This window comes from Mustela putorius, unplaced genomic scaffold, assembly GCF_011764305.1.
Source record: "Mustela putorius furo isolate JIRA1106 unplaced genomic scaffold, ASM1176430v1.1 tig00000382_pilon_pilon_pilon, whole genome shotgun sequence".
NCBI lineage: Eukaryota > Metazoa > Chordata > Mammalia > Carnivora > Mustelidae > Mustela > Mustela putorius.
The window spans coordinates 6,595,526-6,667,614 of NW_025421367.1; the positions used below are offsets into that span (position 1 = coordinate 6,595,526).

The window sequence follows — 72,089 nt, forward strand, 5'->3', positions numbered from 1 at the left end:
GCCACAGATGGGAGGAGAGAGGGAGGCTTCTCCCCCCACAAACTGCTGTGCCGACTAAAGCAACCTGTTGAAGGCTCTTTGTAAATAAATCGTGAGTCACACTGACTAGAAGTTACTTTATTGTGAATATTTAAAATGTAAAATGCTTTTTTGAATTTGGTATAAGAAGATGGCCCTCCTTCTTCCTTCACCCTGCCCTCTTTTAAAAGCTACTCAAACCCTACGTCTCCCTTTTATTTTGAACTTAATTTGAGAAGCGAGTCAAAAATGTTCTCCACCCCCCACTCCTCTCCCGGTTTGGATTTGTTCAATCTCACTTTTCCCTTTGTCCCTCGTTGCTCGTCCCTGACCACCCCCTGGCTCCGCGCCCCGCTCCCGCCTCCAGGACTTGAAGTAGAAGATGTGGAACCACGGAAGGCCTCAGACCCGCCTCTCCGTTCCTCTCTGAAATTGCACAGTCGTTTGTTGCTATTTATTAGTGATTTAAAGAAAGTATGGGGGAGGGAGGGGCTACAATAGCTTGTATTTAATTTAATTCCTTTCTGATAAAAATGCGTGTTAAAGTAGATGGTGGGAATTGTTACAACTGCTCTGGGTCAGAAACATAAAAATCCATTTAGTTGCTGTAATTGAATTTGAAGTGTTTTGTATCATAAGAATACTATAGACTATGTATATTGTTTTCTTTTTTAAGCTTATAATGGTGATATATTAGCAACTTTAACCTTTATTAATTTATATAAGGAATTCGGTTTGTAAAGAGAAGAGACCCCCCCCCCCCTTGCAAGACCAGTTAAATGTAATGCACTTTCTGTTTCAAAGGATAAATCAAATTAAAAAACAGTTTGAAGACGTTTGTTGCTTGAATGGAAGGGTACAGATCATTTGATCTCACCAGAGATCTCAAAAGTCAAGATCACAAAATTATTATATTGGTTCCTTGGGTAGAATAGCTGCTGCTTGCTTATTTATTTATTTATTTATTTATTTATTTATTTGAGTGGGGTCACAATCTCCTTCTCTTGGATTAGGAAGATAAAAGAAATGTAGCCCCACTCGTGGGGCTTCTTGAAGAGACTTGTTTAACCGGCTGCTTCTGATGTCTGTGTTGTCTAATTTTTCCCTGATCGCTTTTTCCTTCTGGAAGAAGTCCCCGGAGGGGACTCATTTCCATATATCCAAGATAGCTCCTTGGTGGAGCCCTAGATCCTGTAGCTGGGAGGAGGCAGAGGAGCTTGCTGGCGCAGCAGCACTGCTGGTTTGATGCTAACATTTATCCACGCCTTGCAGCTTGTAAGAATGTAGAAGTTGTTGGAAAGACAGGGATCTTGATTTTGCTAACCATTACAATAAAGGATGAATTTAAAGAAAGCTTCTTCTAACTGTGCGAAAGTCTTTAGGGTTATGGAATCGATGTCAAAGCTTCTGCAGCTAAATTTGCAGGGGGGAAAAAAAAAGGAATCCTACCTAGGGAGAGGGCTGTATCACTGTCTTGGGATCTTTTTGTTTTCAGACACTCAGTTATAGGCTCGGTGAAATATAGTTATCCCCTTAGTGTTTCAGGTTAATGAGCTTGTGTTCAAAGAGAGAAAAATCAATAGAATTCAGTAGATTCTTCAGGCTAGCATTAGGTAAAGAAAGTGTGGGTCTGTTTTGTTCCCTTGAAAATACAATTTAAAAAAAAAAAAACTGAGGAAACTAGGAATGAGATTGCCTGAAGGAAATTATTATAGATTATATTCCTGATGGCATGATGTAATAGAAAGAAAAGATGCAAATCTGCTATTTCTTTTCTCTGGTTTGTCTGTGAAGTTCCCAGTAAGTTTTAAACTTCTGAATTTCTGTATTCTTAGCAAGACTGTGGTGTGTATCCTATAGAGAGGCAGCTATTTCAAAAGAGGTTTTGCTCTGCTGGGGTGATGTAATTTGAATCTTAGCTGTAAATAATAAGATTTTCCTTCCTTCCTTCCCTCCTTCCTCTCTTCCTCCTTTCCTTCCTTTCTCTCTCCCTCCCTCTCTCCTCTCTCTCTTTTGATGAAAGAGCCTGGGAAGGGGTGTTGTGGAAAGTCTATTACCATAAACTGCACTTTATTATTTGTTAAATTGTAACAAATGCAAGTGTCTTGTCTACTTTATTACTACTTTTTAACCTTCTTTTGCCTTGCAAAGCCAAGCAACTTTTAACTTATTACTTCTTCCTAAGAAAACAAAAATTCACAAGATAATTACAAATGCTCTTCTTGGAATTTAATAATAACAACTCTTATTATTGTTGTTAGGAGTAAGAGTAATATAGTAGTATTGATCATAGAAACGTGGAACCAAGACTGAAGCTTTCTCTCAAGAAGCAAATAAGGTTACTGTATTTATTCCAAATTAGAAATTTGGAAAGATCTCTTCTAGTTCCTTTAGGAAGCATTCTCTGTGAGCACTTCACCTTTACATTGAGAGCATCTGAGAAATGTGAGTTGGTGACCTGGCCTCTGCCCTACAGGCAATTATATGGAAGGCAGACAGGGTCTTCCTGCTTATTGTAAAGTGCTCTGAGTTGTGTAGGCAGCAGCCAGAGTTGGGCTCTGGGGCCACGCTGCACTGGCATTCGTTCCCTTTTTTCGGTTGACTGCAGCAGTGACTTGATTTTTCCAGTTAATTTACTTCCACCCAGGATTCCAGCTGGCCACCAGTTGCGACTGGCCCCATAAAACTGGGAATGAAGGATAAGTGGATGGGGGGGGCGACATTTGACTTAGGTGTTCCTTTATACTGGTTGGTTTGAATTGGGTCTGTGTAGGTGCAACAAGAATTTTTTTTAAAGAGTTAGCATGGTGGGGAAGCAGTAAGGCAGAGTAAGAATCATTTTCCATTTTGGCTCAAAATTTTTATGACATTAACCAGCATTAAACATCTGATTAAGGCTGCCACCCAGACATTATGGCTAAAGAGGTCATGATTTAAAAACAAAGTAACAGGAAGTGACCTGATGAAATACTTTTATTTTAAAATATTCCTACTTTTATTGAGATATAATTGCTATATAACATTGTATCCATTTAAGGTATAATAATTTGATATACATTTATATATTGTGAAACAATCACCATAATAAGTCTAATTAACATCCATCACCTCACATAGTTACAATTTTCTTCCTTGTGATAAAAACTTTTAAGATCTGGGGTGCCTCGGTGGCTCAGTTGGTTAAGCGACTGTCTTCAGCTCAGGTCATGATCCTGGAGTCCCAGGATTGAGTCCCACATCAGGCCTCAGCAGGGAGTCTGCTTCTCTCTCTGACCCTCTCCCCTCTCATGCTCTCTCTCTCCACTCTCTCTCTTAAGTAAATAAATAAAATCTAAAAAAAAAAAAATTAAGATCTACTTTCTTAACAACCTTGAAATATACAATAGTTAACTATAGTCACCATTACATCACCAGATGTTTGCTACCTTTGACCACTATAACCTTCTCCCCCCCACACCCCCACAGTCAACCTCTACTTTTAAAAATGCTTGCAGGCAACAAAATGTCAACATGGAAACATGAGAAATGAGAAAAACAAGGATTTTTGTGTGTGTAGTGAAAGGAAGGGTAAACCTGCTTTTTCGTTTTTGTTTTATAGTGTGTGTGTGTCTGTTTCTTTTTCTGAAAAGAGAGTCAGTGAGGTCGGTTGAGAGATATAGAATGAAAGGGAAGGACCCTATACGGGTCTTTCAGATGTCCCAACAGTGTTTACAATTCACAGCTTCTACAGAGTTATTTTCCTAGTCTCCAGAGTCTAAGCTCAGTTCTCCTTTGGTGGCTAACCTCTTCAGTTCACATTCAGAGGATTCAGTAACTTCAGTTCTAAGTTACTCTATACCTTCTTTCCCAGAATTTGTGGTATGGTGAGTGGCTTTCCGAGTTTGCAAGCACTTTAATCCACTTTTCCTTTCACTCCTTGGGAGACAGTGGGAAGGGGGAAACAGAAAACCACTCATTCTTTTCTGGAAGGATGTGCATTTCGTCATTGCTGAGTGTGCAGGCCATTTGGACTGGAGGCCTGCTCTTCTTGGAAATAATGTGCTAGGCAACAGAGTCTGAGGGTGTGTTTGAAACATTTTGGAGCCGAATGTCATGTACATGAGTACATTATTAGACCAGCATCAACTTGGCTAGATCTGCACTGTTTTGTCCTGTAAGCTGGTCATCAGTGGACACACACACACACACACATACACACACACACACACTGGAGAGGTGAAATTCCACTTGGGAACTCCTAGCACTGAATAGCTTAAAGAGACAGTGGCTCCTTTGTTAATCATTGACAATACCATCATGTAATAACAACAGAGGTAAGCAGTTGATTTCATCTATAAACTCTATTTTAACCTAGTTTGAACAGCTTTCTCCACACTAAATTTCCTTGCTCTTACCACACACCGAGATACGTGCCCAAATGCTCTTCTCCCCTCCTCCGTATGACTGTTTTTTTAAAAAGCCAGTTCCTTAGTACACTTCCCTTTTTTGACAGGAAAGTCTGTATTTTGTTCTGCAGTATTTAGACTGCAAGCTTCACAGAGAAATACATTCTTTTTAACGTAGCCGTTTCTCAGATCTGCAGAAAACACAGTCGTACTGCCCCTCCCCACTGTTAATGTAAAGTCTGACTAGGGAGCAGAGCAATGGTGTGAGGGGATGACAAAGGGACATGGGGCTGTTTTCTTGAATTCTGGCCTTCAGCATTCCATAGATTGGCTTGGAGTTGCTCCACAAACTGGAAAGTTTTTCTGAGCGTCTCAGTTCTCTCTCTACTCTTCCTCTTTCATCCAGCAGATCATTTATGCCAAAGATGAAATGTCTACATATGTATCCTTTGTTTTCTGGCCCTGACAAAATGTGTTCATTGAACACTGCACTTGAAGACTTGGAAAAGTAGAACATGATGTCTCTGTGGTGTTTCATATCTAGTGGAGCCTGGCCAGGAGTCTGAAGCAGAAGCCTCATCCAGAGCTTCTATTTTAGTGTATTTTGAATACTAATGTCTAGTTGGAATGAAGATACATTCAAAGATGGATCCCTTCTTCATCCTAGGGAAAGAAAGAGTTTTTTCTACCTAATTGAAAATGAGCATTATTTTTATAGAGGAGCCCTACCACTTCTCTAATGTGATTGCCTCTATCTATCTTGATAAAGCCAAAAGAAATGTTAAAATATAATTATACCATATATTTGGTTATTACAAGGGAGACAGATATAACAGATTGAGAAAGAAAACCAGCACACCTCTATAATATAGTTTTATTTTTGGATATGCAAAAATTATGTAAAAATTGTTAATCACGTATAAATTATTTGGGATCTGTCTGTTTGTATAGATCACAGAAAGGCAAGGTTGCTGAAAATCTATTAACTTTATTACCAGATGGTCTAACCACCTGCAAATGAAGGCATCCAAATTTTCATGCCTCAAATATGAGCCTTCTTCATAGGTGCATGGTTTGTAGTAATTCCTCTAGTCATCACGAGTAGCTGTGATTCTGATGCTTGAGGCTATGGCTCAGCTTTTTTTTTTTTTTTTTTTTTTTTTTTTTTTTTTTTTTGTTTAGCTCTTGAAAAGGATATTGTAAACATTATTCCCCTGCATACCACCCCTGCCCCCCACCACTGGATTTTTCTTTTTTCCTCTTTGAGCCCCTTACTTGGTTTGTAAGAATTTGCCTAATTTTCTCCCAAATCCAAATGGTCTCAGGTGAATTAGAGGGTCTGAGTAATGTTTTACCTTTGCCACAATCAGATCACATAGTGGTTGAGAGTTGGACTGGGAAGCCAGATTATCTGATCTGAATTGCAGTTCTATCACTGACTGGTTGTGTGATCTTGGTCAAATGACTCTACCTCTCTATGCCTCAGTTTTCTCATATGTAAGATGGAGATAACTGTATCTAATCCATAAGATTGTTAGGGGAATTAAATGGATTAATATAGCGAAGTTCTTAGAACAGTGCCCAGCAAATAGTAAGCTATGCAATTTTTAGCCATTATCATCACTATCAATAACCATCATGAAAAGCCCAGTCTCCAGTTGCTCCTATCTTGGACCCTGCTGTCTTGTGCAGGATAAATATTCAATTGAGGAAAGGTTATGAAAAGTGAAAGTGGGAAGACAAGTAAGCAAGGGACATATTCTTTTTATGTGAAACTTAAAGGCTAACTACTGGTAGTCGTTTTCAAATATTTCTAAAAATTGCTTGATATTCCTTCCTTTTAAAGGTGGAGCCATGGGGCACCTGGGTGGCTCAGTGGGTTAAAGCCTCTGCCTTCAGCTCAGGTCCTGATCCTAGGGTCCTGGGATCTAGCCCCGCATCTGGCTTTCTGCTTGGTAGGGAGGCTGCTCGCCCACCCTCCCCGAACTGCTTCTCTGCCTACTTGTGATCTCTGTCAAATAAATAAATACAATCTTTAAAAAAAAAAAAAAAAGATGGAGCCTAATCTCCCTCTTCTTGAGTGTGGCTGTATCTAGTGACTTTAATGAACAAAGTACAGCAGAAGCATTGGTGTATGATTGGGTCATAAAAGGCATTATGGCTCCCTCCTCTCTCTCTCTCTCACACACTCACTCTGAGGGAAGTCAGCTGCCATGTTGTGAGGACACTCAAGCAGCCCCATGGAGAACTCCATCTGGTAAGGAAGTGAGGCCTCTGCCAAAATTCAGTCCTAATTTGCAAGGAGTGTGAACATGGTGGCACTCCAGCCCACTCAAACTTTCACATGACTGTAGACTTGGTCCACATCTTGACTGCAGCCATATGAACCTCAAGGCAGAGTCACCCATCCAAGCTCTCCATGATTCCTTACACAGATTCCTTACCCATGATGTGAGATAATCAGTGCTTATTGTTTTAAACCATTACATTTGAGGATAAGTTGTTATGTAGCATAACTAACTAATACAGTATTTAACAGACCTATCTCTGTTCTCTGAATAAAGAGTAGTGTATTGAAGACAGACTCTTGAGGAAGGCATATTTCATGATTGCTTCAAGTCATTTGAAAACGCCACCAGAATGATCCCATGTGGTATGAAAGAAGCCTTTGGGTAACTTCAGCAGGGTCTAAAAACTTGAGCCCTATTGCTGTTTCTATTTCTTGGTGGTAACTTGACCCCCCAAAAGTCACTTAACTGGGAGGGGAGTTGGGAGAAGGGGGTGGGATTATGGACATTGGGGAGGGTATGTGCTTTGGTGAGTGCTATAAAGTGTGTAAACCTGGTGATTCACAGACCTGTACCCCTGGGGATAAATATATGTTTATAAAAAATAAAAAATTTAAAAAAAGTCACTTAACTTAGATAATCTTTCATTTCCTTATCTATAAAGTCATCTTAATAATAATTACTACTCACAAAAAAATGAAACAAGAAGAAACCAGAGAGGGAGACAAACCATAAGAGACTCTTAATCCCAGGAAACAAACTGAGGGTTGCTGGAGGGAAGGGGGGTGGGAGGGATGGGGTGGCTGGGTGATGGACATTGGGGAGGGTATGGTATGTGTTGTGGTGAGTGCTGTGATTTGTGTAAGACTGATGAATCACAAACCTGTAACCCTGAAACAAAGAATATATTATATGTTAATTTTAAAAAGTAAAAAAAAAAAAAAGAATTACTACCTCACAAAGTTGCAAAAGCAAAAGGGCTTCATAAAGTATAAAGTAGCACATAAATGTAAGAGGGGATGACTATCCTGTAATATAGATGTATAGTTTGGTTAAACGTGTCATACTGTTGTTTCCCATAAAGGAATCTCAGACATGGAAAAAGCCTGAATCTGGATTTGCAGGGCCATATTATTTCTCTCTCCATGGATCATGTCCCAGATACACTTCCAGCTTTACTCAGACTGGTTGGGTGCTGGGAAACCTAGAGGGTGGGAAACTCAGGAAAAGAAAAAAAAAGGTGCGAAGGGACCCTGGATTTCAAGTTAGGACTGAGGATTTGGAATTGGAAATACTTTGGAATTTGGAATACTTTGAGAGCTAGGGACATGAGTCTGTTTCTAAGACAGTCCAGGTGGCAAGAAGGCAGGAAAGAGAAGTGAGTGATAGATGCTGTAGCTGCTGCTGGTTCTTTAGGATTAAGGAAGAGAGGAAGCAAGCCCCTAGAAAAACAAAAGGACCCTCCCCCACAACGCCTGACCCCAAAGTCAGGAGAGCTCTTAATTCAGAAGAAATCTCCTGTAGACCTTGCTCCTTCCAGGGAGCTTGGACATTATTTGCCAACTGAAGTTAATGGGCACAAAGTTCCTTCTCCCTGCCTGCCTGCCTACTTGACTCTTGCATACCCATTCCAACAGAACAGCACAGAGAAGTCAGTGCACTCTGGGAATAATAAAAGCTGAAAATACAGCTGAAGATTGGGCTTCATTGCCTCTGGTGTAAGAAACCATCCCGGTGCCTGTCTAGGTAGTCTGTTAAAAGCAATTACAGAGAAAAGGGACTGCAAAGGCAAATATGAAATCAGCACATTGTCATTAACTTCCATGAGATAGAGAGTAAGGCAGAAGTGGATTAATTCAGGGGCCTTGCTTTTAGCACCCTTAAGATGACTGACTATATCAGCCAAGGACCCATGCTCTACCTGGAGATCATGATGGCTTCCAGGTAAACAGTCTGACCACCTCCCTCCCTCCCTTCCTCTGTCTTACCTTCTCTCTCTCCTTTTCTTCTTCCTCTTCCTTCTCCGCTCTCCCTTCTCCACCTATCCCCTTTCTCTTTCTGTACAGTGCTGTGCCATTTCACCCAGGGGAAGAATGTGCCTCAGGGAGATGTGAAAGACCAGAATGGGTGACAGTTTGGAAAAGCCGTAATTGTATTACCTCTTGGAAAACTGAAACCCAGAATTGCTGGACTGCAAGGGCACAGGATTCTACAGTCTTTGCCCACTGTTGTATCCCCAGGATGTTGTACAGTGCCTGGCATGAAGAGAGTATTCAAGGAACATTTCTTGAGTGTCTGCACTCCTGTTGGAGCACACACACACACACACACACACACACACACCCACACAAAGAAGCCACGGGGGAACTTTGCATTCTCTTGGGGGTGGGGTGGGGATTATTTTGTTTTTCTCTTAAAGATTAAAAAAAAAAAGATAGACCTGTAATGTAACCCTTTCTCTTCTCCCAGCCTGGAAGCAGAGAAATGATCTCCAAACTATCAGGAGTCTCTTTTAGTTGTGAGTATATATGTAAATATCTGACAAACTGCTGTAAAAACAAGCACACACAGCTTAAGTAGAAAATGGGGGAGTTCAATGCAAAGATTTTCCTTGGAAAAAATGGAAGATCAAGTAGGGGGTATTATAATACATTCATTTATCAGCTCACAACAGCTACTTCAAAATAAAATCGTCAGTACAATCATCATTTGTAGAAACAGTACAATCCAATCATCATTTGTAGAAATGTATGTTACTTTCCAAGGCACATGAGTGAAAATAATGCATAAAGCAATAAATAAGAGGAGGACTTATTGGCCATTTGAAATACTCTTTGCAGCTGAGATTCATGTCTCTTTCACTGATCCCATCAGAGAGTAGATACCAAACTTAGATCTCCAGCAATATTTTCCCTGAGACAAAAATTTAGGATGATATAAATTAATACAACTAACTTGTACATATTTTAACGAGGCTTCCCTCTAAGACTTGGAAACATTTCTCTTGACCACCGTCCATCTGCCTGTCTGTCTCATGCCCGGTTCAGTATCTGAAAAGTCTGGATGCACTGTGGAGACCTTTGCACCTTTAGATCTCCCTTTGTGGTGGACTGATTTTAGAGGCTGTGTGGGGCTAAGAAGCCTGAAGTAGAACCTGGGGCAGTTAGGTGGTGGTGGGGCTGGAGTCAACTTTCTTTTACCCTGTAGGCCAAGGTTATAATTAAGGCTGTTTTCTTTGGCCCACTCCCTCTCCGTTCCCCTAGAACAGGGAAATTAGGAACTCCTGTTTTTTGTTTGTTTATTCTTTCCAGTTAGCCACTGTATTGAAAGTCAACTGCCAATGACCATTTCTGTTTCCAAGGGGAAGGTTTTAAAAAAATGTTTTCCCCCTCATGGCAATGAACACATTTAGGATCCAAGGAGAAGAAGAAATGAGTAAGTGCAGACCTCAGGTCTTTTAAGTAAGACTATAAAACGGGCAGTACCTACCACTCTGCCATTCCTTATCTCCACTCTCTCCCCAAAGGGAGCATTCTTCCACTGGTAAGGGCTTCCTTGGCTTCATCCTTCAACTCCTTTTCTTCAGTATTATTTTTGAGGCCTGGGCAGCCTAGAAAAGCCCTGTGTGTGTGTGGTGCCTTCACTCCCTTGAAATCTGGGGGTCCTTTACCCAGAGAGCGGTAGGTTTGGGGGTCTCAGTTCTACAGGTGAAGTCTGGGCTCTCTTACTTTACCTGACTTTATGCAGCTGGGCGGAAGTTTTGCTTCCCTTTCAAGGAGCTGTTTCCTGGATTCCACCTCTCACCTGATACTGGCCCAAAGAAGGCTCTCTTTAAAGAGCTGGGTCTGTAAAGGAGCAGAGAAGGAGGACACTTGGCTTTCCTAAGGAGAAAAGGGCCATATTTGGAGAGGAAAGATTTCCTAGGCTGGGACATCTCTTCTTAAGGTTAAAGTATGGAATGTACTCGATGCTCCCATCTATGGGCTAGGGCTGAAGTAATCTCCCGGAATGTCTGGCCCCAGGCCTCCCACCACTTACCCTTCAGGTGAGGGGAGAAGGGAGGTGCCCTAGGGCCTAAAGGCCTGGACCTCCCAGAGTCCATCCTATTCCAAAAGGACCTGGAAAGAAAAGGTGCGGAGTTTGAGGGTCTGAGGCTCCCTTTGAATCACAGGCAGAGGTCAGAAGGAGACAAATCAGAATTCGTCTTGATTACATGGGAAGACCGTTTAATAAACGCTGTTTGCCTGTGTCATTCCATTTGCTCTGAAAGGGTATCCTATACACAGGCTCAAGCTGGGTCCTCTCCCATCGTTCTAATTTGCACACTCTGGGTTCCTGAGTCTACCATTGGAAAGAGAGGCAAGGGAGCAAGAGGGCAAGAGCTGTCTGCAGGGTGGAGCTTAATGGTGGTACTTCTTACATGGGTGATGCCAGGGCTTTGGCAATAGGGGCCCACTGAATGGGTTTGCTTATGATATCTTTAAGCCCAGAGGGTGGTGCCTCTGAGGACACTTGCACACCCCACTTGCCCAGGAAGCGCATGCCTACACACAGAGGAACAGGTGCTGTAGGATCTGGATCCTTCCAGGAGATCCCCCTAGAGCCAGAAAGAGCACCGGTCGGTGGCCGCTGCCTTCTGCCATCGAACTGCTCCTTGTTTTAGACGCCCTTCTCGTGTTCTCTTCTCTGTGGTTTGGATTGAGCTAAAATCCAGTCACTGGACAGCGGGTCTCAGGGAACTCATTTCCACACAGCTGCAGACACTTCCTACCACATTCTCTCTTTGGGGGATCGCAGGGCCCAGGAAATTCGAGAGAATTCGGACGTGGCAGGCGCCGTATTTCCCTTTCTGGTCCCGGTTCTGCCTTTGGCAAATTCCTTATCGAGCCCAGCTGGACGAAGGCCTTTTTTGATTCAGGACCCTGACCACCACGCCTGGCCCCAGTTCACTCGTAACTGGGACAGGGTCGACCTCGGACTCCTCACCGTGGTAGCTGGGCACGCGCCTGTGGGGCCTGTGGGCTCCACCTGCCTTTGCCAGGTGTGCTCGATCAGTTGGAGACCCTCCCCTATGAAGGTCTCCCGCTAACAAGAGAGGGTTTGAGCAGCCCCCTCTCCCCCCGGGAGTCCCTAAAAGTTCTCTGGCACTCTCTGTCCTTGATACTGCCTTCCTCAGGACGGACGCCATTCCTGCCGAGGCACCTGACATTCCGGCTTCAGAGCGGAACAAAATCGGGGCGTCCGGGGCAGAGCTGATCACGGGCAGCTCCCTCGTTCGTTTCCACCTCGAGTTTTTAGCCCGACCTTGGAGAAGCGCGCTGAGCCTCGGAAGTCTGACCTCGGAAACCAGCATGTTGGCCCACCCGGCCCCGGGCGCACCCCGCTGCAAGCTGGGCCGCTCGTTCCGGCGCTTCGGATCCCGGCCCGGGCTATCCCCACAGAGGCCGAGCGCGCCCCCTGCAGGCCGGGCGGGCCTCAGACGCCCGCGAGCGCCCCAGGTGCAGCCCCCAGTGCCGCCTGCACCTTTCCTGCCCCCCACCTGCGGGAATGGTCGGTTTTGGGGGGCCTCCTGGGGCCACTGAGCTCCAGCCCTGGGAAGCGGTTGCCGGGTCCGGCAATCTGCAGACGAGTGGGGGCCTTCTTCCCCGAGCTGCTGGGCACCCAGATGCCCCGCTCACGCTTCCGCGGAGTAGTAGTTCTCCGTCTTCTCGCCCCGCTGCCTGGCTTGACGATGAAATCATGAAGGCCGCCGCAACTACGCTGGACCTCACCATTTAAAAAAAGCTACCAAAAGACGTGTTTAGAGAAGTGAGTGCACACGTGTGTCCATGTGTTTTCTCTCTCTCACACACACACACACACACACACACACACACACACCCCTCCCCGATTCCTCCCCTCATTCCTGCCTCCACCTCCCTCCCCTCCCAGTTCCCACTAGGTATGTTCTAGAACAGATACAGGTTGCCTGCGCCGTCCACCAGCTGTCTCGAACATCCGTTACAAATCTCCGCGAGGGACGGAAACAGCTGTTCGGGCAGAGGCTGGAAGCCCTGGCGGCGGGTGCGGCGCTGCGGGACGCACCCCACCCCAGCGCGGCGCCCGCCGAGAGGGCCCCTGCGGGTCGCAAATGATTTCCGAGACCGCAGGAACCTCAGGCCGAAGAGCACCGCGACGCGGTCCGAAATGCGCGAGGTGGGGGTGTTCCGCGGTTTCTCTGGTCCTGCGTTACCCACTTTGGCCCTTTGTTCTTATTCCACCACCCACTAGGCTCGGGGAGGGGGCCTCTCCTCCTCCGCTGTCCTCGTCCGCTGGAGGTGAAGGTTTGCGCCGGTGCCTCTGGTCGCGAGCGCGCCGAGCCGGAGCGGGTGTTAGGGCGCGGCGCGGTGGCGGGGCACGGCAGGCGCAGAGCTGGGGAGCTGCCCGGTGCCCCTCTCGGAAACCCCGTGAGCGAGCGCGTTCGAGCTGTCCCTTCCGAGACAAGGAGGAAGGCAGGGCCGCCTTCAGTTACAAATAAGTTTTATATTGTTTGCTTATATTTTACTAGATACACACGCACGTGATGAAAACAAATTTAAACAGGACAAAAGGACGCCCATGCAAGAAGGCATCTGAATATATTCTGTTGGGTTCCTTATCTAAAAAGAGTCTGAACTCTTGGATCTCTGGGCTCAGAAGGGCTCTCAGGGGTCCATGTGCCACAGAACTGGAAGGATCATTTCCTGAACCATCCGCATCCACCGACCGTTTCTCACTTGGTGGTTTCTCATCGCCTCTGCTCAGCCGCAGTTCGCCTTGCGGTTCCCGGGAGAGCCGCCACTTTTCCTGCCCTGTTCTAGTGGAGCATAGCCAGCGCTCTGTAACTTCCGAAGTCAGGGATCTGGTATCAAACTCGCATTATGGACTATCCCGATGGCTAATGTGGGCGAGGGGCGTATGGGGAAAGAAGCGGCTTCGTTTTTCTTTTTTCATTTCCCCCATTCCCTTCACATTGAACATTACGAATGGTTAATAAAATGTAGTTTGCGACCGTAATATGGGGACGGATTGGTCCCAATAAATGTCACAAGATATAAGACAGAAAAGTACCCTGCAACTGTATGCGGGACTGTATTGCTCTCATTTTTGGCTACGGGATGCACTGAAATAACCTGTTAACACACACCAAAGTGCATCCCTATAATAACCTCCTCAATCATTTATTAAAAGTCGTGTCAACCAGGCCCGTATAATTCATTTCTATGCAAATATATCAATGTCAGGCCATTAGTGTATTGCTCAGGTTTTTATTAAAGTGCATTCTTTTTAATTCAGCCCCGTAAAATACGAGCCCCATTGCTCAAGAATTATAGCAACTATTAGAGTAACATATGGGCAACATGCACTCAGAAAATAAAAACCAACAGATAAAGTGGCAGGGTCACATCGCAGGAGCAAACACTTAACAAAATGGCAGTGGGGTAATAGATTTTTTTCTTCCAGGGCTTTTGGCGAAAGGGTGTCATGGGCACCCTTATCTGGGAAAAGGCAAGAGGCTCGAGGTTACTCTGCTCTGTCCCAACCCCAGAACCGGCCCCGGATAGATATCATTAGAGTTGGGAAAAGGAAGGCTTCCAGAGCTCCTCCCTATCTGACCTCCATCTTTTGGCACCAGGATTTCAACATTCACCAGAAAGAAATGTCCATGTAGAGTTTATGGCTGAAACCATTCTCTCCCTCCCCAAATTTCTCAAGCTTTCTCGCTCTCTTTCCCTCTCTCGCTCTCTCCATCGCCCCCAACAAAGCTACTTCTTGGTGCACACTAATCGCACCGGGAGCCCCGCGCCACCTCGAGTACTTTCTGAGATGCTCTTTCCTCCCTGTCACAAGATTGAGAAGGAGCAAAGGAGGCCCAAGAAGGCCCGGGGACTTGCTGTCAAATTTCCCCCTCGTGTGTAGAAGACTGGGGAAAAAACTTTCCATTGAAATCAATTTCTGGCTAAATTATCGGAACATCTTCTTTCAGTTTCTACTCAGAAAAAACGTTGATGCCCTCTGCCGGCTCCACCCCCTTCTCTCCCTCCCTCTCCCCAACCTCTCCACTCCCGCCCCCGGCCGCGCCTTTCCTGTTAGAACGCTTTGCAATAAATTTTGCTAAACCTGAGAGAGCCCTAGACTGATCCCGGAGGGACTTTGCTGTTTTCCGTACCAAGGACAGAGTGGGGGAGGTAGTGGTGCCCCGAATCCCTTCAACTAACGCCCAAGTTTGAGGTGGAAAAGGGCAAGGTGGGCGGAAGGGATCTGAAACAGCCGCTGACAAATCCACTGGAGAAGTCAACAGGATCAAAATCAGTTTTTTTTTTTTTAATTTTTAATTGCCATTGGAACAATCAATTTCCAGAGGCCTAAAAATAAACCTCAAATCCAAAACACAGCACAACCCTCACAGAAAAAATAGAGAGAAAGGGGGAAAAAACTAAGAACAATCTCCCGGTTTTAATGAGAGAGTCGCCCACATCCTCATCACCCCAGCATGGTAATTGAGCAGATCTATTAACTTGTTACACTAGATTTGTTTAAAGAGACTATTACACAGTCATTTAATCAATTTGTTACACTGGAGGTCCTGACTTATGAGACACTTGCCTTATGATTCCTTAATGACTGAATTAATTTGTTTTAATAAAACCAACATTGTGTACAAGTACATTTCTAGAAATGTAATTTTGGAGACAGAACAGTCCAATGCTTCATCTGATTAGGTCCTTTCTATGGTTTATCAAAGTCTGTAGATTCTGACATAGCTGCTTGTATGGAGTATTTTTCTTTTTTATAGCGCCATTAATTTAATATGGATCATTAGTTCTTTATACACATGCATGTTCTGACAAATGTACCCAATGAATAATGCAGCTAATGTGCTTAGGCCCAAATGCATCACATCATAAACAGAGACCTCTGCAAAATAACTGCAATGAAATAAAACACCACCTCTGGTCTCCTTGGTCATCATTAGAATAACATTGTGAGTTATACTTAAGTCTTGTTTTGCAGAGCAAGACATGTTTGGCCCCCTGATTGTATCAATGTAGCCAACTGGGTCTAACTACATCCTGAACACAAATAGATTTATGGTGAATTAAGGTTGTCTTGAGAGCAGATGCAGGACAAGAAAATCGGTTTTGCTCTTGATGGAAACTGACGTGTGTAGAATAAAATGTAAATAAACAGAAAGTCCCCAAGAAAAGGGACTTGATGTTATTGATTATGTAAAATAATTAGAACATTACAAATGATAATGCACTACAAATAGTTGGCATTTATGTCTAGATTTTTTTTGCAGGAAGAAACGATTTAGGCTCTGAAACACAACTTGAAAAATGGGGCATGATCTGAGGGGCAATAAAAAAATTAATAATGGAGGGATTGGAATGATCAGTTTGTAACCAATAACTGATTAAATGATAACTGAATGAGCCTGCTGCTGAGCTAAACATTGGAGCTTAGAGGAATACAAGGCCACTGATGGCCCTACACGATCACTGGAGGCATAAAGTGTTTCTGCATAATGTTGAGTAACTATGCACAGATGCCAGATATTGACTAAGTAGCTTAACAATTATTACAGGGCAGAGGGAGAAGCTGGATATATTTCCAATAAGGTGATGCTTTCTTTACAAATCTTTCTTAACAATGCTGGACAGGCAGGCATTTGAACTTGATTTCATTTTGAAAAAGACTCTAGACTGCACTCATATTAACAGTATATTTGAATGCTTTCATGTTCTCCTTTTGGTGTCCTTTTGAAATGTAAATGGACATTAAGGTGTTGAATGGAATTTGTAAATAAAAGATATGGCTACTTGTGCTGTATCAAGAGTAATTATGATTATTACATAGGATGAAACTCCACTCGGGTTTGACAAGTAGAAAGAAACCTGCTCTGCGAATAATGTGGGAAAAAAAGCCCATCGAGATTTCAAGAAGAGGTACAAAATTCAGATGTGATTGTATTTACTAGCTTTGGTTAAGCAATGTATGTGATATTATTCACGGTTGGGATTCTCTTTTGAAACTAATTTCCCCAATGTGGTTCTGTTGATCAAAGAGGCTATTTTTGAGTCATTCACCCTAAGCTTGTGGATAATATGGAGGATGCCACTAGAGTTTTGGTTTTTGAAGCATAAACATTTGTAAAACAAGAAAGAGTTTTAGAAATCATTTAGTTCTTCAGTTCTGACATTTTCACAAGCTACATTTATCTTTTCCCTTTCATCATAGCTCAGTGATTTCACTGCCCGAGACAGGAATGTTTATGATGATAAATCAGTGTTGTTTAATTAGATGCATCTTTACTTCATTTTAATGTTAGCTCGAAATGTATTTCTTTAGTTTATAAAAATGAATAATTTAATCACTTCCTGGTATAAAATAAGTGGCATGAGACCAAAAATCAATGTTGGATCCTTTTGGATTTAAAAAAAAAAATTTATTTCTAGATTTCTTATATAATATCTTACTTGCTTTGACAAATGAATTTTATGCATTTCTTCCTATTTGTGAGCAGCTAATGCAAAATATATTTGCTATTTATTACAAAGTAAATGAATATGACCTTTTGTCCATTTCAGCAGATGCTATTTCTGACCATCCCAAAAAAGCCTGCTCAAAGTCAACAATATGAAGCATTTGAGGTCGCAAGACCAACTCAAGGTCATTTTAATACTGGCAAAAGGTTAATTAGATCAGTGCATTAAAACAGGAATAGACTTTTACTCAAGTTCATCTAAATAAGCATAGACAAGCTTGCCTTACCTTTTAAGGTTTCCTCGGAGATTCTAGCTCATTTCTTAGTATGGTAAAATAACTTTTTGTAAATATAATTTTTAAGTTTTCTTTTCCCAAATTTGAGCAATATTTGTCATTTATTGAACACTCACTACATACCAGGCACTAAGTAACATACTGTACACATCTTCACATATTTTACATCATCTCATGTAATCCTGTCAATAACCAAAAGAGGTAGGTATTATTATTATGATTCCCATTTTACAGATGAGGATACTGAGCCTCAGAGACGTGATTTACTTGAAGGAGATTAACAGAGGTATTAATCTGGAATCAAATTTCGTCTCTAAAGCAGTTAAAATGCCTTATGCTACCTTATGAAACACATTACACCTCATTTAAAATGCTTTCATTTGCAAACTCTTTCTCACCATTTTAGGCTCTTTCTTATCTTAATTGGCAGCTGGTGGCTTTCATATAGTTTAACATGATAGAGGGAGAAGGCCTAAGAAATGTATATAGCTACTTTGGTTCTAAGAAAAATAAGCTTTTGTACTTAACTCAGAAAACACTTTCATAAACAAGTATTGAGTAGGATGATAAACAGTGTTGTCCCATAGAATTGGGGCGCCTGGGTGGCTCAGTCAGTTGAGCCTCAGATTGGTGGTTTCAGCTTAGGTCATGATCTAATGGGTGGTGCGATTGAGCCCCCTGTGGGGCTCTGTGCTCAGTGGGGAGTCTGTTGGAAGATTCTCTCCTCCTTCTCCTCTCCCAATTTGCACCCGTGCACCCTCTCTCAAATCAACCAATCAATCTTAAAAACAACAACAACTATTCCATAGTGAGCATGATAGTCAACACCACTAAATGTAAATGGCCTGCCTGATCTCTGCAGTTAGGAAGTTCTTTGAGGTAACTAAGTGAGATATAAGAGCAGATCGCTGGAAACCCTTTACTTCCACGATTAAGTAATTTGCTTTAGGATTCCTTGTGGCTCCTGAAGAAAAAAGATATGTACTTGCCAAGGGACAGTTTCTCATGGGACTCTGTCACTCCTAGAAACTTCTGTCATAGTAAATGGACTGGCAGACTGTTAATTAGATCAGATTAGTTCACATGGGTGTCCCCAAAACAAAAAAAATCAAGGTAACTTTCAATGTAACTTAGGAAGTTTCGGATAAACAGCCTACTTCAGAGTTACTTTTCCTGGTGATTGGGAGAGTTTGTTATTCAAACTCCACACCTCAGCACTGCATTGTTTTCTGTTTGTCTCACCTGCTTATTAACCTGCTTTCCCCATGTAGGCTAGACCAAATCTTTTGAAGGAAAAAAATGCATATTTTGTTGTAGTCTTTCTTCATCCAGACTATTTTTCTACCTAGCCTCTGAAATGCAACCTTCTGGGACACTTCTAGGTCACAAAATGCAGGGACAATCTACTCGTAAGCTTATATTTAGAATGACTTAGAAATATATTTGGAAAGAGTTAGAAAAGAGAACTATTTCTATTTCCAGATGCTCAATATTCATTATACACCATGGAAGATTTTTCAGTTGGATGAATTTGGGCTCAGAGGCATGGAAGTTTCCTGTTCTGCTTTCCAAATAGCCTTTACCTTCTTTTAGTGCCTCTGAAATTGGACACTCTCTGGGACAGGGCCAAAAGTAAAGAAAACTTATGAGGAGACAAGCACGGTCAGTTAGACACATAACTTTGTTTCAGGGCCCCAGCATAGAATTTTCTTTTTTCCCTGATGAATGACAAAATTAAGGTAATGCAACGAATATTCCCATCACTCAGATTCTGCAATTATACTGATTTCTAACATAGAACTTAATTCTCATATATTAAGTATGACAAAATCTAAAATCTGCTCTAAGGGCCGGTGTATAAAATTTATGGTCTCCCAATCGCTATTGACAGCTAAATATTTCATCTCCATCATGATGGGCCACAGAGGCAGCAAATCCTATTTCCAAAATCTATGTGTTCAGACTCCATTTAAGTGGCTCTTGGTTAGTACTTCTCAGCTCTTGGCCACTACTGGCAGACTACTTGCCCTTGGTTTAGGCGAGCTCTAAGATAAGATGCTCCATAAAATTACAAGGCAGAACTTGTACCGAAGAGTGAATGTGGATTTTCTTCTTAGGGTTTCTCCTGATTCTACTTTGAGATCTGGGTCTACTCTTTTGCCTTTCCTTTTGGGGGCTCTTAGGAGCCATTGTGTGCCAACTTAACAATTTTTAGACTGGACTGAGGCTCCAGATTGCATGTTAAAGTGTCCCATCTTCTTGCTTTATGACTAATGGCATAACTAAATTAAGTGAGATAATATGTAATTAAGTCTGCAATAATGCTTGGTACAATGTAAGGATGCAAAAATTGGTAGCTGTTATTATTATTATTATTACTATTATTTTTAAAGATTTTATTTATTTGTCAGAGAGAGAGAGTATGTGGACAAGCAGGGGGAGCAGCAGACAGAGGCAGAGAGAGAAGCAGACTCTCCACTGAGAAGGGAACCTGATAAGGGGCTTGATCCCAGGAACTTGGGATCATGACCTGATCTGAAGGCAGACTCTTAACCATCTAAGCCACCCAGGTGCCCTGGTAACTGTTATTATTATTGATAATAGTACTATGACTATCATTGTTACTATTTTTTCTCCACCTTTATTATTGAGATATAATTGACACATAACAGTATGTAAGTTTAAAGTGTATGAGGTGATGATTTCATACACATATAACAATAAGATTAATTAATACATCCTTCACTTTATATAACTAACATTTTTTGTTTTATGGTGAGAACATTTAAGTTACTGTCTTAGCAACTTCCGAGTATATAGTTCAGTATAGTTAATTATAGTGAATTTATTCATCCTACAACTGAAAGTTTGTACCATTCAACCAATATCTCCCTGTTTTCCCAGCACCCAGCCCTTGGCACCCACCAATTTACTCTTTGTTTCTATGAGTTTGGCCTTTTTAGATTCCACTTAAAAGTGAGAACATATAGTAATTGTCTTTCTCTTTCTAACTTATTTTACTTAGTGTAATGCCTTCCAGGTCCATGTACGTTATTGAAAATGACAGGATTTCCTTCTTTTTTATGGCTGAATAATATTCCATTATAAAGCAAAAATATTTCACATTCATACATCTATATGTATGTATTTATAGATACAATTTATGACACATTTATATCTTTATTTATTCACCCATTGATGGACACTTATATTGTTTCCATGTTTTCGCTATTGTGAATAATGTTACAGTGAATACGGGAGTACAGGTATTGTTTGAGATCTCATTTTAATTTCCTTTGGATATATACCTAGAAGCAAAATTGCTGGATCATATGATAGCTCTATTTTTAATTTTTTTTTAAAGATTTTATTTATTTTGACAGATAGAAATCACAGGGAGTCAGAGAGGCAGAGAGAGAGAGGAAAGGAAGCAGGCTCCCTGCTGAGCAGAGAGCCCGTCGCGGGGCTCGATCCCTGGACCCCGGGATCATGACCTGAGCCAAAGGCAGAGGCTTTAACCCACTGAGCCACCCAGGTGCCCCTATTTTTAATTTTTTGAGGTACCTTCAAACTGTTTTCCATAGTGGTTGTACCAATTTACATTCTAACGGTGCACAAGTGTCCCCTTTTTTCTACATCTTCACCAACACTTCTTCTCTCTTGCCTTTTTGATGATAGCCATTCTAACAGGTATGAGGTGATATCTCATTGTGATTTTGATGTACAATTCCCTGATGACTAGTGATGTTGACCACCTTTTCATATTCCTCTGTATGTCTTATTTGGAAAAATGTCTATTCAGATCCACTGTCTACTTTTTAATTGGATTATTTATATTTTAACTACTGAGGTGTAGGAGTTTGCTGTTATTTTTAGTAAGGCCAGGTTATAATAAGAACAACAATGATTATTATGATCCTAATCAACTTCAACTCTTGGGAGTGACTTCTGAATTCTGAAGCGCCTTCCTCTGAGTACAGCGCAATGGCTGACATTTTATTTTTGGTACTCCACAGAAGCAAGAGTCAGTTTGAAGATGGGTCTTCCCCCAACCCAGTTTTATAGGATAGCAATAAACATGGCTGTATCTCATTAAATTTAATGAGTCTTCATAAAATAACCATTACATTCTGAAGGTAATGAAAGAATAGCTTTGATGGCTAGTAAATAAACTACCAAAGGCAGTTTCATCACATTCTAGGGCTGAATAGGATACAGGCAACATCAGGAAGAAGCTGTGACGTTTTTGTGGTAAGAACAAGCCAGGCTATGCCTGGCTTCACTGCGTGAGAGCCCATGGAGCAATCTTCCATTTCAGCCCGGTGTTTCTAGCTATGCTAGCTAGCTATGGTTGTGAGATGTGATTAAATGGATTGGTTTAAAAATCTGCTAAAGATTTTATGTATATCATGTCACTGATATTGAATTTGAATACTATTGTAGTAGGTTAGACTAAATAATTTATCTTATAAACATAGAGGTAGAGCAGATTGAATAGAGTATGCAAATTTATGTAAATAGTCCTACAAATTCAGACTCTTCTGATCCGAGAGCCCTGGTACTTTATAAACAGAGCTGTAACATTGTAAATCAGGAGTTATTAACCTGTGGTCCATGGCCCAGTAGGGTCCTGAATTTATATGCAAAATTGCATGCCTGTGTGTTTTTCTAGAGAGAGGGTCCATATCTTTCATTATATTCTCAAAGAAGTTCAGCACCCAAAGAGTCTAAGAACCATAACGTGGTATAAATATTCTAGTTGGTTCTATTAAATCAAATCATATTCACACACACTGCTTTTCAGAAAGTGTTAACCTAATTAGAATAAATATCTGCTACTTATTTGTGATCCAGCTAGAACTAAAATTTCTTGACTTTTTAAAGAAATCCTTTAGTTTCCTTTGTAAGCATATAAATTAAAGAAATCCTACTGATTTATATACCTGCATTTTTCTACATTGCTTTCTATCCCACATGACTCTTTTACCATAAGTAGTTTCGTAGTATTAATTTTCAATCTTTATTTCTTGAAGTCATTTTTGATACCAAACCACCCAAGGTTTTGGTCAAATGAAATGGGTCTGAAAAGAGATGAAACAGTAACAAAGAAAAATGAATCTCTATATAAATGATCCTTTCTGGTGCTCTGTGTTTTTTTCTTCTTAATATTTTATCCATATTATAAGCTTCCCAAATTAATCTAACAATTACCCAAGTATTTCAGATTGACAAATGTAGCAGAAACACTTATGTCCCTGGATTATCCCTGTGAGACAAAGCACATATAAGATGGTTTTATAGTTGTGCCAGATGAGATCCAAGGAAATGTAGGGGTGTGTTTAGGACCATAGGGGCCAGGTCTCCATAAGCAGAGCAAAAGCAGAGGCTCAGACTCTTGTAGCTGGAAGAGATCTTGATATTACTGAGTCATTCTTGACCAAATTAGAAGACTTTGAATTACAATTCGACACTGTATCACCAAAGGCAATTAGGTGTGGGTTTGGAATCAAAGTAAGCTCAGAACTCACAATGCATAGTGAGTTCAAAGATAGTTTCCAATTTGGCCGTTACTTTTTTCTCTACAATTGTGTGTGTGTCTGTGTATGTGTATGTGTACACATATACACCCATACATATACAAATATAAGTACATAAAACCTCAAATGTGTACAGTGCTGCTTATGTACAGTTAGAGTCAATTATTTCCATTTCTTGTATCCCAACAAATTTCTCTATAAGCAAAATAATTTTCTTTATTTAATAGCACCTAATTGCCCTCAAAATGAAGGCATTCTGGGTCTGGGATATCCTGAAAATGTCACTGGAGTTAGTCACAACTTTTTTATTGTTTAAAAAATAATAAACCTAGGGCGCCTGGGTGGCTCAGTGGGTTAAGCCACTGACTTCGGCTCAGGTCATTGTTTCGGGGTCCTGGGATAGAGTCTCACATTGGGTTCTCTGCTCAGCGGGAGCCTGCTTCCCCCTCTCTCTCTGCCTGCCTCTCTGCCTGCTTGTGATCTCTGCTGGTCAAATAAATAAATACATAAAATCTTAAAAAAAAAATAGTAAACTTAGTGGCCACACCAGAAGGACAGAGAGTCTGTAGCCTCTGTTCTTCTGGTGTGGCCACTATGAATAGCCTTGCAGTTTCATCACTTTGGGATATTTAACATCATAAATGGTGATTTCATACTGATGGATGGATGGCATTATTTGAGATAACATGTATAAAAGTATTTAGCGCCTGCATGTCTCTTAAACATGGGTTGTTACTAATCTGAAAAAAAATTTTCTCTCTTGATTAAACAGATGTAAAAGAAACTCTAGTATCTATTATTTTATAAAGTGACTGTGAAACATGGTGAGAAAATCAGCAGCTTTCCCCCTGGTTTATGGAACTAGCAACATCTTCATCTCTTAGGGATCAGATAGCGTTCCAAATCCTGGAGCCTATGGTTTTGTTTTTGTTTTTGTCTTTGTTTTTTAAATGATTTTATTTATTTGCCAGAGAAAGAGAAAGAGAGTGAGAGAGGGAACACAAACAAGGGGAGTGGGAGAGGAAGAAGCAGGCTTCCAGCTGAGCAGGGACTCCGATGCGATGCAGAGCTCAATCCCAGGACGCTGGGATCATGACCTGAGCCAAAGACAGATGCTTTTTTTTTTTTTTTAGATTTTATTTATTTATTTGACAAACAAAGATCACAAGTAGGCAGAGAGGCAGGCAGAGAGAGAGGAGGAAACAGGCTCCTTGCTGAGCAGAGAGCCCGACATGGGCCTTGATCCCAGGACCCTGAGATCATGACCTGAGCCAAAGACAGAGGCTTTAACCCACTGAGCCACTCAGGCACCCCACAAAGGCAGATGCTTAACCACTGAGCCACCCAGGTGCCACTGCCTATGGATTTTTATTCCGTATAATTTCTCTTACCTCTTGTAGTCGCTAATGAGAACATCTACTGGGAAGTTGAAGGCTGAGAATAATTTCTGGTGTTGCCGGGGGTCAGCTCAGATGAAGGGTCCTATTTTAAGGCATTCTGTTGAGAAAATGCTCAGATGCTTCCTTGTGGCTTGGGTTGCCTAATGAAGCTGTTGGAGATTTTTCATAGATTAAATCTTTAATGTTTTTGTCTCTATATAGTTCCCTCCCTGTCAAATAGTTCACTACCTTAAAACAGTGCATTCATAAACTGTGAAGTAAGCTTGAATTGTGGGACAGTTCTAGAGTCCCTGGATTAGTTTGACTACTACGTAAGAAGTTGGAATATAAAGGTAAGAATAGCTTTTTTTTACTCCTTCTGCTCTTGGAAGCCTAATTAATGATTAAAAAAAAAAAAAGGTGCCAAATGCTTATAAAGAGGAGAGTCCTGTCTTGCCAATAAATTTTTTTCCGCCAGTATTTCCATTTTTTAATCTCTTTTCTATCTTTGGAAGAAGGCAGAGAAATGTGTGAACCCATTCACAAATATAGACTCACAGTAACACCAGGAAGCAGAAACATGAATAGCAGTGAATGACTTTAATGGTGAAGTATTGTGTGTGTGTGTGTGTGTGTGCTGCAAACTATTACTTACATATGAAATAATTATCATTATTTTATTGTAGCATGGTTATAATTTTTGTTGCATTATAAATATCACAGGTCCCTTTTTTTTTCTACTACCACAGCAGTTTCTGAAGACATGTAAACCCATAGTGTTATTACTCTCTAATCTAGTTGAGGTGATGAAATAGTGCCAAAACTCTCATTGCAATTTCATTAGCATATTCATGAGTCGCACTTTTGCAGTGTTGCAGAAACAACACAAATTGGTTTGTGGATTGTGAACTCCCCCTTCTTCTCCTCTCCAGAAGCACAGACTGTAGATTAGCAAATCAAGTTGGCCCACAAACTTCTGTGCACTAAATTACATAAGTTTTCTGCTCTTCCCTTTATTTCCATATTTTATGATTCTTGTGTTATTGAATGCCATATGAATGGACATACCGCCCAATAGAAGAACAAACATGGGGACTCAAATGGCTTGGAAAAATGGAAGTTCTGAAAAAGCCAGACACTAAATTGCCCTGCTACAAGAAAGCATTTCTTTCTCTCTTTTTATTGTTCTTGATGTTTGTTTTCTTTTTTCTTGTGAATGGGGGTTAAGAGACCATTTGTAGTTTGGTTGAAACTGGCTTGCAGTCTACCAAGCCAGTTTTCTTCCCTCTTCAGCACATGATACCTATCACTTCTAGGACTGACACAGAAGCACTTTCTCTATCATGTTCCACCCTCCCTCTTGCTGCAACTACTGGCTAGATGTTTATTCTCAGGGCAGCACTGACAGCTAATAGTGGAATATGACAGCCTTCATCAGCCTGGGTCCCTGAATGACTCCATGGAGTTTCTGCTCTCCCTTCCTCCAACCCTTAATGAGAAAGAAATATCCTTTGTGATATGCCATTGAGATTTCAGATATTAAATGTTATGTCAGTTAACATTATCTTGACTGATTGAATGGTATCTTTATTATCCAGATTTGGTGTTGTTTAAAAAACTCAGTTGCTGTTATTTAAATATTTATTTGACATGAGAAATGGAACTTTGAGGATTAAAACATATGGTTCATTTCTGCTGTTTGCTGTATTTTCTTCCTATGGTTGTGTCTTTTGGCTTCGTTGTAACCCATTTTTACTAATTACATGCCCTAAGGGGATATTATACAATTAAATAAACCCAGTTCCTCAATCTCTTATAATAAATTAAGCATCGAGGGATGTATTTGTGAACATGTTCAAGTACTAGATAGAACACAGGATCCCACCTATTAGTTAACTAGAAAACCCAAAAACCCAATTTAACTCAGCATCCAACATATTTCAGAAGTTAAACACTTGGAATATTGATAACTTAAAAAATTTATGTAGCGCTTTTGGCCTTTCAAAGTACTTCCGCATATAATATATAGAATATGTTTGATCAGCTCTTTGAAAGATTTGGATAAGAAGATTTTTCTGAAGCTGAATCATGCATTTTTAAGTGAAAAACCTCTCATAGTAACAACAATCACACACTGCTAACGCATTGAAAAATGGATCTTACTCCTAGCCTTATAAGGCAGCTAGGGAAAGTTACTCAAGGTGACCAGCTCTTCTTTGCTAACACTTATACATTGTTTTTGATTTATATGTTCTGTTGTTGTGGCACTTTCAAAAAATGCCAATCCATCGAGGCTTTGTGTGGGTAAAGATGGGAGATACCAAGGCACAATGAGAAATGTATTATTCAAACTACAAGAGTAGGGGCGCCTGGGTGTCTCAGTCAGGTAAGCGGCTGTCTTGGGCTCAGGTCATGCCGCAGGGTCCTGGGATTGAACCCTACATCTGGTTCCCTGCTCCATGGGGAGCCTGCTTCTCCTTCTCCCTCGCCCTCTTCCCCCTGTTTGTGTTCTCTGTCTCTCTCATAAAACAAACAAACAACGCTGTAAGAGTAGATTATCAGGGTAGGGGCTGGTACTGACAAAAAAAACCCAGTTTCTGGACTTTTTCTAGTTTATTTGAAAAGGCTGTGTAGAAATACAATGAAGTTTAAATATGTTATAAAATCTCTTTGGTATCTCTCACCCGGGCAAGAATCCGTTATATTTAGAATTTATGAGTTTTGTTTTTTGAAGAGACGACAGACAGTGTATGAGATAGCCCAACCATGTTTATACACATTTGAATTATAAATATGCTTTAATTTTTCCACAGAAAGATTGCTGTGGACGCACATTGTTCACATGATATAATGCAACAGAACTGATTTAATTAAAGCCTGTTTTCTTGGTCTGCAGTCTCTCTATATTGGAGGGATTGCTTTTTCCATAGGAAAAAACTATCAGTGGGTAACACGATTTGTGAGACAACTGCAGAATGCATTCCCTTTGCTTTTTTTTCAGGCTTCAATCCATTGCTCAATTTAAGTATGGAGATACTGCTTGTCAAATACTTCTTGACACATGAATTTTACAACAAAATATCAGCGCACCTACTGCTTGGATTTCTAACTCATTTATTGTACAATATACAGCTAATCCAATCTACTGTTGCAAACATGGTTTGTGCAGTTATGCTCGGCTACAGCACGATGGTTTTCTTTAAACTGGCGGGTTTCCTAAGGTTTTATTTTCCTTCCTTGGGCAAAAAAACATAGATGAGACCTGACTTACTTGATAAAAGTGGTGGTGTTGAGTCCATAGTGTGGGCGAGTGGGGTTTGCAGAACTGAGAAGCTCTTGTTGCCTTTGGGACCATGAAGGCAGAGCCTTCTGAACCTTAAGTGGAGAATCTAGGGAAGTGTGCAGCAAGATTAGAGATGATTCGTAAGGAAATGTCTGTAAAACTCTGTGAGAGAGATGCTGTAAAGGAGAAGAAATTATTTTACTTGATCTGCGGCATTATTGGTGAGCTGAGTGAAAGTAGCCGTGAAACAAGTATTTGGAATTTACATTGAAGTGTAAAGGGAAAGGGTCAGTTTTTATCTCCTCTTTTCATTATTTTTAACTGTAAGGATACTGTACATTTATTGTGAGAAACTTATTTTCACTCCCCAGGGATAACCACTGTGAACTGTTTAGTGTGTGGCCTGTCAGACCCTCTTCTTGCATATTTAAACACGTAAATTAGAAACATAAAGGATCTCCCTAGACATATGTTCTTTCACCTGCTTTTAAAACATACACCAGTGTATTTATGACAGTCTATCTCTTCATACAATATAGTGTATGTGGTAGACGGAATTCTAAGAAAAATCTACGATGATCCTGGCCTTTTCGTAAACCCCTTCCCTTTAAGTGTGGGTGGAATCTCTGATTATGATCAGCTCTCAGTTCCTTGTGTAGGTTACAACCTGCAGCAAAAGGGAGATGATCTGGGTTTTCCTTTAAAGGTAGAGTTTTTCTTTAGCCGATGAGCAGAAGTCGGAGAGATTCGAAGCATGTGGGGGATTCACAGTGGGAAGGATCCTGCTGCTGGCCATGAAGGGTTCTGCTGAGGAGATACTGGGAACTGCTTATGGAGGGGCCGCATGGGAAGGAATAGGGGCAGCCTCAGGAGTTGAGAGAAGCTCGATGAAGACCAGCGAGGACATGCGAAGCTCAGTTCTGCCGTCATAAAGAACTGAAATCTGTCACAATCCTAATGGGCTTGGAAGACTTCCCTTGTGGAGCCTCCAGAGAAAAATACAGCCTGTCTGATAGTTTGATGTCAATCCCATGAGCCCCTGAGCAGAGGACCCAGCTACATGGGGCCAGACTTCTGTCTTACAGAACCATGAGCACACCAGTGGTTGTTGTTTGTGATAATTCATTACACAGCTGCAGAAAACGAATGCAGTCTATGTGACTGCCCTCAGGGCTTCAGATCCTCATTTGTACTGATTTCAGAGACATAAAAGACCAAACAAAATGACCTTCAAGGTTATAGAAACTTGATCTTCATTTATTCATTCAATCATTTTTTAAAAAGATTTTATTTATTTATTTGAGAGAGAGAGAGCATGAGAGGAGAGAGGTCAGCGGGAGAAGCAGATTCCCTGCCAAGCAGGGAGCAGCAGATTCCCTGCCGAACAGGGAGCCCGATGTGGGACTTGATCCCAGGACTCCAGGATTATGACCTGAGCTGAAGGCAGTTGCCTAAACAACTGAGCCACCCAGGTGCCCTCATTCAATCATTTTCAATGACCACTGCTATGTGCCCATCACTGTCCTAAGTGCTGGGATACATCTATGAACAAAAGCAGACAAAATATAGGCAGCAGACCTCTTTAGAAGGGTTGAAGGAATCATTCTCGCAAGAACCCACATGTGTTTGCCACTTTCTATATTATAAGGCATTTTTTCGTACATATTATTCTGCTTCCTACTGAAATTTTCACTGGTTGAGGCAAATATTGTTATTATTGTCTTTTTACAAGTATGTGAAGCCATGCTCTTGTCTTAGAGATGAAAGGACTCCACAAACTCAACTAGCTGTTAATGCAACAGCTGGGACTCTTTGCTCTTTAAAGTACATAGATCTGTTGTTAGTAACAGCTACTGTTTTAAGGGGTGTTTGCCACGTGCCCATATGGTGTTGAGTTCTTTACATGGGTTACCTGATTTCATCTTCACAGCCACTCCGTAAGATTGACCCAATATAGACCCTCATTTTACAGATGAGGAAATTGGGAATCATGAAGGCTTAACAACTTTTCCACGCTGAAGCTAAGATCCGAACCCTGGGGGGCTGACTCCATGATCCATATTCTTCATCACTAAGCTAACTGCCTTCCCAAGCCAACATTACCCTGGCCAGCCTGGCCATACCCTCCAGGCCAACGGGGCCAAAGATAGCCAAACAGGGCCATGTTCCCTTCTGGCCCAGTCAGGAAAACTGACACTTTCGCTCTGCTGCGTATCACTTTAGGGCCTATTTATATCCTCAGTTTTTATAACTTTTTGTGTTTTGGCTAATCTTTCCTATTTTCTTGTGGGTTATTTTTTCAACTCATGAAATGCAGAGGCATAGGTGAACCGAAAATTGTAGATTGTGTTTTTTATAGTTTTCATTAAGAATGTGTGACATAAGGAACAGTATGATAGGGTCAAGCATTATCTGCTTCTCAGATTTTCGTCTCTAACTGTGCCATCAAAAAAGTTTAGGAGGTTAGATTTATACCCCAACGTAACTCTGTTCTCTTAGCTGCCTACTCTGAATTATTAATCCATGAATGTACACTTCTTTCAGACACATTATAAATCTCGAAGAGAAGGTCCATGTTTTAAACATTTCTGTCATACCTAGTATTGTTCTGGACACAATAACACGTACATCTTCACTAAATTAAATCTTAACTTATTTCAAATTGCACTGAAATTACACATACATGCACACACGCATTTCCCCCAGCCTGTCTCATTTCTTGAAAATAAGAACTTCCATGTTAGCTATCTTCCTTTCTTTGCTCTATAAAAACCTCTTTCCAATTTCAGTTGGTACTCTGGTGTTCTAGGGTTTGATTAATGAGTTCATGTTAAGCTGTCCATTTCATTTAAAACGATAATAACTTTGATTGTATCCCCTTCACCCTTTGTCACTAAAACTAAACAGTCTTACTTTAAAAAAGTTTAACCACGGAAAGTATGGCCTGAGCCATCCCATTCATTATTATTGAAATAGTCTTGCCCCAAGGCTTGCTTTTCTGTGCTATGGGGACCAGAATTTTGCACATAGCTTCTAATTTTGTATGCAAGTAAGCTACTGCTTCTTAATTTTATTTACCTTGACTCTTGGGTTGATGTTTAATATTTTTGTATTCTTGACTGCAGCAGAGTCCTGGAAAGGCTCACAGTGACTTGAAGGTCCATGAACTGGATAGTCCACTTTGCCCAGTATCTTTTATATATATTGTGAAATTTTCTTTCTTTCTTTCTTTTTTTTAAGATTTTATTTATTTATTTGAGAGAGAGAGACAGTGAGAGAGCATGGGAGAGGAAAAGGTTAGAGGGAGAAGCAGACTCCCCTTGGAGCTGGGAACCCGATGTGAGACTCGATTCCGGGACTCTGGGATCATGACCTGAGCCGAAGGCAGTTGCTTAACCAACTGAGCCACAGGTGCCTGGAAATTTTTTTAACATTGTATTGTGATCCTATTATTTTATGTCTGTTTAAAAACTACATTAAATTTATATAAATGCTATTTGAAAGTGCTTTTTTCTTTTTTCTTTTTTTTTTTTTAAAGATTTTATTTATTCATCTGACAGAGATCACAAGCAGGCAGAGGCAGGCAGAGAGAGAGGAGGAAGCAGGCTCCCCGCCAAGCAGAGAGCCTGATGTGGGGCTGGATCCCAGGAACCTGGGATCATGACCTGAGCCGAAGGCAAAGGCCTTAACCCACTGAGCCACCCAGGTGCCCCGAAAGTGCTTTTTCTCTAGAAGAGGCACAGCCCTTTTAGCGAACAATTTCCAGTGTAAACTGATATCTTTGGAAAGCCAAATCAAATTTTGCCTTATGTTGCAATTTTATAGAATTTGACTGAATGATAGAATCTCAGAGATAATTCAATTCAAATTCCTCCTTTAATAGATGAACAGGCTTAGAAAAGGCAAGTGACAGGGCATAGGTGGGCCAGTTTCTTGAGCAGTGAAAATTGGGTAAGGAAACTTAAATCCACTAAATGAAAGAAGAGGCAATTGGGTTAAAAATAGGAACTTACATTATACTGCTTTGATTTTTAAAATTTTTGTCTCTTTTCCTTATAAAGTAGGAGAACTAAGAGTCAAAGGACCACCATTTTAACTATATTTAAAAGTCAAGTGTATGAGGAGCCTGGGTGGCTCACTTAGGTGTCTGACTCTTGATTTCCGCCCAGGTCATGATCTCAGGATTATAAGATTGAGCCCCACACTGGGCTCTAAGCCATTGGGAAGTCTACTTGAGATTCTCTGTCTCCCTCTCCCTTTGCCCCCTTCTCTTCCTCCCACTCACACACTCACTCTTTTCTCTCAAATAAATAAATCTTTAAAAAAGTCAAGTATAAATAACTTTTTTTTTTCTTTTGGAAAGGAAAAACCAATGAGTGTCAAAGAAAAAGTCACAAACATTTGTTATCAAAGTAGATTGAAGTTTTAGAGCATACGGACTTGGCCCTGAAAAGGCCCTGATTCCCAGATAATGACCTGAAATTAGAAAGGAATGGTCTCACCAACGTTGGCTTTCTTTTTCAATATCCCTTTGGCTATTCGAGGTCTTTTCTGGTGGCATCACAATTCCAGACTTCAAGCTCTATTACAAAGCTGTCATCATCAAGACAGCATGGTACTGGCACAAAAACAGACACATAGATCAATGGGACAGAGAGCCCAGAAATAGACCCTCAACTCTACGGTCAACTAATCTTCGACAAAGCAGGAAAGAATGTCCAATGGAAAAAAGATAGCCTCTTCAATAAATGGTGCTGGGAAAATTGGACAGCCACATGCAGAAAAATGAAACTGGACCATTTCCTTACACCACACACGAAAATAGACTCAAAATGGATCAAGGACCTCAATGTGCGAAAGGAATCCATCAAAATCCTTGAGGAGAACACAGGCGGCAACCTCTTCGACCTCAGCCGCAGCAACATCTTCCTAGGAACAATGCCAAAGGCAAGGGAAGCAAGGGCAAAAATGAACTATTGGGATTTCATCAAGATCAAAAGCTTTTGCACAGCAAAGGAAACAGTTAACAAAATCAAAAGACAACTGACAGAATGGGAGAAGATATTTGCAAACGACATATCAGATAAAGGACTAGTGTCCAGAATCTATAAAGAACTTAGCAAACTCAACACCCAAAGAACAAATAATCCAATCAAGAAATGGGCAGAGGCCATGAACAGACATTTCTGCAAAGAAGACATCCAGATGGCCAACAGACACATGAAAAAGTGCTCCATATCACTCGGCATCAGGGAAATACAAATCAAAACCACAATGAGATATCACCTCACACCAATCAGAATGGCTAAAATTAACAAGTCAGGAAATGACAGATGCTGGCGAGGATGCGGAGAAAGGGGAACACTTCTACACTGTTGGTGGGAATGCAAGCTGGTGCAGCCACTCTGGAAAACAGCATGGAGGTTCCTCAAAATGTTGAAAATAGAACTGCCCTATGACCCAGCAATTGCACTATTGGGTATTTACCCTAAAGATACAAACGTAGTGATCCAAAGGGGCATGTGCGCCCGAATGTTTATAGCAGCAATGTCCACAATAGCCAAACTATGGAAAGAACCTAGATGTCCATCAACAGATGAATGGATCAAGAAGATGTGGTATATATACACAATGGAATACTATGCAGCCATCAAAAGAAATGAAATCTTGCCATTTGCGACAACATGGATGGAACTAGAGCGTATCATGCTTAGCGAAATAAGTCAAGCAGAGAAAGACAACTATCATATGATCTCCCTGATATGAGGAAGTGGTGATGCAACATGGGGGCTTAAGTGGGTAGGAGAAGAATCAATGAAACAAGATGGAATTGGGAGGGAGACAAACCATAAGTGACTCTTAATCTCACAAAACAAACTGAGGGTTGCTGGGGGGGAGGGGGTTTGGGAGAAGGGGGTGGGATTATGGACTTTGGGGAGGGTATGTGCTTTGGTGAGTGCTGTGAAGTGTGTAAACCTGGTGATTCACAGACCTGTACCCCTGGGGATAAAAATATATGTTTATAAAAAATAAAAAATTAAAAATTAAAAAAAAAAAAAGAAAGGAATGGTCTCCTCAATTCGTGCATAAAACCAGGTAGTTGACCGCAGTTAAAAATTAATGTGTAAGTGCTAAATTGTATTTATATATTTAATCTATCCAAATTTTGGGTATTATATGTAGCTTTCAAAATATTCTTCAGTATCGTTATATTAACATTTTGGTAAATAATCACTTTTCTATTTAAAGGAGACAAAAAATGTGATTATGTCCTCTGGTTACCTGGTCATTGAAAGCTTGTCTTCCATGCATAAAACTGCTGCTACTCTTCTAGATCAGGCTTACTCTAACTGCAAACAGAGTATTTAATGAAAATAAGCAGCCTGTTGCTTATTTTAGTTTCTACATCTAAACATGTGAAGTGATGATAGCAAATGTCTCACCATGGAGAAGTTTATCTTCCATTCTCACACTTTTGATTCATGCACTGATGATATCTCTCTAAAAGTTTCTAGACTTTCTATAGTTATTTATTTTACTATTTTATAATGCATAGTGCCTCAACAACTTGGATATTTCATCTTGTAGGAGCTTACCTCTATTAACATTTTTTGAACTATTCCACTAAAGACTTATTCACTTAACCTCCACCCAATTTTTCCTTTTCTCTTTTGTAAGTTTTTTTTTTTTTAAGATTTTATTTATTTATTTGACAGACTGAGATCACAAGCAGGCAAAGAGGCAGGCAGAGAGAGAGAGAGAAAGGGAGAAGCAGGCTCCTTGCTGAGCAGAGAGCCTGATATGGGGCTCAATCCCAGGACCCTGGGATCATGACCTGAGCTGAAGACAGAGGCTTTAACCCACTGAGCCACCCAGGCACCCCATCTTCTAAGTTTTTTTATCCTTCCCAATAATCTCAGAGTGACTCAGTTTTAATAACAATTTTCATGGGAATATTTGAAAAGATTTCCAGGCACTTAATGTCAAGATAACTCTGATGAACATTCCTTCCCCACAAAATGTATTAGCTTCTTATTTTAGATATCTTGGGATCATTTACATGGTGGTCTCAGCCTCTATTGAACCTTCTTTATAATGCATTGATTTTGCTCCTAACTGTTGATGTTGTCTGGGATGTTTGATTTTAGGAGTGGAAAAGGAGCAGTAGAGTGTAGTAGTGGCCAGTAGGTTTAGAATATTTTAAAATTTTGAATTAATTTCTGAAATTCATATGTTGGAGGATTTCATACAAAATATTTACATTTCTGAGATTTGTATCTTCTCTTGAACAATTAGAAGAGCTGAAAACATTTGCTTTGCATCCCACATGTCAGTAGTCTGTCAAAACTCTTCAGATGGGCCATGTGTTACACAGTTTGTCTCAGTCTACACCTTGTCCCTTCAACCTTCTAGGTTACCTGTTTGACCCAGGTGGAAGCAAATAATAAAAGGCTTAAATCCATATTAAGTAATTCTGAAATTTTCATCTCTTTATGTGTATACACCTTTAAACATCAATTTTAGTTTCTTCAGTCTCTGTTGTCAATAAAACGGACACAGAAAGCTAACCGGTAACAAAGAAAAGTGATGAGAGTTCATAGTTTTTGAATCTCCAGGTAAGGAGAGCCAAGAACTTTCCTTTGCAGTCAAGAGAGGATACTGTTACAAAAATTGCCATGACCTGCTTTTTGCATTCATGACTGTGATAGGAAAACCATATTAAGTCCATGAGCTTATACAGATTTTTGTTTTTTAATGCTTCTTTCCTTTATGCACATATTTATCTAAAGATGTATAAGAATATTAAATATTAAATATTAAGAATATTAAACATTTTGGAAAAGATATACCAGTCAATGAAAGGACCTAGTTATTCAGATTAAATAGAGCAAAAACTTTTATACATGTGCTCTGGTCATGACAGGACTTCCCATGGTATGGAACTTGCCCTACCACCATGAACAATTAAAAAATTACAAAACTGAGACAGCAGGCAATCCAGGATGATGATCCCTTAGAAAATATAAGCCCAATGAATTCTCTGTCTCTAGATACAGTTTTCAAACAGTGTCATAGGGAGAAGGGACTCAAGCCTAGCACATGATAACTTACTGATTTGAGGAGATAGAGACTGGGGGGCTGAAGCAGCTTGGATTTGAAAACAGAGAAAAAAATGCTATGGAGAGCAACAGAGCTTCATGAACCTGCATAGGAGGTCCCTAAAGTCTTTGAATGAACACCTATCAGTGCATTTGTTTATGAAGCAAGAAAAAGAACATGTGTCATAAGAAGGCTATAAAATTAGAAACTTCAATAGCTAACACAAGGCAGAGAAATGACCAAATTCCACCTAGCCAGATTAAAGAGATCTTATTGAATACTTGGGGCAATTAGTAGAAACCTCAGAGGGGTCATGCCTCAATAACAAGGCTAAATTAGTCTGAGAGTAAAGTTCCGAAACCTGCCTTAACAAAATTGAAACAAAAAATCTTAAGAGGAGTAAGCTATCATTTCTGATTATTAAGACAAATTTCAAGACCAAAATCACCCACCACTTAACAGTATAATATTCACAATGTTCGGCATCAAAATTAGTAGATATGTGAAAAAACATGTGTGACCATAACCATGACCAGAGGATCAATCAACAGAAGCAGAGCCAGAAATGATAGAGATAATAGAACTAGTAGACAAGGACCTTAACATAGAATAAATATATTTTTTTTCTCCAAACTCCTGGTTTAATAAGGACTTGTTTATTTTGAGAAAAAAGGGTCCCAAACATCAGGCTGTTCACAAAAATAACCCACAGTATCAACTTTAGAAAACAAATCTTAAGACTATTACACTAATTATTTTTCTAGAAGATGCATATGACATGCCAACTCTCATTCACAAAAATACATTGTTATATTTGTGTTGAACAGCCCCACATAGCACTCTTATGTGGGGTATAACACACATACCTCTAACTCAAAGCTGCTCTCAGGTGCTACTCAACTAATGCGATTGCCTTTGCAGTTAGGGAAGCAACTACTGAGCTCATGTATGAATGGAAAGAACTGTACTCCCTGCATACCAAGAGATTATTTTGGAGACAGTTGATAAAAACCACACATCCTTTTTATTGTTAAGTCATAAAGAGGTATCAAAATTAAAAGCAAAAATTACAGGGTAAGACTTAACATAACTACTAGGAGCATCAAAGGAAGTGAAAATGGGACTAGGCGCAGGGCAATATGAATTAATGAACATGGGAAGGACAAGGATGGGGAGAACAGTGAGCATGTGCTGAAGAAGATACTAGGGGAGAGGATCTGGTGAAAATTTTGATCTTAGACAAGTGCCTAGGTAAAGAAATAATGGGACAAGATTTCTAAACCCCACTATGTGCTTAAGAGTCATCCTCGCCATTGGCGCTGTCTCTGTCATCCTCTCCTTCCTCAGCCTCTTTTTCATCATCCTTGATCAACTCCAGCTGGTCATCCCCCCGATCTTCATTATCATCATCATCCAGTAGGTCCCCCTCCTCAGCAGAGTCATCTGCACCCCCCTCAGACTCCATCTTCACATTAGTCTCATCTTTCTTCAGGGAGCTGCGGCTCTGCTCCTCTTCTGACTTATCATTCTTCATCTCTCCTTGTTTGCTCTGTTCTTTCTCAAATTTTTCCAGGCTTTCCAGTAGAGAATCCACTTTTTGTTTTATCTGGGTCAACTCCTTCTTAATGGTCTGAAGGTCATCACCTTTCAACTTTCCAGACTTGGAAGAAGATCCTCGCTGTCCACTCTTAGAATTGAAGCCACTTTTGCCTCTTCGTGAGGTGTTTCCTGATACACGCTGGCGTTTTGAAGGAACTACAGCCCGAGCAATAGGAAGAGGAGGAGGAACACGTGCTGGGTAACTATACATCCTGTCATAATAATCTCGTTGAAAGTCATAGTCCAAGTCAAAAGAGGAGCTGAGTAGAGGGGACGGAGAAGGGTGTTCTGGTACTGACCCGTACATCTCCGCTGCAGATCGTTTCACACCTGCTTTTCCTCGGTTCACTTTTGGCTCTGCAGCCAGATTAATATCTAAAACCTGGCCAGCAATCATTCTGCCATCCTCTCCTGCCACAGCAGCCCGGGCATTTCTCTCATTAACGTACTGAACAAAGGCAAAGCCCTTATGAACAGAGCAACCCACAATTTTTCCGTATTTTGAAAAGATCGCCTCCACATCAGATTTCTTGACCACAAGAGTATTGAGATTCCCAATGAATACACGGGAGTTCATGGAGCGAGGATCTGTCTTATTGGTGACATTGCTGGCCATTTTCTTTGATGTTAAGGTTCTTCACAAAGCTGAAAAACTCAAGCAAAGTTCCACTAACTTATATATTTCAAGTGATTTGTAACCAGGAGGGGGAAGGGAGAAGAGATTCGATTCTGAATCTCCTACTCCCGGGTTCTACGTGGAGAAGCCAACTGCTGCTCGAGGTCGACGACTCAGCCGCACCGCTTAGTCTTCGTCTCTTCACAAAATGGTCCCCGTGTCTTAGAATAAATATTTTTTAAGAATATAATAAAAGACATCAGGACGCCTGGGTGGCTCAGTTGGTTAAGCAACTGCCTTCAGCTCAGGTCATGATCCTGGAGTCCCAGGATCAAGTCCCACATCGGGCTCCCTGCTTGGCAGTGAGTCTGCTCTCCCTCTGAGCTCTCCACTCTCACACTCTGTCTCTTGAATAAATAAATAAACTTCTTTAAAAAAAAAAAAGAATATAATAAAAGACATGAACACAGTGAGGTCAGAAATGGAAGATATAACAAAACAAAATGGAAATTTTGTACATTAAAAATATGTCAGTCCTTGAAAAACAAGGTTTTGAACTCTGTGGTTCTGTGTCTATGTGGATTTTTTTTCAATAAATTCAATAGAGTGAAAATGTGCTTTCTCTTCTGTTTGATTTTCTTTCTTTCTTATCTTTTTTTTTTTAAGATTTTATTTATTTATTTGACAGAGAGAGAGAGATCACTAGTAGACAGAGAGGCAGGCAGAGAGAGAGGGGGGAAGCGGGGTCCCTGCTGAGCAGAGAGCCCAATGTGGGCTCCATTCCAGGACCCTGAGATCATGACCTGAGCCAAAGGCAGAGGCTTAACCCACTGAACCACCCAGGCACCCCACCTCATGATTTTCTTAATAACATTTTCTTTTCTTTAGCCACTTTATTGTAAGAATACAGTATACAATACATATGAGATAAAAACGTGTTATTCGACTATGTTATTGGTAAGGCTTCTGGTTAACAGTGGGCTATTACAGTTAAGTTTTTTGGAAGTTAAAAGTTACATATAGATTTTCAAATGTGTAGGAGATTGTTACTCCTCAACCCCTGCATTGTTCAATGGTCAACTGTAGATTTGAAATAAAAAATCTGCAGGATAGGTTTAATAGGATCTTAGGTGCTATGCTGCATATGAAAAATTAGTGACCTTGAGAACTTGGAAATATAAAATATTCAAATTGAAATACAGAGAGAAGAAAATGTGGAAAAAATACTAAATAGAGTTACAATGAGCTATGGAACAATATTGAGAAATCTAACATGCAGAGTGCCTGGGTGGCTCAGCCAGTTGAGCAGGTAACTTCCACTTGGGTCATGATCTCGGGGTCCTGGGATAGAGCCCCACATTGGGATCCCTGCTCAGTGCGGAGACTACTTCTCCTTCTGACTGCCTCTATGCCTACTTGTACTCTCTCTCTGTCAAATAAATAAAATATTTTAAAAAACCCTCCTTCTTCCCTCCCCCAGAAAAGAAATCTAACATGCATGTAATTGGAGTCCAAGAAGAGAATGAGACAGAAGAAAAATTTGGAGAAATGACGATAAAGAACTTTCCAAATTTGAAGAAATGTACAGACCCACAGATATAACAGTTAACAAATGGTAAGTAAAATAAACATTAAGAAAATATCAAGGCATATTATAATTAAAATGCTGAAAACCAGGGCACCTAGGTGGCATAGATGGTTGATTTTCTGACTCTTGGTCTTGACTCAGGTAGCGATCTCAGGGTTGTGAGATGGAGACCCGCGTCAGGCTCCATGCTCAGCACAGTCTGCTTGAGATTCTCTCTGCCCCTCCTGCTTGTGCTTTCTCTTTCTCTCTCTCTCTAAAATAAAATAAAATATGGGATGCCTCAGTGGCTCAGTTGGTTAGGCATCTGCCTTCAGCTCAGGTCATGATCTTAGGGTCCTGGGACTGAGTCCCACATCAGGCTCCTTGCTCAGTAGGAAGCTAGATCACATTATATGTAGTGAAACAAATATAAAGAAGACTGTAGATATACAGCATAACCAAGTCGGATCAATCCCAGGTATACAAGGCTGATTCAACATTCAAAACCAATTAATGTAATCTATCACATCAGGAGACTAAAAAAGAAAAACTGCATTATCACATCAATGGATACAGAAAAAGCATCTGACAAAATACAATACTCATTCATGATAAAAACTCTCAGAAACCTGGGAAGAGAAAGGAACTTCCTTAACTTGATAAAGAATATCTACAACAAATCTACAGCTCACAACATACTTAGCAATGAGAAACTAGAAGTTTTCCCACTAAGATCAGGTATAAAAAAAGGATGTTTCCTCCTCCATTCCTTTTTTTCTATTTTTAAAAAAGATTGTATTTATTTATTTTAGAAAGAGAGAGAGTGCACAAACAGGAGGGAGGGGCAGAGGGAGAAGCAGTCTCCCTGCTGAGCAGGAAGCCAGAGGGACTCTGGGATTGATGCCAGGACAATGAGATGGTGACCTGAGCTGAAGGGGATGTTTAACCCACTGAGATAGCCTGGCACCCCCCACCACTGCTGGAAGTTATAGCTAATTCAATAAGACAAAAAAAGGAAATAAAAGATACTCTGATTCAGTAGGAAGAAATAATTCTGTCTTCATAAATCACATGATCATCTGTTTAAAAAATTTGAAAGAATTGACAAAAACCCCTGGAATAAGTGGTTATAGCAAGTGGCTATATAGCAAGGTTACACAGTACAAGGTTAATATGCAAAAGTGAATTGCTTCCCATACACTAGCAATGAAAAAACGGAACTTGAAATTAAAAGTATAATGCCATTTACTTTAGCACTCAAAGAATGAAATACATCAGTATCAATCTAACAAACTATGTACAAGACATATTTGGAAAATTACAGAACTCTGATGAACAAAATCAGAGAACTAAATAAATGGAGATACATTTTCATGTTCATGGACAGCAAGATCAATATTGTGATGGTATCAGTTTAACCCAACTTGATCTATAGATTCTCTGCAACTCCATTCAGGTTCCCAGCAAGTTATTTTGTGGATATTGGCAGACTGATTCTAACATTTATATGGAGAAGCAAAAAACCCAGACATCCAACACAATAATGAAGGAGAAGAAGAAAGTCAAAGGACTGACACTATCTAATTTCAAAACTTACTAGAGCTCTTCCAACTGTGCTTGTCAGTAGGCTACCACCATGAGCCACAGAATTCTGGGGGTAGAGAAAAGGTAGCAGCTCAGTGTTCTACACCCACCGGAAGCTCTACCTGTCTGTGCACTGTGGACTTTGCAGAGTCGTCAAGCTACATCAAGGGCATCATGAAGAACATCATTCATGATCCAGGCTGGGGTGTGCCACTCACCAAGGTAGTTTTCTGAGATCCATACTGATTTAAGAAGTGGAGGGGGCTGTTCATGGTCACCAAGGTCATCCATACCAGCCAGTTCATTTACTGTGGCAAGATGAACCAGCTCAACACAGGCAATGTACTCCTGGTGGGCAAATATGCCTGATGGCATCATTATATGTTTCTGGAGGAGAAGACTGGTGACTGGAGCAAGTTGGCCTGAGCCTCTGGAAGAAATACTGCTGTCATTTCTCACAACCCTAAGACCAAGAAGACCCACGTGAAGCTGCCCTTTTGGTTCAAAGGAGGTTTATTCTTCAGCCAAGAGAAGCTATGGTTGGTGTGGTGGCTGGAAGTGGTAGCACTGACAAGGCCATTCTGAAAGTTAGCTGAGAGGAATTGCTGGCCACACATGTGGGCCATGGCTATGAAACCGGTGGAGCATCCTTTCAGAGGGGGTAGCCATCAGCACATTGGTAAACCCTTTACTATCCACAGAGATGCTCCTGTTGGCCACAAAGTGGGTCTTATTGCTGCCTGCCAGAACAGGGGTCCCTGGGAAACCAAGACTGTGCAGGAGAAAGAAAATTAGGCTAAAGGACTTAATAAAGTCTATCTTTCTGCCACTAAACAAAAACAAAAACAAAAACAAACTACAACAACAAGAAAACCAACTTACCAGAAAGCTACAGTAATCAAGACAGTATGGTATTGATAAAAGAATAGACAAATAGACTACTACAACAAAATACAGAGCTTGGAAACAGACCCACATAAACAGAGTCAACATCTTTGACAAAGGAGAAAAGGCTGTACAATGGAGCAAAGACAGTCTTTTCAACAAATGGTGCTAGAACAACTGGACACCCACATGGGGAAAAAAAAAAAAAAAAGAATCCAGACACCGAGCTTACACCCTTCACAAAAATTAACTCAGAATGGGGCGCCTGGGTGGCTCAGTGGGTTAAGCCGCTGCCTTCGGCTCAGGTCATGATCCCAGGGTCCTGGGATCGAGCCCCACATCGGGCTTTCTGCTCAGCTGGGAGCCTGCTTCCTCTTCTCTCTCTCTGCCTGCCTCTCTGCCTACTTGTGATCTTTCTCTGTCAAATAAATAAATAAAATCTTAAAAAAAATTAACTCAGAATGGATCACAGGCCTAAATGGAAAATGCAAAACTACAAAACTTCTAGAAGATAGCATTAGAAAAAACCTAGATGTCTTTGGGTATGATGATGACTTTTTAGATGCAACACCAAAGGCATGATCTGTGTAAGAAATAATTGATAAGCTGGGCTCCATTAAAATAAAAAATTTCTGTTCTGTGAAAGACAATGTCAAGAGAATGAGAAGATAAGTCATAGACTAAGAGAAAATACTTGCAAAGAATCCATCTGATAAAAGACCATTATCAAAAATACACAAAGAATTCTTAAAACTCAATAAGAGGGGCACCTGGGTGGCTCAGTGGGTTAAGCCTCTGCCTTCGGCTCAGGTCATGATCCCAGGGTCCTGGGATCGAGCCCCACATCGGGCTCTCTGCTCTGCAGGGAGCCTGCTTCCTCCTCTCTCTGCCTGCCTCTCTGCCTACTTGTGATCTCTGTCAGATTAAAAAAAAAAAAAATCTTTAAAAAAAAAAACTCAATAAGAAAACAAACAACTTGACTAAAAAATGGGGCAAAATCCTTAACAGACACTCACTAAAGAAGATGTACAGATGTTAAATAAGCATATGAAAAGATGCTCACATCATATGTCATCAGTGAAATTGAAATTTAAACAACAATGACATACAATTACACATCTATGATAATGGCCAAAATCCAGGATACTGACAATACCAAATGCTAATAAAGATGTATAGCAATAGAAACTCTTCTTCTTCTTCTTCTTCTTCTTTTTAAAGATTTTATTTATTTTTCAGAGAGAGAAATAGCACAAGCAGGGGAGTAGCAGGCAGAGGGAGAAGCAGGTTCCCCGCTGAACTGAACAAGGAGCCCCATGTGGGACTCCATCCCAGGACCTTGGGATCATGGCCTGAGCCGAAGGCAGATGCTTAACCAACTGAGCCACCAGGTGTCCCATAATAGAAACTCTTAATTCATTGTTAGTAGGAATGCAAAATGGTACAGCCACTTTGGAAGACAGTTTGACAGTTTCTTATAAAATTAAACATACTCTTACCATAAGATCCAGCAATTACACCTTTTGGTATTTGTCCAAAGAAGTTGAAAACTTATGTTCACACAAAAACCTGCACATGATGTTTATAGCAGCTTTAATCATTATTGCCAAAACGTGGAAGCAAACAAAATGTCTTTTAGTAGGTGAAAGTATAAATGAACTATGGTATATCCAGACAATGGAATATCATTCAGTGCCAAAAAAATGAGCTATCGAGCCATGAAAAGACATGGAGGGAACTTCAGTGCCTATTATTAAGTGAAAGAATTCAATCTGAAAAGGCTGTATACTGGATGGTTGCAGTTACGTCATTGCAGAAAAAAACAAAACTGTGGAGACAGTAGAAAGATGAGTGGTTTCTAGAAGTGGGGATGGAGGGAAGGATGAGTAGACAGAGCATGGTGGGGATTTTTAGGACATTAAAAACATTCTGCATAATACTCCATAATAACCGATACATGTCATTATGCAGTTGTCTAAATGCATAGAATGTATACTACCAGGTTAGAATGTGAAGGCTCATCAGTCATAACAAATACACTACTTTTGATAACAAAGGAGACTATGCATTTGTGTGGGCAGAGGACATATACAAAATCTCTGTACCTTCCTCTCAATTTTGTTATGAACCTGAAACTACTTTTTATTTTTTAAAGATTTATTTATTTGGCAGCGTGAGATCACAAGTAGGCAGAGAGGCAGGCAGGGAGAGAGAGGAGGAAGCAAGTTCCCTGCTGAGCAGAGAGCCCTATGCGGGACTCGATCCCAGGACCCTGAGATCATGACCTGAGCCGAAGGCAGAAACCTAACCCACTGAGCCACCCAGGTCCCCCACTACTCTCTCTTTTTTTTTATAGACAGCATTTTTTTCTTATTAACATATAATGTATTATTTGCTTCAGGGGTACAGGTCTGTGAATCATTAGTCTTACATAATTCACTGCACTCACCGTAGCACATACCCTCCCCACGACTCCCCAGCAACCCTCAGTTTGTTTCATGAAATTAAGAGTATCTTATGCTTTGTCTCTCTCTCTGGTCCCATCTTGTTTCATTTTTTCCCCTCCCTCCCCTGCCACAACTCTCCCTCCCATCCCCCCCAATTCCTCATTTCAGAGAAATCATATGATAATTGTCTTTCCCTGATTGACTTACTTGAACTTGAACCTATTCTTTAAAAAAAAGTCATAGGGACGCTTGGGTGGCTCAGTCTTTAGCCATCTTTCTTTCTCTGGGGTGGTGATGGAATTGAGCTCCAACTCTGACTGGGGCTCCCTGCTCAGCGGGAAGCCTGGTTCTCCCTCTTCCATTCCCCCTGCTTGTATTGTTGCTCTCATTGTCTTCTCTTGCTCTCTCTCTGTCAAATAAATAAATAAATTTCTTAAAAAAAAAGTCACAAAAAATGAAAAGGGGGCACCTGGGTGGGTCAGCCAGTTAAATGGCTGTCTGCAGCTCAGGTCATGGTCCCTGGGTCCTGGGATTAAGCCCTGGGGTCATCCGGGCTCCCTGCTCAGCGGGGAGTCTGCTTCTTCCTCTCCTCCCTAATTGTGCTCTCCCGTACTACTTCCGTTGCTATCTCTGTCTCTCTCTCAAATTAAAAAAAAATCCTAAAAAAAGAGAATTTTTAGAGTGGACATGTGTGATATTGCAATTTAAAATAATAATGTAATTGGTTTTCTATCTTTTCAATCACAGAACTCCTACATCCTTTGGAATTTCCTAAGTGTGGAAAAAGACAAGGTGTCTTTTGTTATGTTAATTGACTTTTGGAAAGCCCTAAAAATGGGGGTTGGCAGCCAATGGGGACAACCATGTGATTAGAGGGTTGGACCTTTCAGTCTCTAAGGAAGCTTCTATTAACACTCAAAAGACAGGAGCCCAAAGAGCTCCCGGTTGGTGAATTCAAGGAGGTGTTGGGAGAGCTCCCTGGTTGAAAGGGCTTAGGAGCCAGGCCATACCCACAACTTGCCCTAGGCATCTGTTCCATCTGCTGTTCCTGAATTACATCCTGTTGTAACAGATCAGTGATCTAGCAAGTAAATTGTTTCTCTCAGATGTGTGAAATGCTTTAGCAAATTAGTTGAACACAAAGAGGAGGTCCTGGGAAATTTTGATTTATAGCCAGTTGGTCAGAAGCCCAGGTAACAACCTGGGCTTGCAGGTAACAACCTGGGCTTGCAACTGGCATTAAAGTTGGGTGAGTGGTGGGCAGTCTTGTTAGGACTGAACTCTCAACCTATAGAATCTGATGCTATCTCCAGGTAGATAGTATCAGAATAGAGTTAAATCGTAGGACAGCCAGCTGGTATCTGAGAATTGCTCGTTGGTGTGGCATCTACCCCCTGCCCCCATATTGAAATTGGTACCAATTTAACATGGTTCAGAACAGCAGTGTTAGGAGTTAGTAAAAGATGAATTAATATACTATATCCCCAATTTGTTTCATAGTATAGAGAGATATGGTTGTACTGTGAAAAAGTGGTTCCTTAGGCAAAAATTTTGAGAAATGGTTCATATGTAACCCCTACCTGGAAATCCCCACTGTATGTCTGGGTCTAAGTTCTAAGTTCTAAATTCTGCAGAAAAGAGCTTAGCTTCATTTAAACCAGTGGTTTTCAAGCTTAAATGTGGAATCTACCACTCACACCAAAGACTGATAAACATGTTCTGAGAATGCTTTACAGAAGCCACTTTGCAAAATATGCACTTAAGTATTGCTAAACTGTATAAAGGGCCTATCAAAATTAGACAAGGTAGGCAGTATGATAGACTGTGTAGGTGGGTGTGTAACAGACTCTGTCAGCATCATGTGTAAGCAAGTGTAAGCAATCCCAAAGTGGGAATGGTCACCTGTAAAATGAAAATGTCACTACCCCTTAGTGTCCATGGAATTGAAACAGGGTAGAGAGACGAACTAGATACTAACGGGAAGCAGGAAAGCAGGGAGGCTGGTGGCCTTTATGAAGATGGAGAGCAGGTTTGGTAGAAAGGAGGGAGTGGGGAAGGTAGAAAGACATGGACAGAGGGAATTTTGAGAGTTTGAGATCAGAAAGTAGTAACACTCTGAGTCCCATTCTTTAAAGTCCACTGGGATTTTTAAAAGCATTGAAGTTGTTTATTTCAATACGCTATCAAAAATCATTTCTGTTGTCATTTTTATAGGGATGACTAGAAGTTTGCTGTAGAGACAGATTAGGTGGTTTTCAATGTGTGTTTGTTGTTGCTGTATCTTTAGCAAAGACCAAATGACATCTAGTCTGAGGAGGCTGACAGCAAACCTTAAATTATTTTGCAATGTAGGATCTGTGTATCTATAGACTGAGGACAATTGCTCATTACTCATATTGATTTATATCAGGCAGTGCAGTGAACATACAATTAATAGTTGACTTCATTGGCAGCCAGCTGTTAGTGCCATAATTTACTATGAGAATGGTTCGGTCCGGGGATGAACAAGAATTATACTGGGAACTGTATTTTTTAGCATTTTAAAGGTCAAACTCAACTCTTATTAATTTAGTCAGAGGTTTTGGTTGATTAAAAAAAAGATTTTTGCTGATGCAGGTTCTCTCACATGCTAATGTGAGACTAAGCTTAGGAAAAGTCTCTTATTCTTTGATTAAAAGTTGCCTTTGATTTTAATGGCTAATGAAAGCGAGATTTGGAGTAGGTGCAAAATATCTGTATACACTCATGTAGAAGCTTTCAGAGTCTCAGAAATTCTGAAGTCCTATCATAGCAGTCATTTGGCAGCACTAAATATTTTTTGTTTCGTTTAAGAAACACTTAAAGCTACATCAAAGAGATGATAATAGCACAGGTGTGGCTAAAGTTAAAAATCACAAGCAGAGGTTTTCTGTGACCATCCTAATACTTAAAAAAAAAAATCATATTTATTGTGTGCTTACTATGTGTCAACTTGTCAAGCCAAGTGCTCTACCTGTGCGAACCCTTTCAATTCTTTTTTTTTTTTTTTTTTTAAGATTTTATTTATTTGTCAGAGAGAGCGAGCGAGAGCGAGCACAGGCAGACAGAGTGGAAGGCAGAGTCAGACGGAGAAGCAGGCTCCCTGCGGAGCAAGGAGCCCGATGTGGGACTCGATCCCAGGATGCTGGGATCATGACCTGAGCCGAAGGCAGCTGCTTAACCAACTGAGCCACCCAGGCGTCCCAACTTTCAATTCTTAAAAACAGTTCTGTGAAGTGTTCTTATTACGACTTCTGTTTTAGATGGAAAGAAACTGAAGCTTGTGGAAGGCAAAATCATACTACTTGTGAATGGAAGAACATGAATTAGAATCTAGGCAGCCTCACTCTAATTTCTGTGCAGAAGGAAGTTTGAGGAAGCAGCCATTTGAGTGTTTATCAAGTAGGGTTTCTGCCCACTCTTTAAGAATCTAAGACTTAAGCATCGCTCAGAGTATAAAATCTCTGGAAGCAGATGACCTGGGTTCAAACCCCAGTTTTTCCATTTCTTGGCTGTTTAACCTCTGGGAGGTTTCCCCAGTTGTAAAATAGGCATTATAAAAATATATATGTTTTATGGGTTTATTTTTTAAAGATTAAATGAGGTAGCACATGGACAGTGCTTAGTAATATGCCCAGAACACAGAAAATTCTTAATAAATTTAGCCTAAAATTTATTATTAATTTTGTGAATGCACACCAATGACATATATAAGAAAGAACACCATATACAGTCCACACTGTAAGTTCTTTCAAAGATGGGATTGGACAGGGCATTTAATGACAGGTCACACACTATACCATTTTTGGGCATTTATTATTGTATAAAAGTACTATATGGCTCCTTCTGGGACAATCTGAGCATTTTAATGGTCATAATGATTTTTACCCTTTGAATTAAACAGGTGTTCATGAGACCACATTGATATAAACAAATGGGAAAAAGGAAAACTTCATTAGAGTAGAATGCCAAATGACACAAAAGGAATGATGGAGTTAGAAAATCACCATTTGCCCAATGTCATGGTAATATTGATTCCTGCTAGAATCATCAATACATGTTACAACTAGTTGGTAAAAGTCTAATGCTGAACAGGATATTCACGTAGCCTCATAGTATCTTTCTACAAAGTTGTTACTAATCTTGCTGGAAAAGTAGCTATTTGTAGTGGAGAAACCGAGTGATGAAAGTTCGTGTCACAGTAATGATGCAGACAAACATCGTATACTGCTTAATATGATGCACTGAAGGGAATAAACACTACTGCAACATAATAGAGCTTTAATCTAATCATGAGGAATTCTTGGATAAAACCAAATTGAGAGGGCTTCTTCAAATTAATTTGCCAGCTTCATTAAAAATAGTCTGGTAAAGAAAGAAAAATAGTTGGAGGAACTATTGCAGATTAATGAGACTAAAGAGACATGGCAGCTAAATGTAATGTGTGATACCTGATCAGAGATTTTTTTTCCCTATAAAGAGCATTATTGGGATGATAGGTAAAATATGAATAACTTCTGCAGATTACATATTAACATTGAATTAATATTATTTTCTGGGTTCTGATACTTGGTTACACCAGAGAATTTCTTTGCTCTTAGGAAACACACACCAAATTATTTATTTGAAAGGGACAATAAGTTATATTTAAGACCTGTGTCTAAGTTACAATGTTCCATGGGAATTGGATAAGCAGATCTTGAACTTAGGCTTTGGAGTCATTGGAATACAGGTGTTTTGAAACCATAGAAATGGATGAGATTTCCTGGGTAGCAAGAATATTGGGTAAAGAAAGTAAAACTGGGAATTTCATTGCTCCAAAGTCTTGTTAACTAGATATATTTTGTGCTTCCATTCTTCCTTTTCTCCATTTTAGGCTCAGGATTATTTAACAGGAGAAACGGGTTGTGGGACTGGAGGACGTTCAGTCTCTCAGATTGGAGTTGTGTCTGCTCTGATTTTGGTTTTAGAAACAGTAGTAGTTACTACGAAGCCATCCAGAATGGTATTGTTTCCTGATTTCAGATTGGAGGGTGCCACAATCAGGAAAGAAAAGATCAGAGCTTTTAACATTTTACTACACTGAGAAGAGACAATCTATTTTTATTGAGTAGGTGGAAGAATCACATGAGAAAACTGAATGATTCACACTGTGGTCTAAAAATCATTGTAACCAAGAGCCTAACAACAGTCTGGCTCGGCACGAACAGAACGGGGCCAAGACAAATACCACCATCCCCCTGTCTTCTCTTCCAAGTGTAGGAGGACTCAGGAAAAAAAGGTGAATATGTGCAGAAAGGAAAACTCTGTTTTTACTTATCCAGAAATAGTTATGATACCAGGCAACAGTAAGATATTCCAAACTCCACCAGTTTAAAATTCCAAATGCCTTCATTGTTTGATTGAGACTGCCTTTCCATTACACTGCCCCTTAGGCACTTTTGATACCTGGCTAAAGGGAAGTTGATTCGGGAAATCATTTAGTTTGAATTTAATGGGATACATGTTGAGATTCAGAGTAGCTTCCATGCATAGCTGAGTTATTCCTAGCAGTCCTGGGATAGGAAAGGATTCCGGGGATACTTCGACAGTCTATTACATGGATATATATACTTGGTGATGGGATGGCACAAGGCCAGTGATCTTATGTCAGTTTGACCCATCCTACAGACCCTGCCTCAGGAGATATGTGGGTAAGGAGGGAGAGAGAAGAGTTAAAACGTGCAGAACCAGAAGCCAGTTTATGGAAATTCTTCCAATCATCAGTTATGTAGAAGTCTAAGTGGGAATCTGGTTCTCATCAATGCCCAATCAAAGTGGAAGTTCTTCCTTGTCAGAACTGTATTCAGTAATACAGTGCTTACAATTATAAACACACCATGACATATATTTTTTCTTTCTGATGGGAATTGTGAAAAATAGTTTTTCACAGAACTCTTGTTTACTCAGATACAAACTGTAGCAGAACTTCAGGCAGCAGGTACCTATCTGTGTTTTATGCACCTGCCATTGATTGGATCATGTCTTAGCATATGTCAGGCATCTTGTTCTGACAAAGTCTGTTGGTTTCAGATTAAATGGCACACAAAACAACTATCAGTGAAATAGCCTGATGCTTTTAAAGTATTGCAAAAAAAAAATATTGGCTCAATAAACGTATACAGTTAAAAAAAAAAAGAGGTCCAGCAGTTTTTATTAGTGTGATTCCTCGATAATTTATACTTTGGGTTTCTGTGTATGTGTTGGTTTGTAAACTGGTTCCCCCTCTACAGAAGGCAAGGAGAGAGAGAGGAAAGAGGCGGACCAGTCCAGTTTGGTAGGTGGCAGGTTTAATGTGGAGGGAACTACTTACCAGGCTTGTTTTGGGTGGCGGCAAGAGGAGCAGATCTCCGCACCCGCCTGCCAGAATCGTAAACGTTTATACAGAGGCCTGAACCAGGGGTTCAGTCACGTATACCGTACAGATGGTCTGAGCAACACATTACTCTCTCAGGGCTGCATCCTTGGAAACGATCCCCACTGTGGGAATGGTGGGCAGAACATCCATTCCAAGGACAGGGGATGCGGTGAGGAGACTCTGCCCAGGTCCAGCTCGAGGCTCAGCCAGAGGTTACGTCTTCTCTGAGACCTCCTCAATCAGTACGATGGATGTCTTTTCTTCCACTAAACGGTAGTCTCCCCTTAGGCATGGTTGCAGCTCTGCCTTCCGCACTTTCGATGATGACCCGCTGCCGACGTGGGAGGAAGCGGATGATTCTGACGAATCGGCGGAAAGCCAATAGTGGCCTAACTCTGCGTCAGGATGAGACGTCACTCCCCTCGCTTCGTCTCATCAGGTAGGCTTTTTTTTCCTTCTCAGGTGAGCCCAAGAAGTGTGAGTACCACAAGTTATTTTGCGAGAACACATTCATATAACTTTTATTACAGTACATTGTTATAATTATCCTATTTTATTATTAGTCGTTGTTAAGCTCTTCCTGTGCCTCCTTTATCAATTAGACTTTATCATAGGTATGCGGTACAGAAAGGAACATAGTGTATTTACTTGCTCAGCTCTCTGGTTTCAGGCATCCACTGGGGATCTTGGAATGCCTGCTCTGTGGAAAAGGGGAATACTATAATCAGCTGTTTATTGTTAGTACATAGGCAATACTAATTTTAAAAATATCTCGTTACTTTAGCAAACTCTCACACTGGTGTTATCATTCTTTTTAATTGATTTTCTTAGGTTTTGGAAGTATTCACACTGTTGTTAAATTTGTAAATAGTAGTAATTTTGCTTTCCACTTCTGACTTTCAAATAGTTATAATATTTATCTCTCTTTCACACACAACTCAATTATTGGTGGTGACAAGGATAGATTTACTTAAAACTTAAAAGTAATTTTAGCCCAATTTGTAAAGTTTTTACCAAAATCTTTTATAATAAGTAAACAGCACTTGATTATTTTGTCTTTCACCTCATTTTATTTTCTAAGCCTAAGATAGGTTTCTTTTTTTCTTTCTTTCTTTTTTCCTTTAGAATTTTGGACAGAAGAGATAGAAAGTCAGGATCAAAATCATAGAGAGACAGAGTCAGCAGTGGAATGTGGCACTGTGCTTTTATCTCATAGTGCATTATTTTCTTTGTTGTATTGAGTTATTCATGAATATGTCTTCTTTTTCTTACCAGACTCTGAGATTTTCAGACTCGTTTCATATGTTTCTCTCCTGTTCCTGCTCTGTCCTGCAAAACATTTTGTACAAATAATGGGTTTATTGAATGGACTTTGCTTTTTTCCAACTGCTGCCATTTACCGTGTTTTTCCTTCCTTGTCCCTTGCCATCTTGCATAGCCTTTTAAAAAAATGTTTTCAAGTTTTAACTAATCAATTAATTAATATTATTATTTTAGTATTGTTCAATTATAAGAACACTGATTTTTAGTAAACCTAGTCTGATATACACTAGAACTTTCATTTTACATCCAGTCCCAAACTTGCCCATTTCTTCTTGCTCAGGACTGGTTTGTGGCATAGGCACCTGAGTGAGAAGAGAGACTGGCATATTATTTCACTGTTTGTCCTGGCCCTGTCCCTCCAGCTCTAATCCTGGTGCTGCCACTGCTGCTTCTGTGTTTGGATGGGGAGAAAAGAAGAAAGATAAAAGGAGCACAGGTAGGGGTAAGGGTTTGGTGGTATAATTTTGTCATGATGTCCTGGAGTATCTGGACCCACATACTGGGTCTCTCCTGGGGTGCGTTATGGGCTCTTTGGAAGCCTCCTGCAGGCTATCTACCCATTTTTCTGATGGGAAGTAAGTATTTCCAGGCATTGTTCATGTAGCCTTCCCTTCAATTCTTGCTCCCAAGTTTAACTCCTGCAGGAGCCTCTTCTGGAATCTGCTCACCCAAAGAGGCCACAAATAAACCCAACTTCCTTTGATGCCATCCACTTTGATTATAGGAAATATAAAACTTTTCTCATGTAAATCCCTAAGAGTGTAGTTTGTCCAATTGCTGCTTCCCTTCCTTTCCTTGCTGAGGTTGCATGTGTTGATTGCTTTTTCCCTTCCAAATTTGCCAGGTAAAAAACAGATATCAGTCTAAACGTGCAATTGCTTAAATATGCTGATTTCTTCTTAGAATTTTCTCAGTGGGCTTTCTTTTACCCTTGTGTCACGGCTGAGGCTAAAAATAATTGTACCTGGTAAAGGTCTCTCTGAGTGAGAGTAGGTTGTTCTAGTGATAGGGCTTTGATAGTACTGGTTGATAACAGCCTTGTAGTAAGGCTGGCCTTGTTATGATTGTTTCCTCTTTTTAGATTATGAGGGTACTTATTGCCTCTTCCTTTTAACTTTGGGGCTTCAGTTAAATTTTATGACTACAGAGATTAACCTCTTGGATATTCTATATACAGTATTCATTCAATCAATATTAAAGTTTAATTATTGGTTGATTATGAATCAGAAGGTAAAATCTGTAGACAAATTTTGGTAGTAACTAAATTAAAACGGAAGTTTTGGTATGGAATTTGATTTTTCTTGAGTAATAAGTTTATGTCTTTGTACTCCTTATTTTTATTAGAAAACTTGAAGTGACTTTAGGGGACTTCAGCTCTGTATTGAGGATACTAAAAGGTAAATCAGGGCATATTAACTTTTCTTTCCTTTTTTTTTAGTTTAGTTGAATATGCATCAATTCAAATTGGGTAGTACCAAACCAAGGGTGGTTAGGAGCACTTCCCTAAGAGGAGCTAGGGGAAGCAAAGCAAGAAAGTTACTTTTGGGAAAGTCTGGTTGACTGTTTGTGACTGGTTGTTCTTAGGTTTCATTTTCTTGAATTGGAGTACTTTGATTCTGGCTTAAGTTTTGGTTTGCTTATGTAGACCTACCAAAGCGTCAGAGCCATCTCAGTCCAATGGCTTCCTTGTTCGATTACATTAACAAAAATTTGCACATGTGAAAACAAGCTGAGAATAAAGCTCAGCTCATGAGACTCACACTGAGTCTCATGGTCTATACAAGCTAAGTGAGTTGCTGCAGCTTACTCCCTCAAAAAAGTTTGATTCGAGTGCTTGCTTTAGCAAAACTTTAAATCATTGTAGATCTTAGACTGGTGACAGTTCTATAAAAATAGTCAGAACCACAACTGTCAAAGTCACTAATGTTAAAGTGAATTTATTTTGCGAGTCTACTTTTTATTAACCTTATAAAAACACAGGAGACATATAATCTTAATTTATAATTTTTTCAAAAAAACAGCATAGTATACCACTTATTACAATGTAATTTGAAGTGTTTAGAAAACATAGTTTTGCCATAATTAAACTCCTCTTCAAACAATCCTGTATTTTATCTTAGTATGAAAAGCCAGTTGGTTGAATATTTGAAGGAAAATGCAAATGATTTTGAAAGGTTGTTAGCAATGAATCTGATGAAATGTTAGAACAGTCCTGGAAGGAATTCTTTTTTTAAGATTTTATTTATTTATTTATTTAGGGAGTTTGAGCAGTGGGGAGGGGGAGAGGGCAAGGGAGAGAGAGAATTTCAAGGAGATACCACATGGAGACCCATGCGGGGCTCGATCTCAAGACCCTGAGATCATGACTTAGGCTAAAATCAATACTTGGACACTCCACCGTCTGAGCCACCCAGGTGCCCATGGGAGGAAGTACTTAGATATATCTTTTTAACACTCTTCAAATCATATTAAGTTGTCGTGGGCTGTGTGGGTTTTGCTGTTCCTTGAGGCCTTCAGGCAAGAGACTATATTTTTGTGTTTAAAACTATTTTTTTAAAAGATTTATTTATTTATTTTAGGGAGAAAGATCAAGGGGAGAGGGAGAGAGAGAATATCAAGCAGATGCCCCACTGAGCATGGAGCTCAACATGGGGATTGATCCCATGACTCTGAGATAATGACCTGAGCCAAAATCAAGAGTCAAATGCTTGACCAACTGTGGCACACAGGTGCCCCCCAAACCGATGTTTTTTAAAGTAGCTCAAAATTCAGTTGTTTTCTCCGTGGGAATTTTGCCCACGGATGATGCCTGACTGTTACTAGGTCAGGAGAACTCCAAATATAGAAAATAAAGATCTTATGAATCAAATCTAATTTCTTAAGGAGATTTGACTCTTTAGGCTCTTTATTCAACAAATTAAACTAATATATTTATTGAATGCTTATAAATATTAGTATTTTTTTAAAATCCATCATGTTTATTTATTTATTTATAGATTTGGAGCGAGCACAGGCAGGCAGAGTGGCAGGCAGAGGCAGAGGGAGAAGCAGGCTCCCTGCCAAGCAAGGAACCCAATGTGGGACTGGATCCCAGGATGCTGGGATCATGACCTGAGCCGAAGGCATCTGCTTAACCAACTGAGCCACCCAGGCGTCCCTAAATATTAGTATTTTTATCAGTTCCTGGGATAAAGAATAGATAACATCTTGATTCACTGCTAAGATTATTGTATTTTATAACTTGGAAAGAAGGCTTTTCAACCTTACATGCTGATTTTCCAAGATTATCCACTTGGCCTGACTGTTATTTTCCCTGTTTGTTCCTGCAAAAAGAGAAGAACCATTGCCTTCTTCAATCATTCGCTCATTCCTTTTTACATTTTCAGCCCTTAAATTTCATTGCCCTTCAAATATTTCTAAGTTAACAAGTGAAAACAGAAAAATTAGGATTTTAGTTTTGAACCTGATGGTCAAGTACTCCAGCCACTAGGAGGAGCTCCATATTCCTAACAGTTTATACACACACACCCACACACACCCCCCCCCCCCCAAAAGAAATGCAGTTTGGCAGTTAGTTGGAATTTTTAGTAGGAAGGATAAAAGTATTATAAATAAAATTAAAAGCAGGCTGTGCCTTCTCCTTAGACCTCTCTTTGAAATTTTCTTTTCTTTTAGGCCAGTGAAACTTGTGGGTTAAGGTAGAGCTTCTAGGCATCTCTTACTTGGGTAATGCCTCCACTCTTGGAAGGCTAAGCTAGGCCAGTCTGGGGTTCAGAGAGAAGAGCACATTGAGAAGAAGCTTTGGCATTTTCCATTCTAGACCTTTGGAAGAAGGGATGGTGCAATTTTGTATATCTGCCTTCTTATAATGTTACAGGTAGGTGGCCAAGATAAGCTATGTGTGCATGGGTGAAACTGGGCAAGAAGATGATTCTTTGTTCTGTTTCTGGGCTAGATCTTAAGCTAAAGTAACTGACTAAATCTGCAGGCTCCTGCATGGTCCAGCCCAGTTTATCATAATAGGAGCCCCAAAGGCTTTGGTCTAAGGTTCTACCTAGTAATAAATATCATGCACACACTTAGATGACTTTTTGTGCTTTACATCTCTCCTCAACCTACTGTAGTGGAAGACTACTATTCAGTTCTGGAGTGTACTATCCTAGCATCTCTTTTTGTTAGGACACCCAAATAATAGACCTCTGTGCATTCGATTGAGCAATGATGTTCAATCATACAGGTGTCTATGGATAGCTAGTCTACTTTATGTTAGCAGTATGACATCAGGATATAAAGAGCATAAAAAATATATAATAAGTAATAATAAATGCCTGATAAGCACATAATGATTAAATCCTGGGGCTTACTCCTTTATAATTTATTCTAGTTGCAAAGGTAAATATGCTGCTGTAGATGATTTAGACAATTTAGAAATGTTATAAAAAAGTAGATGACCTCCATAATTTTAATTTTCACATTTTGGTATATGTGTACATATATATTAAATATATATTATCTATATGAAATAAATAACAATGTTAATAATATATCTTAGACATCTTTTCATATCAGTTCACATGGACCCGCATCATTCTTTCTAATAACTGCAAAGTATTCCGTGATATGTAATTAATTTTCTATTCATTATTTTAAAAACATTTTATTGTGAATTTTCCTATATTATAATTATGTATATATTTATACACAAATATTTAAGTATATTTGTATGATTAACTACTAGAAGTAAAATCACTGGGAGGCCAAAGGATTAGCATGTTTAAAATTTTAAATAAATTTAATCAAATTTCTTTCCAAAAGGAAATGTAAAAGTGTTTAATTTTTCTAACCCACAACTACATGGTCAATTTATTTTTGACAAAGCAGGAAAGAATACAGTGGGATAAAGATAGTCTCTTTAACAAATGGTATTGGGCAAACTGGACAGCAACATGCAAAAGAATGAAACTGGACCACTTTCTTATACCATACACAGAACAAATTCAAAATTGTTTAAATACCTAAATGTGAGACCTGAACCCATAAAAATTCTAGAGGAGAACACAGGCAGTAACCTTTGTGACATTGGCCATAGCAACTTCCTTCTAGATATGTCTCCTGAGGCAAGGGAAACAAAAGCAAAAATAAACTATTGGGACTAGAAAGCTTCTGCACAGCAAAGGGAACAATCAACACAACTAAAAGGAAGGGGAGAAGATATTTGCAAATGACATATCTGATAAAGAGTTAGTATGGAAAATACACAAAGAACTTTTCAAACTCAACACCCCAAAACCAAATAATCCAATTAAAAATGAGCATCTACCCCCCCAAAAAAGCAAAAAGTCCAGAAGACCAGACCAGACAGTTCTCCAAAGAAGATGTGCAGATGGTCCACAGACACATGAAAAGATGGTGGGAATTTAAACTGATGCAGCCACTGTGGAAAAGAGTGTGGAAGTTCATCAAAAAGTTAAAAATAGAACTACCTTACAATCCAGCAATTGCATTACTAGGTGTTTACCCAAAGAATACAAAAATACTAATTCAACAGGATACATGTGCCCTGATCTTTAGAGCAGCATTATCTACAATAACCAAATTATGGAAATAGACAAATGTCCATCAATTGGTGAATGGATAAAGAAGAGGTGGTGTTTACACAATGGAATATTACTCATCCATAAAAAGAATGAAATCTTGCTCTTTGCAATGACATGGATGAAGTTAGGGAGTATTATGCTGAGTGAAATAAGTCAGAGAAACACAAATACCATGTGATGTCACTCATATGGAATTTAAGGAACAAAACACATGAACAAAGGGAAAAAAGAGAGGCAAACCGAGAAACAGATTCTTAACTATAGCGAACAAACTGATGGTTACCAGAGAGGAGGTGGGTGGGAGGTTGGGTTGAATAGGTGACGAGGATTAAGGAGGGCACTTGTGATGAGCTCCAGGTGTTGTATAGACAAGTGTTCAGTCACTGTATTATGTACCTGAATATGACACCTCAATATGGCACTGGATGTTAACTAACTGGAATTTAAATAAAAACTTAAACAAAAACAAAAATGTATATTTTTTCTGGTAGCAAATGAACATTTTCTCATACCGTTAGACATTTTAAAGCTTTAAAATTTAAAAATATTTTAAATAAAATCTCAAGTATTTGTTTTAATTTACATTTTAAGTAAGGTTGAGCCATTTAATTGACTGTAGGTCTTTCTCTGACTTTTCTGGTGATGTCCTTTGCCAGTTTATCCATTTTATTTTATCTTATTTTTGTTGCTTTGTATTAGGAAGTTTACTCTTTGATGTATGTGTTAAATATTTTTCTCCCAATTGTCATTTATCTTTTGGCTTTGTTTATTTTGTCATTGCCATTGTTGTTATGTTGTTATTAATTTAACAATTTTACTTTGTTCCTAAATCTATCAGTCTTTTATCATTTTATGATAAATATGTCAGTCTTATTATTTTTAGCTTTCATGAAATGTATATAAAAAGGCTTTCCTTATCATCTTAAGATTATAAAAGAGCTTACATTCTGTCCTATTATTTTTATGATTTCATTTTTTGCATTTCAATCTTTGATTCAGTCCGGAGAGCAAGTTCTAGGAGAGCAGGACTTTTGTTTCTTTTGTTTGCCTCTGTATCTCTAGTGCCTAGTTGTCAAGTGATGCATGAATGAGTTTAGTGGAAAAATAAATTAAATTGGCTTTTGGAAAATGAACTTTATGGAAAAGTTCTGCTTCTAGATTTATGAAAAACATTTTTTATATGATCAAAAAAAATGTAGTCTTTAAGGGGTACAGAAAAATAGGATAAATTATTGGTAGCTTGAGAAGGAGGGACATCAATATAGACATTGTACTTCTCCACTATGTACAGGTTCTGAAATCTTATGATTTCTTAATCACAGGACTCAAAACTATTCCTGAGGTATTCTTTGCTGGTGGTGTAAATGGTGAGGATATCACCACTGGTTTGAAACTAGGGCTGCTATTCATTTTTTTTTTCCTTTTTTCCAAAGTTTGTGACTCATCCTTTAGGTATATATTAATGTGAAGTATTTGTGTAGAGAAATAGGAATCAAAAGTTGAAGTTTGACTACTCGTGCTTTAGTTTTTCATACAGGAGATCAGGTCACTTCTGTGGGAGTTAGCCTGTTTCTGTCTATGGATAATGCTGATTTTGAGGAATTTAGGCATAGTTGTATGCCTCCAGGGGAAAATGTGGGCCACTCAGTTTCCTAGTGAGAGCTGGGTATCGGTATTCTGTCATACAAATGGATTTTAGAACTTGGGATATTACTTAGTGTGTATGTTTATATTTACTTTTTAACACACTTGAATTTTTTACTACTATTGGAGGAGGTAATCAAGAGGACATGACTGCCAATTGACCTGTGAGCTAGACCCAGGCAGAGGCTCCTCACTCCCTACTCTTTTCTTGGACTGTGTGTACTACATGTCTTCCCCATGCTAGAAGCTGCCCCAAGGACACAGTCTTGAGAGAGCAATATGTTGTTGAGACCATCTGGACAATATATGTGACTAAACACTATTAAGGCCTCTATATAAACTTTTAAGATTCTGGCAGATGGGTGCAGAAATCTACTTGTCTTGCAGCTGCCTAAGGGAAACCTTGTAAGTAAGTTCCCTTGCCTGCTAATGTGCTACCTACAGATCTGGAGTGGTATGCTTCTTTCTTTGGTCTCCCTGCTTTCCATGGTTGGGGGCCAATTTAATAACCAACAACTACATATATAGATTTTTAACCTTATTGCTTCTTTGGAGTATTATGTCATTACCACTTCTTGATGTTGTTAAGTATTCTTCGAATAGAATCATTTTTAATGCCTACATAATATTTCACCACACAAACCTACCATAATTTATTTAGGCAGTCCCCTATTTTGGGGGATTTAAGTTTTCAATATTTAACTTTTTCAGTAATACTTCAGTATACAGCCTGTACATAAATCTCTTAGCCATTTCTAATTATTTCCTTAGGATAAATTGTGAAATTTCTAGGGCAAAGGTAATAGACATTTTAAATTCAATCCATAGTTTTTCTCCATAATGTCTTCAGCTGAAAATAAAGGATAACAATAACTGTCCTGTTGACTTAACTAATGTTGCCAGATGGTTTAAACTAATGTATGTAAAAGTGCTTTGTAAAACATATGGTGCTGTGCAAATACCAAGTATGTTTTTTTATTGTAATGTATATAGGTGTTGCTCTCAGAAGTACCATAAAACACTTCTTTGGAGGCTAGGCATATTTGGATTATGTGGAGAAAAAGAGTATTATTTTCATTTAGGTATGTAACTGTGAAATAGTCAAGAATGTATGGATATTTTATTCAAAGTGTCAAAATGTTGATAGTGTGTTATGTGATGATATTCTGAAGTGCACACCTTATCCAGAATTCTTTATCCCACTTCCTCTTTTTAGTGCATCTATACCAGATTGTAGACTTCCCTAAAGGTCTTAATGAGTGAATCACTATCTATTTGCAGGCATTTTGAAAGCTCTGGAATAAAGGGGTGTGGAATTGCCAAAAGGAACTCATTCTAATCAATGTTCTGTAATTAATGCAGGGACATGTTCCTCCATTCTTTTTGGTATTGATGGGGGGATCATGCTTAGTAATTGGAGAGATGGATGAACCTCTTTAGGTGGCTCTGTTGGTGGTGTCATAGATATTTCTGATCTCTGGTTATGCCCCTTTCTTTACATAGCAGCACATCTCTGAAGTTTTCATCATCAGGTGACTAAGTAAAGTGACAGCAAAATTCTTCACTTTGCTAGGTTGCACCACCACTATCTCATGACAGTACTTAAGAGCCCCCCTTAGTCTCTCTATTTCATGCACTCATATTATATATCTCCAGTTGTTATCATCTCTATTCCCCAAACCCAGAATCCATCTACATTTTTTACTGCACTGCTCTCACCCTAGTCAAAATGGCCTCATTTCTCACCCGGGCATTGCTCTATCCTTGTCTTGTCTTCCTGATTCCACACTCATTCCCTTACAATCCATTCTCTACTCATTTGTGACTGATCTTTTAAAAACATAAAACAGATCACTTTACCCTCCTGCTTAAAGCCTTCAGTGATTTTCCATCACTCTTCAAATGAAACCAAACCTTATAAAATGGCCTGCAACATTATGAATGCTTTGGGTCTAGTCTCCCTCTGTAACCTCATTTTATACCTCTTTTTGCCTTTCTCACTGCACCCCAGCCACACTGGCCTCTCTTCTGGTCTTCTGATCCTCCTTGCTCTTTTGTGCCATAAGACTTTCCTGCATGCTATTCCCTCAGCCTGCAACACTCTTTTCCAGCTTGTTTTATGTTTGCTGATCTTCACATTCACTTCAATTTGAAGACACATACGTAGTTTTCCCTGACCACCCAACGTAAATTGGTTTCTCCTAGTGACTGCCTCTGACTTTACAACACTTACCTTCATAGCACTTATTATAATGTGTAGTTCTACTTAAAACTTTTGTTTACTTGCTAATTACTCATGGTGATGACCCAAATGCTCAGCTAAGTACATGGCATGTAGGAAGTGCTCAATGACTGAATGAATTAAATTCAAATGTCTTTTATTCAATCATCTAAATTTGTTGAATAGGAAGGTAGAAGCAATAATAAGTGATAGTTAGCTAGAATTGGTGAGGAAACAACGTGAAGAAGGAGAAAGGTTTGTGGATAGATTTGAGCTCTTGATTGTAGTCTTGGCTCTGTCACTAATAAATTTCGTGACTTCTATAAGCCCAACTTTTTACCTGTGGAAAAATGGTTTCTACCGGGTTTTCAAGTTCTCGTATTTATAAGGGTTTTTTTTTTTTTTTAAACAATCTTAAAAAAAAAAAAAGTTTTTATTTATTTGAGAGAGAGACACAAGAGAGCATGTACTGGGGGAGGGCCGGGGGGGGGGGCAAGCAAACTCCTGGCTGAGTGGGGAGCCCGATGTGGGGCTTGATTCCTGGATCCTGAGAAATTAACCAGCTGAGCCATCCAGATGCCCCTAATGTTTTTTAGATACCTTAGGGGAGATCCATCTGATTTAGATTCCTTAGGGGAGAGTCTTAAAGCTCTTAAGCTTTTGCAAAGAGGATACTCTTAGAATTTTGTGGTGACCATTCTGTGACCTTTAGAGGGGGAAATCCTTTTCAAAAATCCAGAGGTATAGTACAAAGGCTGGGATGGGGGATTTCTAAATATTATTTCCAATTTCAATCCTTTAGTGATTGTGAGGAAGAGATAATATCTCCGTGAATTATTCAGGGATTCTGAGGAATGAGAGTTACACATGCTAAATGGGAATGGAGGGATTGCCTGGAAATTTGGTTCTCTTTTTGGCTGGCTTTCTTAGTGTACATATACAGAGTTTTGAACAAATTTCTTAAGAGAATTGCTCTCTGAAAGAATTTAAAACTATTTTTGTTTGTATAGTGTGGAATTTGAGTATGGGGAAGAGAGACATCCTCTTCTGGCATTCTTGACATCTTAGATGATGAATTTCAGGAAAAAAGTGGAAATATGCTATAATAGTATTCTGAGAATATCTCTAAAGGGTGTATCAGGGTAAGATTTTAGGAATACTTGAACGTTCTTGCTTTGCCAATTTTGCTCTCTCGTTAGAAATGTAGATATTTCTCTACATTCTAGTTTAGATTTAATAAACTCTTTGAAAACAACCCAAACTGATGGCAAATAATTTCATACAGCTCCTGTGGTATTTTTACATAACTAGACATTTTATGGTGACTTTATGATGATTGGTAAGGGATCAGTACATTATATACAAAACCAAGTTCCAAATATTTAATTGCCCATTCTTTGCTAGATCTTTCATCATCTAATATCTATTAATGTTTCCCCTGGGCTAATAAATTCTTATATTACTAGCATTAGCTTTAATCTTAAACATCTTAAAGTCGAAAAGCAAGCTTTAGTCTCCAGATTAGATCTCAACATAATCAGTAATTTAATTCTGTTGCTCCCACTGTATGAAAGAAGAAATTGAGGCAAAGAGAAGGATGATGACTTTGTCATGGCCTTGAAAGTGTCAGAAGTTAGGTGACTTTAGGTGAGTGAGTTGCTCTTATCAGATTTCAGATATTTTACACTCATACAGTGAGGAATTAATTGTTTCATCAGGGAAGACTATTGATTTAGATTTGTGGTCAGGATCAGGAGATGAAATAGGAGAAGGTGTGGGCAATGGTGTGCTCCTTCAAACAGCCATGATAAATCTTGGAGACAGAAGAGTCCAGAGGGAATTGTTAAAGAAGAAGTAGAAGAATATGAAGTAAGACTTGAGGGGTGCATGGGAGTCCTTCTTAATAACAGCTTTGGAATTTCTGAGTTATAATGTAAAAGGCTATATATGCATATGCCCGCTCAAATGCACATACGCCCTTCTGAACCCTTCAGGGGTTTCTCTCTCTCTGTTCTATACTCATTTTGGTATGTTTTTGCCTCCTTAGCTAGTAGATGTGTACCCCGGGGGTATCTATGCTTGTCACAATGTAGATGTCAAATACATGGTGTATTGTAGAAAGGATAAAGGTTTCTCAACAGGCCCAACACTAAAGTAGTTTTTCCTGGGTCCTTTGATGATAACACAGCCAGATTAAATAACTTGATCTGTTTAAGAAAAACCTACCTTATACCCACTACCAGGGCTATTAATAAAAAAAAATAACAACAAACAAACAAGATAATATGTGTTGGTGTGGAATGTGGAGAAATTGGAACCCTTGTGCACTGTCATGGGAATGTAAAATGGTGTAGAGGCTATGGAAAATGGTATGGTGGTTCCTCAAAAAATTAGAAATGGCATTGCCTTATGACCTAACAATTCCACTTCTGGGTATATAACTCAAAGAATTGAAAGCAGGGAATTTAACCAAGGAGATAAAAATGTGTATACTGAGAAGTAAAACATTGATTAGAGATATTGAAGAAGACATAAATAGAAAGATATTCTGTGTTCATGGATTGGAAGAATTAATATTGTTACAGTACTACTCAAAGTGATCCACAGATTCAATGCAATGGCATTTAAAAAAAATAGAAATAGAAAAAATAATCCTAAAATTTATATAGAACCACAAAATACCATGAGTAGCCAGATCAGTCTGGAGAAAGAACAAATTTAGATGCATAACATTTCCTGATTTTAAACTATATCATGAAACTACAATAATCAAAACCAGTATGATATTGTATAAAAACAGAAACATAGATCAATAGAACAGAATAGAGAGCCCAGAAATAAACTCATGCGTATATGGTCAATTAATTTAAGGCAGAGGAGCCCACAATATATAATGGGGAAAGATAGTCTCTTCAGTAAATCGTGTCAGGATAACTGGACAGCAAAAGACTGAAACTGGGCCACTATCTTATACCAAAAATTAATTGAAAGTAGATGAAAAATGAATGTAATACCTGAAAATGCATGAAACTTGTAGAAGAAAACATAAAGGTGAAATTCCTTGATATCTGTCTTGACAATGATTTTTTTGATTTCATAGCAGAAGTAAAGTCAATAAAAGCAAAAATAAACAAGCGAGACTACATCAAAAACTTCCGCACAGTGAAGGAAACCATCAACAAAATTAAAAGGCAACCTGTGGAATGGGAGAAAATGTTTGCAAAGTACATATCTAATAAAGAGTTAATACCCAAAGTATACAAGGAACACATACAAATCAGTAGCAAAAAGCCCAAAGGACCTGAATAAATCTTTTTCCAAAGAAAATATGCAAATGGCCAAGAGGTATATGAAAAGGTGCTCAACATCACTAATTATGAGTGAATTGCAAATCAAACACAATGAGATATCACCTCATACATGTTAGGATGTCTGTTTTCAAAAGGGCAAGAAATTACAAATGCTGACAAGGATGTGGAGAAAAGGAAACTCTTGTGCATTGTTGAGGGGAATGTAAATTGATGTAGCCACTATGGAAACAGTATGGGGGTTCCTCAAGAAATTAAAAATAGAACTACCATATGATCCAGAAATCCCACTTCTGGGTATAAATCCCAAAGAAACAAAAATCATCTTGAAGAGAGATCTGTATTTCAATGTTTATTGCAGCATTATTCATAATAGGCAAGATACAGAAACAACTTGGGGCATCTGGGTGGCTCAGTGGGTTAAAGCCTCTGCCTTCAGCTCAGGTCATTATCCCAGGGTCCTGGGATGGAGCCCCGCATCTGGCTCTCTGCTCATCAGGGAGCCTGCTTCCTCCTCTCTCTCTGCCTGCTTCTCTGCCTACTTGTGATCTCTGTCAAATAAATAAAATCTTAAAAAAAAAAGATACAGAAACAACCTAAGTATCTGTTGATGGATGAATCGAAAAAGAAAATATGATTATATATAAGTATACACATATATACAATAAAATATTATTAAGCCTTGAAAAAAAGAAATTCCTGTTATTTGTGACAACATGGTTGATCCCAGAGGACATTATGCTAAGTGAAATAACCCAGACAGAGAAAGGCAAATACTGCTTGCTATCACTTATATGTGGAATCTTAAAAAAAAAAAAAAAAAAAAAAGAAGAAAACGGTTGAATTCAGAAACAGAGTAGGAAAGTAGTTGCTAGAAGCAGGAGGGTAGGGGAAACAGAGGTAGTTATGAGTGGAGTCTGAGGTTCTAATGTATAACATGGTGACTAGAGTTGATAATGCTTTACTGGATAATTGAAGTTTGTTAAGAGAATCGTTGTTAAAATTCTCCACTGACCAACCCCTGCTGCCAAAAAGGGTAACTATGTGAGGTGATTGATGTGTTAATTAACTTGATGAGGGGAATCCTTTTACAATGTGTATGTCACATTGTACACATTGTATACTTTAGATATCTTTCAGCTTTGTTGGTTAATCAAGTTGAAAAAAAGAATTGAAAGAAGGGATTTGAATAGATATTGGTATATACTTATCATCAGAGCAGCATTATTCACTGTAGTCAAAAAGTGAAAGCAACCCAACTGTCCATCAGTGATGAATGGATAAAAATGTGGTATATACATACAACGGAATATTATTGTTCAGCCTTAAAATAGGAAGGAAATTCTGACACATGCAACAACATGGATGAACCATTATGCTAAGTAAAAAGGAAAAATATTGAATGATTATACTAATATGAGTTCCCTAGAGGTCAAATTCATAGAGACAAAAATAAAATGGTTTCCCAGAGATGAGGGTAGAAGGGAACAAGGCATTGTTCAATGGGTATAGGCTTTCAATTTTGAAGGATGAAAAGTTCTAGAAATGATATGTGGTAATAGTTGCATGACACTATGAATGTACTTAATGCCACTGAACTGTACACTTAAAATGGTGGAAATGGTGAATTTTATGTTATGTGCATTTTACCAAATTAAAAATAGAGAAATTTAAAAAGAAAAAATTAAAAGGAGCTGGTGTGAGAGGGGCTGTTTACCTCTCCTTTTTAGGCTCTACATCTGATTACCTTTGTAATAGCAAAAGACTGGTGTACCTACTAGACGGGTAATGGTAAGTGGGCAAGGGGAGCCACACTTTGAGAACTGGTGTTGATTTTTGTTTCTGAAGAGGGATCCTGCTCTGGGTATTCAGTTGTCATCCACATTATGGTAAAAATCTCTCTCCAGCGTGGTTAAAATTGATCATAGCACTCAAACCCATCATGATATCTATCATCCTTGCTCTGACAAAATCTGCCTTTACACTATTATTACAGAAAGTACTGATTTTTAGATCTTTTGTTTCTTTTTTCCCTCTTTCATTTGCCAACAAAAGAGTTGTCAAAAGTAATGTTTATAATAATTTAACGGATTATTTGCTTATTAGATATTAATCATTCTGCTATGCCTAGGGCCCATGCTGGTGCTTTGCTGCTAGAACAGTGATTCTGATCTCAATTAGATTATGTCTCTCTCCTTTACCTCCCCATAAATCATTCCGGCAAACTGAAATTAACAGCTACTGGAGCGCATTAATAATCTGCCTCACACATTGGAAAATGCATTAGCCGGAACCCTCCCATCGCTCTGACTGTTAAGCACATCATTTTGTTTATGAAATATAAACATTTCATGGAAGAGCTCTCCCACATTTCTCTGGGCCTGTGACAGCTAAAATGATTGCACACAATTGCCAGTCAGTCATGCGCCCAAATAAAGTTTGTTTAAAGTCATGGTTCTATGACTGCCCCATTTTCTCAAGCATTTAAAACCTACATTTAAAAAAAAAATCCCCTGTGATCATGAAAATAATAATAAAAATACTTTAAAATTGATACCTCACATGTGTACGGTCCTTTGCATAGTTTTCAAAGCGCTTTCACTTTGTTTTGTTTGTGATCTAGCAGGATGCTATCATTATTCACATTTTATTTTCTCCTATAGGGAAACTAAGGCTGAGAGGTGATTTGATCAAGGTCACACAGCAAGCGTTGGATGGAGGTCTAGAGTCCAGGATTTGCATGTAAGTCTCATGTTCTTTTCAATGTTCTATGTACTTTCCTATAAGCCACACTCTTTGTATATCTATGTTTACTCTATTTCTGTATGTTAAATATGTAATGCAGCTGTGTGTCCTTTCTAGAGAGATAAGTGGTCTGCCTCTGTTCTTACAGATTAAATGAAGAAAAGGCAGAGGTAAATGGACCATTTTCTTTATTTTAATTTGCTGCAATTATGTATTTCTTCAGTTCTATCTTGCTGTACAATTTAGTGATGATATACACAGGCACAGTAACATGGAGATTAGACACATTTTAAAGAGAAGTTTTTACTCCTATAAATAGCCTCTCTGGGTAGATTCAAGCACTCAGATACCCTCTTTGCCTCAAGAGCAGATATCATGGTCTTTTTTTTTTTTTAGATATCATGGTCTTAATTTACTTTGGTGGCAGGAAAAGGCAGATGGCAATAAAGTTGATCTGTACTTTTTGCTGTTATAATGCCCAAGCAGTCTTACTGTGGAGTTAAACTGATTACTATCCAACCAGTGTCTAAGATCATCAGAAATATTGACTGCAGTATGTTTTGGCTGATTTCATTGTGGCTGGTGAATGACAGTCTCAGGTACTGAATGGAAGAAACAATAATATACATTTATTGGAATGGTAAAAAGATTTGTTGACAATCCAAACTACAGAGAGATTTGCATTTAAGCTTCATTATTACTGTTTCTTATTGTTTTTATACTTCTGACTAGTCCCAATATTGTCACTTCCTAACTGTGTGGTTAACCTCTCCAAACTTCAGTTTCTTTATCTAAAAATAAGGATAGTACACACCCTCCCTATCTCAGACAATGTGAAGATCGAATGGGGGAAAAGTATGTGAAAATGCATTGTAACCAGAACATTCTTCAGGATTATATATAATTTTTAGCAATTATGTTATGGTCAAGCAGTTGAACAGATTCTCACAGATGTATTTTTTTTCTTTTTCCTAAGGAGTTCAGATAGCTGAGGAAACATAGAGTCTCTTGACAGGTTATTGACTGACGCTCCATGCACCTTTCTCCCTTTGTTCAAACCCTCCCAAAGACACACATTCAATTGTTTGTTGAGCAGAAACAAGAACTGAAGTGTCTTTTGTCTAAATTTTGTAGTCATAAGTACATGTTACAGGCATATTATTAAATTTGAATATTAAAAGAATAAAAATGTATTGATTGTAGGTGATAAAATCTTTGAGAACGTGACTGGTATCTTTGTGATCCCCACACCCAGCACAGTATTTGGCCTGTCGTAGGCATGGAATATTTATTTCATGAGTTGAAAAAAGTCACACATTCCCATCATGGTTCCATTCCAAAAAACATTTTTCCATATTCCGTTTTTTTTTTTTAATTTCTTTTTTTTTCAGCTTGGGCTTAAGGGCCACAGGAAAAAAGAATAAACCCCCAAACTAAGCCAGTTTTATTAGTTTATAGCTGAAACCAAGTTCGTATGCTAGCCTTATTTACATTTCAAAAGAGTTTGTCTAAAATGGTCCCTGCACTTGAGGGGAGCATAGCATAGCATAATGTATAGAGTTGAATTATTAATTGTACACCTGAAACTAATATAACTTTGTGTGTCAAGTATATTCAAATAAAAAAAATTAAAAAAAATATTTTGTCTACTCCTAAAAGGATTTGGATTTGTCATAGAGGTGATATTCAGATGACTTTGAGAAAGCTTTTTGATCACAAAATTCTAAACACATTTTGTTAAATGTGTGTTTTTACCAGTGTATATTTTTACCACCATTTTTGTTAAGGGAAAGAAATACCATGTAGGTGAGAGTTAAAATGAATTAAGTTTTATTTTTAAAAATGAGCCTATTTAGACTTCATTGAAATCTGTATGTTTTTAAATATGTTGTAGAGCATGTGGAAGATAAAGTCTTCTTTGAATGAAACTATAATGGCTCATTCCTTGAGTGCTTATTAGACATTATCCTGATCCTAATTATTTTCTTTTATGCCTCTGGACCCTGTGAAGAGTCACCATTGTGGTTTTCCAAAAGTCTTCAGTGGCAGGGTATTTAAGGTCTTTCATCTAATATTAATTTGTAATAAATAATTACTTCTAAAATGGTGCATGAAATTCAGTAATTTTTGCCTAATCTATGCTACTCTCAGTCAGTCTTTAATGAGTACAATATAATAAAACAATAAATGAATTGGTAATTTATTTGTTGTTCTTATTAAAAGCTATTTCCTCCTCCTAGCAATAGGAGAGGGTCATTTGGAAAGTGGGCATTAAGTATGCACGATACATACAATATTGCACAGTACTGCCAAGTATCTTTTGGAGAAGCAGCTTCTATGCATGTGTAATAACCAATCTTTAAATGTCAAAGTTGCAGCCATTTTAAAAAAGAAATCCATATTTTGGACTAAATGTCATTTCAGATAACCAAGCGATTTGAAAGCTCCATGAGGTTTTTTAAAAAAAGGGGGGAAAAGCCAGATCCCTGTAAGCTTTGACTTATTTATTTTTGCATTTCCATAACTTGATAATGACCAAGCCAAACTTCCTAGAAAACTGAAAGCAAAATTGTGCTTTGAGCTGAGACCTGGTGATTCTTGTTTCACCCTGAAGGAAATCTTCAGTTTAGTTATAAATCCCTGAAAATCAGGTTTTATAATGGAAATGCTGAGAGGCTTTCTGCCATTTTAACAGCCAGAGCTAGGACTGCTTTAAAAGAATGTATATGCATATAACATGCATATATCAGGAGGTTGTGCCTATTCTACCAGTGATAAAACATAATATAACAGTCATAGTCAAATATTATAACAGTCACAATAACAGTCATTAGTTTCATATAGTACATGTAGAGTAAATTTAAACTGTTTCTCTTTAGACTGACTTACCTCCCAACAGGAAGGGAACAAACACTATTTTCTTTTGCACCCAGGACTAGAACTCTATGGGCAGATTCCGTGGCTTTCCTGCCTTATTTTTCTTTCAAAGAGCACTTTATTAGATACCTGCAAGTATCGATGCAGACTAGGACCCAGCCTCTTTTTTTCTTTGTTTTATTAAACAATAATTGCTTGGTATTTTATGAGTGAAATCTTACATAATTTTTTCTTAGAGTACATTCAGTGCAAATCCATATACAGTATGTCTCATAAGTGTGGCAGATTTATGCACACTACATTTAAAGAGGAGGGCAGTCTAGTGACAGGGACTATTGACAGTGTGGAAAGAAAACTTCACATAGGGAGAGGATTTGACTTTTAAATGTATCACCTACCATAGCCCTACAACATGACTGCTGTTTGCTTCTGTCTTCAGGTTTTATTTAATTTTGTAGAAAATGATTCACTGTATTTTGGGACCAAAAAGAATTAAGAATCTAGTCAAGTAATGCTTTTCTATGAAGATGGGCAATGGGAAAGAAAAAATCCTATTAATTCTTATTTCTAGTGTATCCCTTGTCCTTTTCAGGAGAGGCAATTAATCTTTGCTCCCCAAATGAACACAAAGAAGAAAAAATAATGTTAGGAGTACCTACAACTTGTCAAATCATATGTTAGTGAATCATATTTTGGAGGAAAGGATTTTCCAGAGAAGAGCTTCCTTCCTTCCTTCCTCCCTTCCCTTTCTTCCTCTCTTCTCTCTCTCCCTCCTTTCCTCCTTCCTTCCTCTCTCCTTTCTCCTTCTCTCCTCTTCCTTTCTTCCTCCCTCCCTCCCTTTCTCTCTTTCTTTCCTTCCTTCGTTCTCTTTCTTTTCTTTCCTCCTTCTTTTTCCTCCCTCTCTTCCTCTCTCACTCCCTCCCTCCCTGCTCCCCTTCATCCCTTCTTCCCGCCCTCCTCCCCCTCTTTCCTTTTTTTATCCTTCTTGTTTTAAGGGACTTCAGAATAACAGTCATCATTGTCATGTTGTTTATGAATTTCATATTTCTCCCCTTCCCCTGTTTTCCAATACATAGACAATACGTGGGGATTGTAGACAAGTGGCTTCTTCGGGGAGTTAGGAACAGACATAATGGCTGTACCTACTCTGTGACGCTGACTGTGTGCCATGTATCTTTATGATGTCTCCAAAAATCCTGCAGCTGGAATCTTGTGCCCTTGAGCAGAAAACAAAGTCATGATGGGACTTGGTATTTTTTTCCCCTTTATTACTTCATGAGCATTATCTTCATTAACTAAATAGCATAACCCATTACTTCAAATGGTCAAGATATGGGGACTTACATGATTTGAAATTCAATTTTTCCATTTCCGTGCAATGCAGACAGCCCATTTTATTTTTTCATAAAGAAAGGGATGCCTGAAGGTGAATGATGGATGAATGTTAAATGGGTGGTGTCCAGTTTGA

General features: G+C 39.2%; 1 protein-coding gene and 1 pseudogene across 2 annotated transcripts; one reads left to right on the forward strand and one right to left on the reverse strand.

Annotated features, from left to right (window-relative positions):
- Window positions 1-36,798: 36,798 nt before the first annotated feature.
- Window positions 36,799-38,231, reverse strand: LOC101684486 (heterogeneous nuclear ribonucleoprotein C-like). Of its 2 annotated transcripts, XM_045079419.1 has the most exons (3): window positions 38,092-38,231; window positions 37,692-38,045; window positions 36,799-37,652 (listed from the first exon to the last, which is right to left on the reverse strand). In XM_045079419.1, the coding sequence occupies exons 2-3, from the start codon at window positions 38,006-38,008 to the stop codon at window positions 37,088-37,090; spliced, it is 882 nt and encodes a 293-aa protein (XP_044935354.1). In that variant the 5' UTR covers window positions 38,009-38,045; window positions 38,092-38,231; the 3' UTR covers window positions 36,799-37,087. The 2 variants fall into 2 exon arrangements, with proteins under 2 accessions (XP_044935354.1, XP_044935353.1); XM_045079418.1 differs by having other exon boundaries at window positions 36,799-38,045.
- Window positions 38,232-39,502: 1,271 nt separating this feature from the next.
- On the forward strand, window positions 39,503-41,954 carry LOC101681351 (annotated as a pseudogene).
- Window positions 41,955-72,089: the final 30,135 nt, after the last annotated feature.

Excerpts from the sequence above, each read along its gene's own strand:
- LOC101684486 (XM_045079418.1), bottom strand. The coding sequence starts at position 38,008 with ATGGCCAGCAATGTCACCAATAAGACAGATCCTCGCTCCATGAACTCC.